A 72,089-nucleotide genomic window follows, 5' to 3' on the forward strand; every position below is an offset into this window, starting at 1 on the left:
CATAGGACTTGTCTAGTTCCCGTTCATCCTGCTCGTCCTTCTCCTACCCCAGTCAATCTACCCGGTCTACCGGTTCCCTATTGGTCTTATGCGGATGTCTTCAATAAAAAAGCAGAGACATTACCCCCTCATAGACCATACGATTGTCCAATCGACCTGATACCCGGCTCTACTCCTCCCCGTGGGCGTATCTACCCTTTGTCCGCAGCGGAGACCCGGTCCATGTCAGAATATATTGTGGAGAATCTGGCCCGGGGATTTATCCGGAAATCTACCTCCCCGGCGGGAGCAGGCTTCTTCTTCGTCAAAAAGAAGGACGGCTCACTCCGTCCATGTATAGATTATAGAGGCCTTAACCAGATTACAGTGAAGAATAAATACCCCCTCCCGCTCATTCCTGAATTATTTGACCGCCTGAGGGGGGCTAGAATCTTCACCAAACTGGATCTCCGTGGGGCGTATAACCTGGTCCGTATCAGTCAGGGGGATGAGTGGAAGACGGCATTCAACACCCGGGACGGCCACTATGAGTACCTTGTAATGCCCTTCGGTCTCTGTAACGCTCCTGCCGTCTTTCAAGAGTTGGTCAATGACATCTTCCATGACCTTCTCTACTCCTGCGTGGTGGTGTACCTGGACGACATCTTGGTCTTCTCTCCGGACCTTCCTACTCACCGGAGGGATGTTCGTCAGGTCCTGCTCAGGCTCAGGCAGAACCACCTCTACGCTAAATATGAGAAGTGCATCTTTGAGCAGACCTCTCTTCCATTTCTGGGCTACATAATCTCTCAGACCGGCCTACAAATGGATCCTGAGAAACTGTCTGCCATCCAGAAGTGGCCCCGACCAGAGGGGTTGAAGGCTATTCAGCGGTTCCTGGGCTTCGCCAACTATTACCGCCTCTTCATACCGCACTTCTCTTCCCGGACTGCCCCTATCTCTGCGCTCACCCGTAAGGGTACTAATCCCAGAAGATGGCCGCACGAAGCTGAGGAGGCCTTTCTTTCCTTAAAACAGGCCTTCTCCTCCGCCCCGGTGCTGCATCGTCCGGACGGCAACAAACAATTCTTCCTAGAAGTTGACGCTTCCTCCTCCGGAGCCGGGGCGGTACTTACCCAAAAGTCATCTTCCGGAAGAATGGTAACCTGCGGTTTTTTCTCCAAACTCTTCTCCTCTTCTGAGAGCAACTATTCTATTGGAGACCGAGAATTGTTAGCCATTAAGCTGGCACTGGAGGAGTGGCGTTACCTGCTCGAAGGGGCTCTTCACCCGGTAATAATTTACACGGACCACAAGAACTTGGCTTACCCTTCAGAGCGCCCAGAGACTTAACCCGCGCCAAGCCCGGTGGTCCTTGTTTTTTGCCCGCTTTGATTTTGTTCTTCATTTTCGCCCGGCAGACAAAAACATCAAAGCTGACGCCTTGTCCCGATCCTTCCTGGTATCTGATCTAGAGGAGGAGCCTAAGCACATCATTGATCCTGCCAGAGTAATGCAAGTGGCTCCCGTGAATCTTAATCGTCTCCCTCCCGGTAAGACATTCGTAACAGTACCTGATCGGAAGAAGGTCCTACACTGGGGTCACTCGTCTAAGCTAGCTGGCCACGCCGGTCAGAAAAAGACCCTCCAGCTCATTACCCGGCATTACTGGTGGCCTACCCTGCACAAGGATGTAATTGACTTTGTTTCTGCCTGTGTGTCCTGCGCCCGCAACAAAGTTCCGAGACACCTGCCAGCCGGTCGCCTTCTTCCTCTTCCAGTACCTGCTGCCCCGTGGCAGCATATTGCTATGGACTTTATAACGGATCTTCCTGTCTCTGCCGGTTGTACGGTCATTTGGGTGGTCGCTGATCGCTTCTCCAAGATGGCGTACTTCATTCCCCTGCCGGGTCTCCCGTCTGCACCCGAACTGGCTAAAGACTTTATCCGCCACATCTTCCGTCTCCATGGCCTGCCCCTCCACATCGTGTCAGATCGTGGGGTTCAGTTCACCTCACGCTTCTGGAGAGCCACATGTAAGTTGCTTGACGTCACTCTGGACTTCTCCGCTTACCATCCACAGTTCAATGGTCAAGTGGAGCGGATCAATCAGAACCTGATCAGTTACCTCCGGCACTTCGTTAATGCCCACCATTCGGACTGGGTGGATCTCCTACCATGGGCCGAGTTCTCTTACAATAACCACGAGAGCGAATCTTCCTCCAAATCCCCGTTTTTTGTAGTCTTCGGTCAGCATCCTCAGATCCCATTTCCCGTCTCCACCTTGGTGGACAATCCGGCTGCGGAATCTCTCGTTAGCGAATTCTCCTCTATTTGGGAGAGTACCCGATCCGCACTCCTTCAGTCGTCCGAGCGGATGAAAAAACACGCTGACAAGAAGCGCCTGGATCCTCCACAATTCCGTCCTGGAGATAAAGTCTGGCTCTCGTCCAAATATGTCCGGCTCAAGATTCCTTCCTACAAGTTAGGGCCTCGGTTCATCGGCCCACTGGAAGTTATCAAACAGATCAACCCGGTGGCCTATAAATTAAAACTCCCGGCCAACTTACGGATCCCTAACTCCTTCCATGTATCTCTCCTCAAACCCGTGGTACTCAACTCTTTTTCCAAGTCTACAGGTACGCCTCCTGCTCCGATTTCCGCTGAGAACGAGTTTGAGGTAGAGAACATTCTGGCCACCAAAAGGGTAAGAGGAAAACCCTTTTTTTCTGGTAGATTGGAAGGGGTTTGGTCCTGAGGAGAGAACGTGGGAGCCCCGGGAGAACATCCATGCCCCTCTCATCCTTGATAAATTTCTGTCTGGCCTAAAAAAGGGGGGGCCTAAAGGGGGGGGTACTGTAGCGTCGGCGTCCCTGCTTCCTGCTAGGCAGGGACGCTGTTCCCCTCACCTCTCCGCTCCGTGCCCGGCGTCTTCCTCCCGCTCTGCTGGCAGCACGCGCTGCTTCCCGGCCACGGTGCTTAGGGCGTGCGCTCCCCCTCTCTTAAAGGGGCTGCGCGCGCCGTCCTAAGGAGTCCCCGGCCAATGGCCGGAGGACTTCACCATATATAAGGCACCTCCTCCAAAATGGAGGTGCCCGAGCAATGTTGTTGCAAAGCCTTCACTCTGCTTCAGCCCTCAGGTCCCGTTACCAGTTACCTGCCAGTCACCTGCCAGATTCCTGCCTGTTACCTGCCAGTCACCTGCCAGATTCCTGCCTGTTACCTGCCAGTCACCTGCCAGATTCCTGCCTGTTACCTGCCAGTCACCTGCCAGATTCCTGCCTGTTACCTGCCAGTCACCTGCCAGATTCCTGCCTGTTACCTGCCAGTCACCTGCCAGATTCCTGCTTGATACCTGCCTGATATCCGTTTACCTGCTTGCAAGCCTGCGGTCCGACGGTCTGCCTTCCGACACCTGTCAGTCTGTCTATGGACCAGCCTGCCTGCTCACCTGGGAGCGCTCATCTGCTACCTGCCTGCTAGCCTACCTGGAGGCTCCGCCGTCACTTGCCGTGACCACCTGCCTGTCCAGAGACTCTTGCCTGCTCACCTGGGAGCGCTCACCTGCTGCCTGCCTGCTAGCCTTCTATCCAGAGACTGCCGCTGTCACTTGCCGTGAGTACCCGTTCTTCTACTCAGAGACTGTCCCTGTCACTTGCCGTGACTACCTGCCCTTCTACCCAGAGACTGTCCCTGTCACTTGCCGTGACTACCTGCCCGTCTTCCCTGGGAGCCACCCGCTTCCTTACAAGGACCGCCCCCTTGTATAGTTGCTCAGAGGTTCCGCCTCCCAGACCCGTTACATTTATCATATACATTTAAGTTTGTGGATGTAATGTGAAAAAAGTGGAAAAGTTCAAGGGGTATGAATACTTTTTCAAGCCACTGTATTTAACACCAGCATCACATAGCTGGATTGGTATCGAGCCAAAAGCATATTCCAGTAATATTAATTTGGCATAAAGTAAGAATAGTTTTCCCGATGCCTCGCAAATTGTCTCCATATGTCTGTAGCCAGAATAACTTTACTTTTAGCATCAAGGCTTCCTGCACTAGAACACAAATTGATTCATATCCCAAACCTTCCCTCCAATCTAAATCTTTCAACATGTTCTTGATCTTTCAATTGTATTCTGAGGATACACATGTACAGCAGTGGAAGCTGATCCGCAGGGCTCGCTGGCGGGAGATAGATTGTCCGTTCTCATCCTTACAGATAGAAGGGTTTTTGGAGATTCTCTACATTTAGCCGGAAATTACATTTATACATAATAACAATTTCTACTAAGCTTAAAAAAAGCACATTAACTTCTGACACGTCACATCTGAGAACCTTATATTGCTGAAGGTTTCATATTTTTTTTATTACATTATATGCCAGTAAGAAGAATTCTACAAACATGACATGATTTACAGAGATAAGACATTGGTTACTTTGCCTGAATATTAAAATCACAGATTGAGGTAGAACTACACCGTGGTAAAAAACATGGGAAAACAAAGCAGAGACGTAAAGCAATGAGGTAATGGAACAGCTTCCCCATGCCCCCTAAATTGCCACCATGTATTTATTAGTACCATTATACCCTATTAACAAAGCCCATTTTATTGTCTTATTGATTACTGTATATGCAAAAAGAACATTTTATATCTGTGATGGATATATGCTAACTAATGGGTGACTAGTCATGGGGGTGTTGCTTTCCCCCGACTAAGTGTCCCACTAATCATGTTATCACTGTGGGCGTGAGTAACATTGTTTGCAAGAACAGTGTCACCAATGGCTCTCTGACAAAGCGCAATAGGATGGTATGGGTGTACGTCCCCCGGCCTCATCAGTGCAGTGCGCTTGCCCAAGCAGGCAGCGATAAAGCAGTACACAACCAGCCACGAGATTTGCAGAGCTGGCAGTAACTGCTGGTTGTGTTCTGCATTACCGCTGCCCCCCTGCGCATCCGCACTGGGTTGCGTACACTCAGTTTACTGCACATTGTCAGGGAGGCAGAGATTTGCAAGAGGCATGGATATAAAAGCAAAGCATGCTCTGCCAGACTATACAGATAAAAAGACGCTGTATCCAAGTAACTGATGATGCTTTAGGTTCCGGGATCCAGTAAGTCGGTTTCACAAAGGCCTGATACAGGCAGATTATTGCATGCATACTGTACCTACATATTATTATAGTACTGTTAATTTAGAGAATCAGACGTGGACAAAATATATGCAGAATAGATTAAAAAAGCCCAGGCCTAATTCCCCAGCACTAAAGGGAAACCCCTATTGATGTGGGTTTCATGCTCATCACAATGACTTTTCTTTTGGTACAGGAGCCCACTGAATACAACTAGCAGTTCCTGAGAGAATGAGCACCAAAACTGCGCGTGTGTGTAACACAGGTGCCGGAATGCAACGCACAGAGAAACAAGGCGGGAATAGTCAGGGGTTGATATAACCACTTTAGGCTATGTGAGCACATTCAGGATTTGAAGCAAAAATTTCTGCAGTGTTTCTGCATCTCCTTGACAGGAAAAACGCTGCAGAAAAAACATGCCCTTTTTTAAGCGTTTTGTACATCAATTAATGTTTTTTGGAGCTAAATAAAGTTATTTGAAAAGGAACTTGGGACATTGCTTTAACTCTTGGATTACCGTCAGAACTGGGGTGAGTATATTGGTTAATTTAAGAATGTGTCTGTTGTATTTCAAATAACGTGTTTACTCTGTCTGTGTGTTTATTTAATTCTTTACTTTACTTTAATTAGGTTTGGTGATGAAAGGGTCTGATTAACACCTTGTCATCACCAAACAAAAGAGCTAGGTGTCAGCTAATCCCATACACCCAATCTTCATTAGCATTTCCATTCATGTAATTTCTGGGGCAGCTGTGAGCTGCTATTTTTAACCTAGGAAGGTGCCATTAGGCAAACATGGTCCCTGGCTATTATTAACAGCTCACAGACAGGTGCTTCGTTAGACGCTTCATCCCCCCCGATCAGCGCTCAGCTTTTGCTGCATCCAAAACATGGTGTTCTAATGTAGCACTTTTGTTGTCTGTACATGTGAATCCAACGCATATAATGACACTTCAATTGGTCAAAATCTGAAGCGGAGACTAGCGTGTCCGCTACAGAAATTGACATGCTGCGGGTGAGTTTGGGTATGTGGCTATGATCGCTGCAGCTTTGATGCTGCATGTTTATACAGCGTCTATTAGACGCCCCCATTACTAACCGCGTAGTAAAGTTTTCACCGTTTTTTCAATAAAAGACACAGCCAGAATAAAGTATTTTAATGAAATAAAAATACACACGGTTTTAATAATATTTTTATTATACGCTCAGTCCCCGAAGCCCTCGATCTTCTGTGACAAAAAAATAAAAAACAACCATATCCTCACCTGTCCGACGTCACAACGTAGTCCAGATTGTCCTTTGGCGATCTGGGTCACTTCTAAGGAGTGACATCAGCAATCACTGATGTGAATGATGTAGAAGACAGCAATGTACACTGACAGGGGTGTAATCACTCCTGCCAGTGTACATGGCTCGGCTGCAGGATTGAGGTCACTGGGGTTCATCAGCTGAAGGTCAGCTGATCAGCCCCGGTGATCTCAGCATCAGTGGTACATGGGAACATTCTTGAGAATCTTACCACGCAGCATCGGTGCCGTAAAGTGAGGTCACGTGATCTCCCAGCTGTTTTTTTTTTTCCCACAGCACACATGCCAGCTCAGCTGAGAACACTGCTACTCCCCTCAGCCGCACTGCTCTCGCTGTTATCAGCGGGAACGGCGGACGGATGATGGGAGTAGCAGTCCTCCTCAGCCGACCCGGGTAACGTGTTTCTGCAGCGTTTTCCCGCCCATTGACTTTAATTGAACCGCAGCAAATTAGCAGGTATAAATATTATACCTGCAGATTTGCTGCAGTTCAATTAAAGTCAATGGGCGGGAAACGCTGCAGAAATGCTACACAGAAAGGACATGCTGCGTTTTTTTTCGCAATTAGCTGGCAGACCGATTACTGAGTGTTTTTGATGTGTTTCGGAGTGGAAAAACCGCCGCGAAAACGCATCAAAAACGCTACATATGCACTTAACCTTATATGTATAACAACTATTATGCAAGGGGGTTAGTAACAAGGGTAATAAACAGCAACTTGGAATAACAATAAGAATTATCTTTCATCAAATAACAGTAAAGTTCTTTGCAAAAGTGTGATGCACCCAGTCGTGGGAGTCACTACGTGAGTTCTCTTTGTATGGCCCTAGCAGGGGTCACTGGTTATTCCCGCTACGCCGCAAGTCTCTTCTGGATAAAGTCTATCAGATCCCATTTAGCCTCCCATGCACGAACCGGCCCCCTCCCAACCTAAAATCCTAATTCCAACTGTCCCCGTTACCGTAGGTGAGCGTTGGAAGTGACGGCCTTGTTCACTTGCGCGCTTCCTCCGCTGTTGCTGGCGCGTCTCTCCTGTCGCAGTTCTCTCTCAGCTTTTCTCGTCTTGACTGTTGACAGTAGTCTCTCACGCTTGCGACAAGGGGATCCAGACCTTGGCTGTTGACAGGCAGCGTTGGGTCCCGGGAACTTACTCAATGTGGGGAGCAGGTCCTGACTCTGACCAACATGCTCATGGCTCAGGGCGCTTCTGTAAGAGGTCCAGAGCTTCTCAGGTGGTACCCGGCTGTGGTGCGACGCAGGCCTCTGTGGTCCCTCTGGAACACGTCTGCTCCACTCTGCAGCCTGGCGCCAAATCCCCCTGTGTCCTGGCGCGCTGTACTTTTATATCCAGGAAATCCCTCCTGGAGGCCACCTGACCAGGTCCGGCATCTGAATTTGTTCCCCATTCAACTCTTCTAGCATAACTTGGTTCCGCTTTATTTCGCCTGTCCAGCAGATGGCAATCTTTCCTCATCTCTGGCACATCCTGAAAATCCTCCTGATGGTTCTTTGCTCTCTACTACAGGTGCATTGTCTGTTTGACACCATATTAGCTTTCTAGCAAACCAACAAGATGTGAACATTAATCGTGGGAAAAAATCTTTGGGCTTTGCACTAATCTTCTGTCTTCCTAAAGACTGACGGTTCAGAACAGCAGGTAAGTCGTGTGCTCTCGCATACTTTACCTTAGCACCATCAGAGCTCTGTGGCATTGCAACTGGCCGGATCCAGTGATCCCGCTAGCTTCAGAGCAGCACTTGCAAGCTTTAAAGCAAAGAGCTTGAAATAGTGCGCTCTTTGCCTAATATGCTGTCCACCTCTGATACTCTGCAAAGGTGGCTGGTAACCAGCAAGAAAACTATAAAATTAAAAATCCTTCAGTTTCATGAGAATGGAAAGGATTTTTAATGAAATGTAAATTGGAAAGTTTCAAATTACAAGCACTTTCCAGTTCTACCAATTTAACATGATGAGGAACTCCCCTTATAAATCTTAAGGATCGAGCCACTTTTGGCCTTAACCCCTAATCCTTTACTTTAATGCGGGCTCAAAAACTGAGCCTGCATCTTTGCCGGCAGATGATGGATGAGCAGAGGCGTAGCTAGGGTTTTGGTTCAGGGGGAACGAAACTTCTGAGTGGGACCCTTACCAGGTAACCCTAATTACAGCTATGATGGCGCACTCAGATAGTGGATGTAGGAAAACCTCAGCAGATGATGGTGCTGTTACTAAAAATAATCTCTATACAAAGACCAGCACTGATACTACCGCCATATGGTGACATATATTGATAGATACCAGTCCTGCAGAACATATAAGAGATCACAGCACGGTTATATATTGTAACTTACAGCTGACGTTCTTTCTGATTAAATTGTTCATTTTTCCCGTCTTTTCCTACTGGCCCAGATCGACACGACAACTCCTCCATCCAGGACTCAGTCTCAGGTCTGAAGAGTTCACAACAAAGATACATTTGACTCCTTACATTTCAGGCCCCGTCCCCATCTGTTCCCAACCTGCACAAACTCCTCATCCTGCTGATACCCCAATACTGAGCCTCTGTTGCTGTATGTGTCCCTATTACTGCACCTACTGTGCGCCCTCTAGATGGTTAAACAAACCTCTAGAATATAGTAATGCCGTGTGCAAGTGCCCTAGAAAACAGTGCCCACATTTTAACCCTAGAAAGTAATAATGCCCACTGTGTGCCCCTTTGACAGTCATAATAACCTGAGTTCCCCTATAACGATAACTGCCCACTTAACATTAAAAATTGTCTTGAGTCTCCCCCCATGTACAGCTCCCCTCTACACAGTATGATCCTCTCCTATACACAGCATAATGCTCCCTCAACGTATAGTACCCCACACAGTATACTGACCCCCTTAGTAGCCTCCAAACTGATGGCTCCAACACAGTATGATGGCCCCCACACTGTGCCAAGACCTCACATTATCTTCCACACTGTATGATGGCCCCCACACTGTGCAAAGACCCCACATTATCTCCCACACTGTATGATGGCCCCCACACTGTGCAAAGACCCCACATCATCCCCCACATTGTATGATGGCCCCCACACTGTGCAAAGACCCCACATTATCTCCCACATTGTATGATGGCCCCCACACTGTGCAAAGACCCCACATCATCTCCCACACTGTATGACCCTAACTGTAATCCCCACACTGTATAAATAGCCTACATATAGTATAATGCGCCAGATAGTCCTTCATATAGTATAACCCCTCATAGGCAGAGTCCGTAGCATAATCCCCCCCATAGGCAGTCTGTAGCATAATCCCCCCCCCATAGGCAGTCTGTAGCATAATCCCCCCACCATAGGCAGTCGGTAACATAATCCCCCCCCCATAGGCAGTCTGTAGCATAATCCCCCCCAAAAGGAAGAATAAATAAGCACAGTACTCACCTCTCCTCCTCGTTCCCTCGCTGCTTCGAGTGCCCGGCCTGCACATATCTTCAGCACAGCGGCCGGGCGCCAGGTGGTGACGTCATTGAGGGGGGGACTGATGGGAGAGGGAGCGTCGCGCTCATTCTCTCATCAGTTAATTTGCAGCGTTGACGGGCGGGGAGGCCCGATGCTGGCACCGGGCCCACCCCTCCTCCCCCTCTGCTCAAGGGCCGCATATCACCCGCCGGGCAGTGCAGGGACATCCAGTCTCCCTGCTCTGCCCAAAATGTAACTGTAAAAGCGTGCTGTGCACGCCGATACAGTTACAGTAGCGTAGCTCCGGGTGGGCCCCCTCAAAGCGCGGGGCCCGGGTTGACCGCCCCCTCTGCACCTCCGATAGCTACGCTGCTGAATTATTTAGCCATCATCTGCGTCTAACAGCCGTGCATGGATCGAAGTTCCACCTGTGGCTGTTAATCTGTTAAATCGGCATTTGCAGCATGTGTCCCAGGGGGTGCGTTATTCTAACAGCCCATCCATGCCACCGCGACATGCTAATGTGTGGTTTTACATAGTAACATAGTTTGTAAAGCCGAATAAAGACTTGCGTCCATCAAGTTCGACCTGTTAGTTCTGTAATTGCTAAAGTTGATCCAGAGGAGGGCAAAAACCCCAAATGATTTGGCCAATCTTCACCTGAGGAAAAATTCCCTCCCGACTCTGAAACCAGCAGTCAGAATAAATCCCTGCATCAACTTACTATTTTATTTTATTTTTAAGTATATGCTGAAATCTGCCTGGTATCTAGAAATGCATCCAGTCCCCGCTTGAACTGGTTTAGTGAATCTGACATTACCGTCTCCTCACTCAGTGAATTCCATATTCTCACTGCTCTTACCGTAAAGAACCCCTTCCTATGCTGGTGCTGAAACCTTTTCTCTTCCAGTCTTAGTGAATGCCCTCTTGTTACCGTAATATTCCTCCTTTTGAACAAATCCCTGGCAAGATCTCTATACTGTCCCCTAACATATTTGTACACATTTATTATGTCTCCCCTCAACCTTCTCTTTTCCAGGCTGAATAGTCCTAGTTTTGCCAACCTCTCTGGGTATTGCAGTCCCTCCATTCCCTTTATTAATTTTGTTGCCCTCCTTTGTACCTTTTCAAGCTCATTTATATCCTTTCTATATATTGGGGCCCATAACTGAGCACAGTATTCCAAGTGTGGTCTGACCAGTGCTTTGTACAGTGGAAGAACAATGTTCTCATCCTTTGCAGCTATACCTCTTCTGATACATCCCATTACCCTGTTTGCCCTTACAGCAGCGGCCTGACTTTGGGCACTCCAATTTAGTTTGCTATCAATCAAGATGCCCAAGTCCTTCTCCATCTCTGAATTCCCCAATGATTTCCCATTCAGTGAGTACTGGTGACTTCCATTTTTCCTTCCTATATGTATGACCTTACATTTCATACATATGGGGTCTGCTGAGGAGTTCTGTGCCTGTCATGACGGTACTCCTGGAAGCAAGACTATGAATTTTGCTATATATATTTTGCTGCATATCGTATATAGCACAAATCATCAGATGATTGTAGGTTCAAGCCCCTAAATGGACTAATAAATACAGTAAAAAAAAGATTTAAAAATTGAAAATAGTATAAAAGTTGAAATCACACCCCTTTTCCGCCATTAAAAATTAAGAAATAAAAAATACACGTGGTTTCGCTACATTACTAAAAGTCTGTTTAAAATATAAAATGAATTAAAAAACGGAAAATCGGTGGTCAAGAATGAGTTGATGACAGATTAACAAATTTTTCAAATCTGAAGTGTCATATTATGTGGTAAAAACTACTAGAACGCTTCAACATATCCCAGTAATTCGGAGTTTGTTTTTTCATGACATATTGTACTTCATATAGTGGTAAATTTCATTCAATATGTTTTGCATTTTTTATGGAAATATCAACATTTTAAAAAATTTTCAATTTTCAAACTTTAATTCAAATAGTTATACCACACAAACTAGTTAATGAATAACATTTCCCATATGTCTACTTTATGTCACCATTATTTGTCAAACGTTCTTTTATTTTGTTAGGATATTAAAAGGTAAAACTTTGGAGCAATTTTTCATTTTTTCAAGGAAATTTACAAATCCAAATTTTTTTGAAGTGACTTTGAGGGACCTATATATTGGAAGCCTTTCCCCGCAAAGTGATACCATTTTAAAACCTGTACCCCTCATAATATTCAAAACTGCTGTCAGGTAATTTGTTAAAGGGGTGGACCAAAGTCCAAGGTCTAACTCCTTATCTAAACTATTTTCTAATATACTTGCATTAAAAATTTCCTATCCTTTCCTAACTACATTATCTAACTACTATTATATTTTATTTTTGCACAAAGAAACTGTGCGCTCTGTTGCCAACTGAGATCAGCAGTAAGAAGCCAGCAACAAAGCGCATTGTCAGAATACCCGGTGTGCAGAAACCAGTTCCACCGCTGGGAATAGCCCAGCCCCAGAAACAAGGGTCATTGATGTCGCTTTGTTTCAGGAAGGAGGCAGAGGCTGCAGCAGTGACTGCAGCCTCTGCCCCTTGGTGACGCTTCGTTTGAGTATCCCAGCATGCATTAGGATTTCGAAAGTGTCACCAAAAAGGAAGTGAAAAAGAGAGAAAAGCAGTTAGATAGTGTAGCTAAGGAAGGATTCAGAATTTTTAATTCAAGTATATTAGAAAATAGTTTAAATGATGGCACTAAATAGAAAGAGATTTAGAATGAAAATTACTTTGGCCTACAGACCACCCCTTTAATCCTTCAGGTGCTTCATAGTACTTAATGTAAAATGTAATGAAAATAAAAAATAAAATTTTACCACTAAAATTTAGCTTAAAGGGGTTGTCCACTATTTGGACAACCCCTTCTCATTCCTCATGTTTGGCCCCGTTAAGATAAAAACACCTATACTCACCTCCCGTGCTCGTGCCGTTCCAGCTGGGTCATCACTCGCATTCCCGGGCCTCACTTGAGGTTGTTACACACAAGCCCTGCATCCAATCAACGCCGGCTTCACTGTCCCCGCCTTCGGATGTATTAAACATCAACAGGAAGTCAGAGCTGCGGCTGCTCTCTGACTTTCTCTTGATGTTCCATTTGTCCCGAAGACGGGGACAGCGATGCTAGCACTGATTGGACGCAGGGCTCACGTGACATAACCTTACGTGGGCTCTGATAACGCGAATGCTGACCCAGCTGGAACGGCGCGAGCACAGGAGGCGAGTATAGGTGTTTTTATCTTAACGGGGCCAAACATGAGGAATAAGAAGGGGTTGTCCAAGAAGTGGACAACCCTTTTAAGGCCCAATTTTCATTTTCACAAGGAGTAGTAGAGAGAAATTGATACTGCAATTTATTCTGCACATGGCAATATCACATATGTGATTAAAAACTGCTATTTGGAAAGACAGCATATCTCGAAAGGGAAAAAGTGCTATTTTTGGAGCACAAACTTGGCTGGAACAGCTCGTGAACTCTATGCCAATTTTGCAGAACCCCTGACATGCCAAAACAACAGAAAACCCTCACAATTGACGCCATTTTAGCAACTAAAGATATTCAGCTAGGAGTGTGTTGAGAATTTTCAACTCATAGTCATAGGTGCTTCACAGGGTTTTATAAGATTGGGCCATGAATGTGCAAAAATTACATTTATTCTACCAAAATGTTAATTTAGCCTCAAATTTCTCATTCTAATAAGGGGAAATAGGAGAAAATGGACTCCACAATTTATGATGCAATTTCTCCTGAACACAGTTATACCTCAAATGTGTTTGGACACTACTGGTTAGCTACATGATAGGTCTCGTAATGGAAGGAGCCTTATTTGACTTTTGGAGAGCAATTTGGGCTGAAATAGACTAGAACGCCTTGTCACATTTGCTGAGCACAGTTGCTTCATAGAATTTTATAACACTAGGTCGAGAAAACAAAAAATATTTTTTTCCACAAAAATGCTTCTCCTGCTTCAAATTTTTCATTCTCACAAGGGGTAATAGGAAAATTGGACCCCACCATTTTATAGAACACAACAGAGCTCAAAAGGGAAGGAATGCTATTTGGGTTTTGAAAACCAGATTTTGTTTGAATGAACTCTGGGTGACATTAGCAGAGTCACTGAGGTGTCAGCACAAAAACCCCAAAAGTGAAACCATTTTGGAAACTACACACTTGCTCAAGGAATTAATGTAAGTGCTCTTCCACACGTCAGTGTGTCCGGTACTTGTGGTAACAGTTTCCACACGTACTGGAGACACTGACAAACGCAGACCCATTCAAATCTATGGGTCTGCGCACATGTCAGTGTGTTTCCACGGACCGTGTGTCCATGGGAAAAACATGCTGACATGTCAGTTTTTGCACGCTGCACGGTCTGCAAAATGTCTCACACTGAACACACACGGATGACATCCGTGTGTCATCAGTGTGACACGTACCGGTGCTTGGGAATCAGCAGTACAGTTAGCGCTGTTCCCTAGCGCCAGGTGCTGAACGCTGCCCTCATCATTGTCCCTTGCTCACGCTGTGATCAGCACGAGCAAGAGACAATGCTGGGAGTAGTAGTCTGCTCCCGCTGTGTCCTGGTGTAAAAATGAAATAATAAAATCCTTATACTCACCTGTCCGGAGATGTCCCCCACTATAATCCACGTGACCGCTGACGCCGAGAACCCCCGCTAACTGGAGCAGCGGTCAGAGGATTACAGCGGGGGACATCTCCAGACAGGTGAGTATAAGGATTTTATTATTTTATTCTTATTTTTACACCAGCATACAGCGGGAGCAGATTACTACTCCCAACATTGTCCCTTGCTCATGCTGATCACAGCACGAGCAAGTGAGAATGATGAGGGCAGTGTTCAGCACCCGACGCTTGAAAACAGCACTAACTGTACCGCTGATCTCCAAACACCGGTACGTGTGCTCCTGATGCGGCACACGGGCGATACACATGTGCCACACAGGTGCACACGGACACGGATTTCTCTGGTACGGGTTTTTCCGGACGTGTGAAACCGGCCTCAGGGTGTAGTGAGCATCTTGAACCCACAGGTACCGCATAGAATTTTATAACATTGCTCTGTTGAAATGAAAAAAAAAAATTTCCACTAAAATACTATATTGGGTCCAAAATTTTAATTTTCATAAGAAGTAAGGTGAAAATGATACTGACAATTTGTTATGTAATTTCTTCCATACACACTAATACCCCATAGGTGTTCAGAAACTAGTTTTGTTACACAGCAGGGCTTCGAAGGAAGGGGTGCCATTTGACTTTCGGAGCACAGATTTGCTGAAGTGGTTTGTGAGCACCATTTGCAGAGAACAGAAGAGCAAAAGAAAAAAGGAGATTTTTGTGTACTCACCGTAAAATCTCTTTCTCTTAGCCTCTAATTGGGGGACACAGGACCTTGGGTGTTATGCTGCTGTCCACTAGTAGGCGACACTATGCTTATCTGAAAAAGATTAAGCGTGGCTCCTCCTCTGCAGTATACGCCCCCGGACGGCATCAGCCTACTCCAGTTTTGTGCAAAAGCAGTAGGAGGAACGTAACATAGATAACATAACCATGCCTATAAGAAGGCAACTATGTAAGAACTCAAAGGAAAACCAATATGAGAACTCAACTTAACGGCCCGGAACGGGCAAAGGGTGGGTGCTGTGTCCCCCAATTAGAGGCTAAGAGAAAGAGATTTTACGGTGAGTACACAAAAATCTCCTTTACTCTGTCGCCTCATTGGGGGACACTGGACCTTGGGACATCCCAAAGCAGTCCCTGGGTGGGAAGCAATGGACGAATATTGTGTAGACGGGTCCCTACAATTGGGGCACCGCCGCCTGCAGAATACGTCTACCCAGGCTCGCATCTGCTGAGGACTGGGTATGAACGTTGTAGTGTTTTGTAAACGTGTGTAGGCAAGTCCAGGTGGGTGCCTTACACACTTGTTGTGCCGAAGCCTGGTGCCGAAGGGCCCAGGAGGCCCCTACCGCACGTGTAGAATGTGCCGTAATACCTGCTGGAATAGGCGAATTTTTGAGGCGGTAGGCCTCTTGTATGGTGGATTTGATCCACCTGGCAAGGGTAGCTTTGGAAGCTGGTAGACCCTTGCGGCCGCCTTCCAGAAGAAGGAAAAGAGAATCAGACTTCCGGAAGGGCGCAGTCCTAGACACATATATACGCAGTGCCCTGACAAGATCAAGCGTATGCAAAGCCTTTTCCACTCTATGAACCGGAACCGGACGGAGGGATGGTAGTGAAATTTCTTGATTGAGATGAAAGCTGGACACAACCTTCGGAAGGAAGGATGGAACCGTACGAAGGACTACCTTGTCCTGGAAAAAAATCAGGAAGGGCTGTCTGCAGGAGAGTACCGTGAGTTCAGACACCCTGCGTAGCGAGGTGATTGCCACGAGGAAAATCACTTTCTGGGATAGAAGACGGGGTGGGACTTCCCTAAGGGGTTCAAAGGGTGTTTCCTGTAATGCTGTCAGCACCAGGTTGAGGTCGTCTGTAGGGGGGAACCAATCGGGAAACCCCCTGGAGAAATGTTCTTACTTGCGGTTTATGAGCAATGCACTTTTGAAAAAGCACTGAAAGAGCTGACACCTGGCTCTTAAGGGAGGCCAGGGATAGTCTGGCTTCCAGACCCGATTCGAGAAAACCCGAGTACCCTGGGTAGGAAATAAGGGAGTGGGGTCTGGTTATGAGATTCGCACCAGGTAAAGAAAGTTTTCCAGGTACGGTAGTAAATCTTGGCAGAAGTTGGTTTTCGTGCTCTGATCATGGTTTTAATGACGTCTGGCGAAATACCTGCCTGGGTTAGAACCCAGGTCTCAATGGCCACGCCGTCAAATTGAGGGCCTCTAAGTTCTGGTGGTAGAACGGGCCTTATGACAGAAGATCCGGGCGGTCGGGAAGACGCCAGGGAACGTCTGCTGTGAGTCGTACGATGTCGGCATACCATGTACGCCTGGGCCAGTCCGGTGCGATTAGGATGGTTGGAACTCCCTCCTGTTTGATCTTTCTCACCACTCTGGAAATCAGGGGGAGAGGTGGAAAAATGTACAGGAGCTGGAACTGTGTCCAGTCCTGAACCAGGGCGTCCGCCGCTAGCGCTCTCGGGTCGCATGTTTTGGCCATGAAGTTGGAGACTTTGGCATTGAGGTGAGACGCCATTAGGTCCACGTCCGGAGTGCCCCAACGATGGCAGATCTGTTGGAAGATTTCGGGATGGAGAGCCCACTCTCCCGAGTCTATTCCTTGTCGGCTGAGAAAGTCTGCTTCCCAGTTGTTTACACCAAGAATGTGGACCGCAGAGATAATGGAGCTCATTTTCTCCGCCCAGTGAAGGATGCGTGTCACCTCTCGCATCGCTCTGGCACTGCGGGTTCCCCCTTGGTGATTGACATATGCCACGGCTGTGGCATTGTCCGATTGTACTCTGATGTGAGAGGCTTCCAGTAAGTGATGGAAGGCTCTCAACGCCAGGAGGATGGCACGAATCTCCAGGATGTTGATGGGCAAGGTTGCTTCCGCTGGGGACCACTTGCCCTGTGCTCTGTGGTGTAGGTGTACCTGTCAGGCTTGCGTCGGTGGTCAGGACCTTCCATTGACCTGGGAGAAAAGATTTCCCTTTTGTTAGAGAGGTCCGGTTGAGCCACCAGTGAAGGGACTTCCTGGTTGACGACGTCAGCTGGAACTTCCTGTCGAGAGAAGAAGGGTTCCTGTCCCATGACTTGAGAATGTCTAGTTGGAGAGGTCTGAGGTGAAGCTGGGCAAATGGATCCGCTTCTATTGCCGCCACCATCCTGCCAAGGACTCTCATGGCAAACTGGAGAGATCGAGGGGGTTTGCTGAGAAGGATGCGAACTCCTAGACGGAGAGGCAGTGCCTTGTCTTTGGGGAGAAGCACTAGGCCCTTGGAGGTATTGAATCGCATTCCTAGGAATGTCAGAGACTGGTTTGGGGTTGGTGATGACTTTTGTAGGTTGATTAACCAACCCAGACGACTCAGAGTGTCGACTGTGATTGAGACACTGAGCTCGCAGTCCTTGAAGGTAGAAGCCTTGATGAGAAGATCGTCCAGGTATGGAAAGACTACTATGCCTCTGGAGTGTAGGATGTGCATGGTGGCTGCCATGACTTTGGTAAACACTCTGGGAGCCGTGGCGAGTCCGAACAGGAGAGCCACGAACTGGTAGTGGTCCTGGTCGATTGCGAACCTGAGAAATCTCTGATGGGCAGGTGCAATCGGTATATGCAGGTATGCATCTTGTATGTCTATGGAGGCGAGATATTCTCCTTTTTCCATGGATGCAATGATTGACCGGAGGGACTTCATGCGGAAGTGACGTACTCTTACATATTTGTTGAGTTGTTTTAGGTCTAGTATGGGGCGTACCCCTCCTCCTTTCTTGGGGACTACGAAAAGATTGGAGTAGAACCCCTGGAAGCGCTCGGCTGCGGGGACAGGTATGACTCGTGCTTGAAGAAGCGATGAGACCGCTTGGTGGAAGGCACAAGCTTTTACTGGTGATTTTGGGGGAACAGATATAAGGAGTCTGTTTGGTGGGTTAGAAGTGAACTCTATTTTGTATCCTGAAGACACTAGTTCCCTGACCCACCTGTCTTCTGTAATAGGTAGCCAGACTTGATGAAAGAGTAAAAGTCGGCCTCCTACAGGTGGGGTGTCTTCCTGAGTCCGTGAGTCATGATGAGAAATTCTTACATTTTCCTCCTTTTGATTTTGAGTGGCCTGCCTTTGACTGCCAGGATTTGTCCGACTTTTGTGTCGGCCTCGAGTCTTCCCTGCGTGTGAAGCGGCTGTTATTTTGTGGTGGCCATGAAACGGACCAGCCGGAAGAGTTCCGAAAGGATCGGAAGCGAGCTTGGTTACGCTTGTTATAATTGCGCTTGGGTTTCAGTTGGGGAAGAGAGGTACTCTTACCCCCGGTGGCATTGGATATCATCGTGTCCAAGCTTTCACCGAAAAGTCGACCGCTGAGGTACGGAAGGTGCGTGAGGGACTTCTTTGAGGCTGCATCCGCTTTCCATTCACGCAGCCAAAGGATACGCCGAATTGTGATGGCGTGTGATATTGCCCCCGCTGCACCCCTTGCAGATTCCAGAGCTGCATGAAGCATGTAATCTGCCACAACTGCTATCTGAACTGCTTGGTCCGACAGTTCAGGGGCAGAAGCTTGGAGGCCAGTTTGTAGATTCTTTGCCCAAGCCAGTATGGCCTTGGCTGCCCAGACTGAAGCGAGCGTGGGGGCTAGAGAGGACCCTTTGGTTTCGCAGATTGAGCGAGCCATACTTTCTACCTCCCGGTCTGCTGCATCCCTAAGGGTTGAGCTATCTGGCAGTGAAAGAAGTGTCTGTGCTGCCAGCCTGGAGACTGGGGGGGTCCACTACTGGTGGGTTTGTCCATTCTTTGGTGGTTTCCTTTGGAAAGGGGTAACGGTCCTCCAGAAACTTGCGGTTGGCAAGCTTCTTGTGAGGCTGTGAGAATCGTTTTGTGAGGATAGATTTAAATTCTGTATGATCCAAGAAAACCTTAGGTGGTTTCAGAGCTCCTTCAAATGAAATCTTATTTTGTGGTGCGTCCAGGATCGTATCAGAGATGTCCAGCACCCGATGTATGGACGAGATTATGTCCTCAACTAGCGCTGCATTGCTAGGTGGGATTGGAGTTAGGGATCCATCAGTTTCCTTGTCTGAGTCAGAATCGCAGATGCCTTCTGACTCCCGTGTATCACTAAGGTGTCTCCTAGGTGACCCAGAATGGGGGATTTCTCTGGACGGGGATTGGTGCGGAGAAATATAATGTCTGTCCCTGGTAGGGGACTGTGTAGATGACCTGGGACTACGGTATCTCTCCCTAGACAGTGATGACCATGTGCTATGGGATGACGCAGATGAGTGTGACCTGTGGGTGCGCTTGCGTCCTGACCTTCACATGGATGTGCCTGGGCCAGTATGTGACTGAGTCAGGCTTTCCCTTTGTTGGGTAGCATTCATAGTCTAGGTATGGCTTTGCAGATTGTGACATTTGAGTGACCCATTCCGGCGTAGCATTAGACACTGAAGGGTTGGTAGGGGCTACTTGGGACTCTGGCACAGTAGTCTGAGTACAATCCTTGCAATGCAGATATGTGCTGCCGCTGGGAAGAGCATTACTGCAGGCTGTACAGAAAGCGTAAAAGCAGTCCTGCCTGGTTTTCTTAGACTTTGAGCCCGGCATAGTGCACCTGGAGTGGCTATGCAAAGGGGCTAACTGTGCAGAGGAGGATACAGAGTAATAAAATTCACAGCTGAGGTAACTCAGACTGTGAACTTACCCCACCAAGGTGCCCCTGTGAACAGCGCTGAAAGAGCCTGGTCCTGTGCCTCCCCGGAGACTTGGCTGGCCTGTATGCATCCTGCAGCTTATTTTGGCCGCCGTAGCTCTTCTCCTGCTTGCAGAGATGAAGGAGAAGGGGGGCGGAACGCTGCAAGGGCGGCAGTTGCTATGGAGATGCGCGCCCTGCAGCCTAGATCCGCCCCCTGTCTGACACCACAATGAGTCAAAATCATCATCCGGGGGAAGCCGGGGGCGGAAAATGGGCGGCAGCTTCGGCTAGGCCTAAGCCGCGGTGTAAATTTAGTTTCTATGCCCAAAAGGGCTCAGGGCCAGCGCAGTAGTCCGGGGGGGGGATCAGATCAGAACCGGACCCCCCCCCCGGATTGAAAGGCAGAATGGCGGTGTGGGCATAAGTGGAAGGGGGTCTTTGAAAAGAGTCCCCCTTAGGCTCTTTAGGTGAAAATCTGCCGCAGGTACAGAGCCTGTGAAGGCCTATGCCTGTGTGTGCCATGGCTGCCTGCACTCCCTCCGGCTCCTACAGGATCCCGCAGTCAAGCTGGGGTTCCTGTAATGCTGCTGGTCCTCGGCTGCGGTGTGCTGGCTAGTAATAGCTGCAGTCGCTGCCGTTCATGCCCTACCTGATGGTGTCTCAACCTAATACCCCCAGGGGATGATTAGGGAGGGTGCTGCTGTCACCGTCAGAGGGCTTTTGTCCTTGCCTCAACTTCGAGCCAAGACCGGAGGAATTAGAGAAGGAGGGGGGGTCTCAACTTCAAGCCTGAACCCGAGGGGCCGGAGAAGGAGCAACATGGGGAATACGCCATCTCAACTTCAACTGTGCACCCCTGGTAGGGGGCAGAGGAAGGAGCCATGCCGGGAGTCTTTTAAGAGACCCTCTTTTCTTCATCTGTAATCCCGTGCTGAAGCGAGGGACGAGTGAAGGTCTGAGGTGTGCCTCTTTGTGACACTAAGCGAAAACTGGAGTAGGCTGATTCCGTCCGGGGGTGTATACTGCAGAGGAGGAGCCACGCTTAATCTTTTTCAGATAAGCATAGTGTCGCCTCCTAGTGGACAGCAGCATAACACCCAAGGTCCTGTGTCCCCCAATGAGGCGACAGAGTAAACAGATTTTGAAAATTAATCTGCAAGTGAGTGACTATTTTGGTCCCACGGGTGTTTTCCAGAAAAGAAGTACAGAGTGGATGTTGCAGAATGAAAATCTGCCACTTTAATGCCCAGTACATAGTGCCCAGCTTGTAGGGAGACATACACCCATAAAATTAATTGGGTTCCTCTTGCTACACCATTGTCATACATGTTGACACTAAGGCTATGTTCTCACATGTTGGGTTTTTCAGCGGTTTTTGCTGCAGATTTTTATGCAAATTTTCAGCTGTGTTTTGCAGTACCAGAATAATGGGCACCACACAGTCCTCCATACAGAATTATGGGGACCACACAGTCCTCCATACAGAATTATGGGCACCACAGTCCTCCATTCACTATAATGGGTCCCATATATTGCTCCAAACAGAATAATGGATCCCATATAGCACTCCATACAAAATAATGGGCCCCATATAGTGCTTTATACAGAATAATGGGCCCAATATAATACTCCACAGAGAATAATGGACCCCATATAGTGCTCCATACAAAATGGGCTCCTTACATAAAAAATAATAAGGTCACAGGTTCGGTCTCCTCAGCTCTGGTGCCTTCAGCCGCTTCTGGCTCTCTGCACTACTTATTGGAAGCACTTTTAAATGGAATTGTCCCAATTTTCTTCTAACCTACTAGTAATCAGTCTAAATGGCATATGTCTTTCAAAAAGAAATATTATCAATATAGTGAACTTATTCCTTATAGAAGTCATACTAGCACAGTACCCGTTAGTGGTACAATGCCTGTGAAAAATACTTTTAATTTACCAAGCAAACGAGGGGGGCTTCAGGGCACCCTTGGGAATGGCCAAGAGCTGATTGCACCCCCTAATTCTGCACGTTGAGGGCCTTCCCCCTACTTCCCAGAGTAAATATAAACTGAACTCAGACCGCATGTCCGTGTGCAGACAGTGTGGACGGACACATTCTCCTCCTTGCAGCTGCCACACTTCTGGGTGTCTAAGGCTATGTTCCTACAATGAGCTTTGGGTGCGTTTTTTGATGTTCCAGAATTTGTGCACCTATTTAAATTAGGTTACTTGAGTTTATTTATTGCGCTTTTGTCTGCGGTTCTATAACATGCGTTTTTGATGCTGCGCTTGTCTCTTTTTTTGGTGTGTCACGCTTTAGATCAAGCTCCTTTGGTTTTTTTATACTTCCTAGTATTTGGCTTCGACAAAACTTTATTGATATATTTAAGTGTGGATTACATGCGTTTTTGATGCGTTTCCATTGCAGAAACGTAAAGATGCATGTGCATTTTTACCTGCGGTATTTCCACACCTAATGCAAGTTTAGGGGGAAAATCCGCACAGAAAACGCAGCGTACCCGCAAGAGAAATTTACATGCTGCGGATTTGAAACACGCACCGAGAGGAGTTTACGCTGAGTAAAAAAGAAAGGACAGGGGCATGAGATTTCTATAAATCCCATCCACATTGCACAAACTGTAAGACGCTGCGTTTTTGACGCAGCAAAAATATGAGGCGTGGGGAAAAAAAAAGCACCAAAAGCTCATCGTGGGAATGTAGCCTTCGTGTAGTGAGCAACAACCACAAAGTAGCTGGGGAGAACGCACTCACCAACATTGTGTGCACACTTGCAGACCAAGTACAGACAGGACATAAGCAAAAGGAATGAGAAAAGCGGCACTCACCAAATGAACGAAAAAATAAAAGTCCTTTATTCCATAAGGCGAGACATGGACTAGGCGTGCAGGACGGCAGCAGGATAGGGGAGATGGAACTAGCCTCTAATCATCGAGATCCCACGTTCTAATAGCTATATAGAGAAACCTTTAAACGTTGTAATCCCACAATGGCCGGTGTAAACCTGGCTTTTACCGTTCTGTGTCCCCCGATGCTCGTCAGTGCTGTGAGGAATGGCATATATACAGTTGTTCTCCTGTTGTGTGTTGAGGGCTTTCCCAAATACCAGTGTTGCCCATTTAGTTAGTATCTCAGCATAAGGCTGTTTGATCAGTTTCTTTCCTTTGTATTACAGAACCCTTCTTATTGGATTGAAGCAACAGCCACTTGAATATTTCATTTATTTACATGTGTATTTAATGAGCATTTAGGCTGTGTGCCCACGATGCTTTTTTAAGCATTTCCGCAGTGGCAAAAACACTGCAGAAACGCTTAAAAAACGCTTGGTAGAAGGCCTGCCATATTCCCCGATGATAATCCGCATGTGCTGTGCACATGCTGCGGAAATTTCCGCAGCGGATTATCATTGCGGAAAAAAAAGCAGCACAACCAATTATTTTGCGGAAGTGCTGCGTTTTCGCCGCCATTGACTTGCGTTAGAACGCATGTATTCAGCTTCACTAGATAAGCACATGCAGAATACATGCGTTCAATGTGCGGACGGTACCCAGGTCTAGAGGAGAGGAGACTCTCCTCCGGACCCGGGTACCATAGAAAACTGTAAAAAAATAAATAGATAAAAAAAATAAAATAAAAAATAAATGATAACTTTCCTTCTGATGGCCCCCGCTGCACTTGTCCTCTCATGCCGGCAGATTGTGATGGACTGGAGGACCTGCGCTGACGTCATAGTCATGTGACGGGTCATGCGATGCTGACGTCGGCAGGTCCTTCAGTGTACCGCGATCTGCCGGCAGCCAGGACGGTGAAGCAAGTCACCGGGGGCCATCAGAAGGTAAGTATAGATTTATTTTTTTATTTTTTACCATTCTCTCGGGTCACACTATATAAATCCATGCCGGTTGCATGGATTTATATAGTGTGACCAAGTTGTCAAGCACTTTCCAAGTGATGATAAAATCACTTGGAAAGCACTTGTCAACCCGCATGCGGAAATGCATGTGAAGAATGCGTCACTTCCGCACGTCCCTGGCAGGAAAACGCATGTACAATCCGCATGTACAATCCGCATGCGTTTTTTCTGCCAGGGAGATGCAGAAACGCTCAGGAAAAATTCCAGAGCATTTCTGCATCGTGGGCACATAGCCTTCTACATAAGAATTTTCAGCATTTCACCTTGTTGGTTTAATTTTGATTTATTGACCCAGTGAAGAGATTTCTTTATTTGTATATTTCTTCCTTTGATGTATTACATGCAGATAACCTTGGCAAAAGCTTAAAAGACCAAAACTTTGGTCAACATCTTTCTCTGCTGGTCGCTTAAATAAGTTTATTTGGAAAAGAATACAAACTCTTGCCTATATAATGCGCCAAAGGTTTTTTTCATTGAGAAACGTATACCTTGTTTACTCAGCAAAGCGAGCCCCATCATAAGCAGGGCAAATTCCTCACATATGAAGGGGCACAATGGTGAACAGAGCTCCATGCCAATGGTGCATCAAAGCCCCCTCATTTGCATGCAAATTAAAAGTATCTCTCAGGTAGAGAGCTAGCATGATTTTATTTTTATTTATTTTTTTTTTAGAGGGGGCCCCAAGTCCAATTTATCACACTATAACAACTCAATGTTTACTATCCACACTCTTTAGTTTTATTCAAGGAAATAAATGGGTTCTCACACGAACAAAAGTTAATTTTAATCAATAATAATAAGTTCCACAATTGGATGAGTTTCTCTCAGCACAGGGACATTTTATTTAATCTTATAAATGTGTCCCTGCTGTGTACTGTGTAATGGTTGTGTCTGACCGTACAGGAACATGGTCTGATCATACCACATCTCCTGGGCAGGGGGGAAAGCAAAAGAGTATACAGACAGGACAGTAGGGCTTCAGAGTGGATTCTCTTTGAAGTAAAACATTGATTAAAAACAGGCAGGGAAATGTTTTACCTAAAAAAAAAAAAAAAAAAAACAACACACACAACACTACAACCCCATGTTGTAATGTCTGTATACTTTTTTTCTCCATCTCCTGCCCAGGAGCTGTGGTATGATCAGACCATGTTCCTGTACGGTCAGACGCAGCCATTACACAGTACACAGCAGGGGCACATTTATAAGATTATCTCAGCACAGGGACATTTTATTTAAACACATCCAATTGTGGAAACTATTATTATTCCAAGATCTAGTGATTAAAATGAACTTTTGTTCGTGGGAAAACCCCTTTAACTTTCTAACTACTAGTCAAAATGAGAACATTTCACTGTTCGCTGTAAAAACAGAAGATCTGCAAGCAGGACCAAGCTCTGTGTAGGTTGTATGAAATTTAATGAACTGCATAAAGGGAGTACAGTTTCCCTAGACTTTCTCTGCTGTGCAGGATAAGGTGCTGCTTGATCTCCACAGGAATATCTAATCTTGATTCAGTGAAGACCAATTTGCTTTGTTACAATCAAATATGCAACAAAGCTTGGTAAATGTGACATTATTTTGTGAACCATAACTGGGGACTTTGTGGTGTGTAAGCACTGTCTGAGCCATCCGGCTAATGCTTTGGTTGACATGTACCTTCTTGTACATAAACAGATACGATCCTCGCAGTTGTATAACCTTCCATCATAAAACAATCCATTGTATTTGTGGAAACCAAAATATCCCTTTAACCCCCTAATGACCAAGTCTTTTTTTATTTTAGTGGTTTAAGTTTCTCCAAGCACCATAAGCTTTTTTTTTTTTTTTAATCTTTCCATCGACAGTCATGAGGCATTGATTTTGGCTGAATGAGTTGTAGTTTTAAATTACCCCATTCATTTTACCATATAAAATATTAAAAGAAATTCCGAGTAAGTTGAAACGAGTCACATTAAAAACTAATTTTGCTTTTACGTGGCTGTGCCAGTGGATGGTCCCCAATAGTCTGCCAAAATGGCAATCCATTGGCACTGTGGGAATGTGCCTACTGAACGGATGCCCCAACAGAATCATTCCCCCTAAATATCACTTTCAAAGATCAATAGCCGCATTTAAGTGTTTACACAGCAGTGATCGGAGAAACATATGCTGGCTGTATCACACAGATGGCACCCACCGTGTATGGTGCAGGGAGGAAAACCAAAACACTCAAGAAGTACAATATTTAACCCCCTAACTGCTAGCAAAACACGGTTCTCTCTCGCTCTCAAGATACATCCAAGCTATTTGACCATGTTACCCAGCTTGCTGCCACCAATTTGCTTACAGGGAAGGAAATAGTTGACTGAATAGCCATAACCCTGGAGCAAAAACAGCTGGGAAGACTACTGTGGATCAAACAGAATAATGGAGGTACTTTGTTGTCCCCTAAAGTAAGAAAAGCCTGTTGCTAAGGAACAACGCCAGCAAGATATGACATTATTCAGATTAGGAAAAGACACAGTACGGCTCGTCAGAACTCAAAAAATATGTATTACAAAAGAAAATTATGTTCTCATAATACAAACAATATTGATGAGTGGAATAAGAAATGGGCACAGAACGGTTTCCGATCACAGAGAGAAGTGCTCTGCGGTGATATCGTGCTTTTTGCCAAGAAGACCTTGAGCAGGTTCAAACTCTAAAGGCACAGTATGGAATTTCTTCTTCATCTCCTTCTCGAAAAGCTGAAACACAGAAAAGGAATTCAATGTACACTCATAAGATCGCTAGCTTTTGAGACACAATCTGACAATGCCATTTTTTCTACAGCAAAGAAGAAGAAATCCCAGTGTAAAGACCCTTGGTGAAGAGGAATAATGCAAAGCAACTTTAATGGCTTCCCTTTTAATGAGGATTATGGACTCATGGCAGCTAGAGAGCGGAGGAGGCCAGACTGACTGCAGCCAAGTCCATTTATACAGCTCTTAATAAACCTCAATGTAAGCCCTCCGAGCCGAGTACAGGGATGAGCTGGGACAGGACTGCGCGCCCTGCCGGAGCTCCTCCAGAGCAGAAGTTTAACCATTTGTATATTCAAGTGTGATCACTTTATCTGCTCCATTTACTATTACTGCACAACCCCTTACAGGTGCTGAACTAACAGAAATGAATGAAATGCGCAGCAAAGGAATTGAGAGCAGAGACAGATTACTTTAAACTGCTTGGATCGTCTCATGAGGGGGAATAATCCTGTCCGGTATACAAGTGTGGTACCTTATATAGGAACGCAATTCAGCTACAACACCAAGGCCTGGTTGTATCCAGCTAAAGGCTGATCAGAATGTTTTGTATCCTGGGCATGGCTCTAAACATTGTTATTCCTGCATGTCTCCCTTGCGGCAGAGACAGATTAGTCTCTTTAAACATCATCAACTGATCTACTGGAATTAGTTACTATGAAACGACAGCAAAGAGATTTGTTAATATGGTAATTCCCAGTATGTGAACAGTTTTTCCTACCGCATAGGACGACAGCTCCAGGAGTTCAGAGATGTCACTCTCTTGTGTGGACAAGGCCCGACTAATGACATTGGCAGCTCTCACAACGTTTGGGTAGTAATGCTTCTGCAAAGTCTGTTCAATACAAATGAGTTCATATTTATTGAGAGAAAAAAAAAAGATAAAAATCAAAAAATGACTGGCAGGGCTATGAAGGGGAAAAGGAAGTGTAGTTTAAAAGAGAATCTCCATTATTAGGTGCAAAAATCATGTTGCATTGATTTTTTTTTTTAATATAGCTTAATAGTCAGGCATTTTTTTTCTTTAAAAACAGATCTCCGTATCTGTATATCCCAGGGGAACCAACAAAGGGCGCTTACTGCATAATTATGGAGTGCTATATATGGCAGTTTGCAGTACACTCATAAGCTCCCTCTAGTGGCAGCTGCAGAAAGCAAGCATGATATTTTTATAGAGTAGCCATTATAGGGAACCTGTCATCATGTTTTACCAATATAAAGTACAGTCACCACCTTTAATGCCTCCTTTGCAGTAGTCTAGTAACCTGTAAGTCCCCAATTCCCTCTGCATAGTACAAAAAAATAAATAAACTTGTACCCCCATACGGTGTGGTCTGGTCCAATGGGCGTCACTGTTGTCACTATGGCGCCTCTTCTCTCATCACAAGCATCATCCCCCTGTTCGGCTTCATGTGGATGACGCATCCTACATCATCCACTCATTCTCCGTGTCCGCCAATCACGCTCCTGCTGAGGGCAAAGTACTGTAGTGCGCATGTGCCAGCTTTACTTCCGGGTCATGGCACTCTTTGCCCTTTCCAGACACAGGAGTATTACAGTACTTTGCTCTTCGCTCAGCAGGGCAGAGATAAGTACACCTGTGCAGGAGCACAATTGGGGACACTGTGTGGATCAAGTAGGATGCGTCATCCACATCATGGCAGGAGGACGACGCTTGCGATGGAATTGGCATCTCTGGTCATGCGTCAGTGCTTACTATCGAGCAAGACTGCACCATGTTGGGTATATTGAGTTATTTTTTTAGTGCTATACAGAGGGGACTGGGGACTTGCATACAGCTTACTAGAATGCAGCAAGAGAGGCCTTAAGGTGGTGGCCGTACTTTATATTGGGAAAACCTTGTGACAGGTACCCTGTACGGGTTTTGGAGCTCTAACAAAAACACAGTTCCTGTAGGCGTGAACATGCAAGAACTAATCAGCAATTAAATAACGCGGCGTCTTTAATAAAGCTGCTGTCTGCGAATTTTCTAAAAATACAAAACGAAATAGCTACAACAATTAAAGGAGAAAGAATTAAACCTTATTATTCTAGGGGGATTTTAGAACATCACTCTTCAGGAGCCCACCACCAGTCTGCCTCACGGCTTCCAGCATGCCGGATGGCAGTGTGCTCCTGATTTACAGTGCTGCTGACCCGATCCATGTGCTCTCCAGTGCTGCAGACAGAGGCTGCCTTTCTTCTTCAACTCTGAAGTTAGCCAGATCCAGCAATCTGGCTGGTATCACAGCAGAGATTACAAGCTCTATAGTGAAAAACTTAAAAGTGATATGCTCAATGCCTAGGAGATCAGCTAGTAGATAACATTAAAAATCCTTCCTATCCTCATCGAGATCATATAATCCCCTGTACTACTCTGTCCTAATGTGTTTATTGGGAATCTTTGAGGAGGAGACCTGGCCTCATTACCCTTACACTCTTCTCAGGGAAACATTGTTTTTGGCTCATAAGGTTATCGCCATGAGATGGATGGTAGAAGACCCCCTGGATTTCACACTGGGCCAATATGGTAAATACTGCAGGTTCCTATGAGAGGGTGCTATATAAAAACAGACTCTGCTCAAAAAACTGGTAAGGTGTGGAAGCCTTGGTTTGATTCCCCTTTGACTCAGGAACATGGTCTGATCATACCACATCTCCTGGGCAGGGGAGGAAGCAAAAGAGTATACAGACATTACAGCAGGGGATCACAGCTGATTCTGTGAGGTTAAATGTTTTTTAAACAGGCAAAGAAATGTTTTACCTCACAGAAAGCAGCAGCTGTGATCCTGTGCTGTCCTGTCTGTATCCTCTTTTTTTCCTTCCTCCCCTGGTGAGGAGATGTGGTATGATCACACCATGTTTCTACACGGTCAGATACAGCCATTACACAGTACACAGCAGGGGCCTATGTATAAGATTATCTCAGCACAGGAACATTTTTATAACACACCCAATTGTGGAAGTTATTATTCCAAGATTTACTGATTAAAATGTACGTTCGTCAAGCAACTTCTTTAACTCTGCCATACTGTATTAATGAGAAAAGTTTGTTCTATAATATAACCTTTTGTATAATCTTCAATAAAATGAATTTAGAAAAAAAACCTTCGTTCTTGAGAATGAAGAGGATTTTTAGCAAGTAAATTGAAAAGTTGGTTGTTTTTACAAGCACTTTGCAATTTCACACATTTTTTAGATTAATCTTTTAAAACTAAAGTAACATACATTATACATTCAATTTCCATTTACACACAATTATGTAAAACAGAGCAGTCCATCTTGTAAGCATTCACAGTGTTCCTTCATTATCTTGTCTCTACAGCCGACATATCCAGAGATGCACAGTGTGAGATGATAAAGTTTGGAAAGAAAAAGCTAAAGCAATTCAATAAAAGGTAAAGGGTGGGCACATGTATACATTTTTCTCACTACAGAGACTGCTACTTTCCTAGAACACTGTTCAAAGCTTGAATGAGAAGATGAATATGCGCTTCAGAAGCCATCTACCTCGTTCCTTGTCCTTATCTCCTATCAGATATGTGGAAGATAGGCAGCTGTAGCAGGAACCCGCTGCAGGCAGAGACCTGCCAATCTAAGCAGTGCGGCAATTCATAGTCTAGTAATTCATAAAGTAATGAATGAACCTAATACATAAGGGTTATGTGAATAGATATAGCAACAAATTAATTTTGATCTGGACAACAAAATAACAGATTCGGCAATGTCTTCTTGATTACTAAGAAGTGCACCCTTGATCAGAAGTTTTGACAAGTGCAGTGCAAGTATTTTTTTTCACCCCTCCCTTTACAATAAAAAGTATATATCTTATAATAATTTGAGTTTTGGCAGGCTTGTTACAGATTTAGAAGGCTTACCTCCAGCTCCCAGAGAGAACTTTCCAAAGCGCAGCTTTTAGCTGGATCTTGCTCCTCCATGACAAATGGATCTGATGCCAAACCTAAAAGAAGTGAAACATAACAGCAATTCTATGTAAGAATCCTCCATATAGCTTACCCATATGACTGAGTTTTTAAAAACGCACATAATATAAATCATATTAAACCCATGATTTTGGTCTAAGGTAGTAAATATCAAACATTCACTGCATGACATAACAGGGGCCTTGTATACGCCAAGTGCACCCAGGATGCCAACATTCAAGTACTGTCTGTAGTAGGATGAAGTAGGTGCCGGGAAAAAATCCACACTCCTCCGTAGTGAAGAAATTTGACGAGAGATTCTTCACTACGGAGGAGCGCAGATTTTTTCCCGGCACCTACTTCATCCTACTACAGACAACCTTACAAGATCCCTATGGATTCTGTGCTGGCTGCAGCCCTTCGCTACTAATTCTTACATGAGTTGTGCATTACACAACTTATAAAGGTGAGCACATTTTCTTTTTACCTACTTGGTTGTTGTTGGATAACAGCGCTACTGCGCCCCTATCTTTCTACTTATTTTAAACATTCAAGTACTGGCAGAGAAAGTTCACAAAACACTGGTCTGGCCACTGGTCCATAGGCCCACAAATCTTTTTCTCAATTCTTAAAAGGGAACCTGTCACTTGTTTTATCACTTATAAACTCTGCCCATCACCTTTAAGATTATAAGAATGAGGATCCTGCAACCCCTTTATATCCTCAGACGTGCTCCTGCATACCTCAGAAAAAGTGTTTTATACTTGACCCGTGCTGTATGTATATTGCGCTGCCCGGTCCGAAGGGCGTTTCCAAATGGTGATCAGTGTTGCCCTGGTCCCTTCAAACACCGCCTCTAACTGCATGTAAGCGGATGACATCTCTCATCATCCATAGCACCCGAAGCCTCACGCTTGCGAACACTGGCTGTTCAATAGGGCACAGTAAGGCGCGCCTGCGAAGCTCTCTGATTCCACTGCCTAGGCGCAAGACTTCAGGCACCACATGGATGACGGAGAGAAATCATCCACTTACCTGCAGTTAGAAGAGGTAGCAATTAAAGGGACCAGGGCGAAGCTGATCACAATTCGGAAACGCCCATCAGACCAGGCCGCGCAATTTACAAGCTGTACAAGTATAAAGCACTCTGAGGTATGCAAGGGCACTTCTGAGGATATGAAAGGGCTTGCATTAAGAGCCTCATTCTATGATCTTAAAAGGTTATAAGCATAGTTTTTAAGCAAAAAAACTTGCAACAGGTTCCCTTTCATTTGCACTGCTCTGACCTCCAGCTGACGGGCGATGAACGAGGGGTCGACAAGCTGGATGTCTTCGGATCAGGTTACAAATCAATGGAATAATCATCATCAGGACTTGGGGTGGTGCAGTCAGAGACAGTCGTGAGAGACGTTTGACAAAGGCAGCAACAAGGTACACAGGTAAATGCCTAGAATATAAAAAGCAATGGAAATTCGAAGAGGATTCAGAAGAGCATTCCTGAGTAACTGACAATTAGAGTTAACCCCTTAAATAAAGGTGCTGTAAATCTTACGTGGATGACAAGAACAAGTCGGCCAAATTAAAGAAGCGGGCTCGATATTTCACATGAAACACTGATGGATCCAGCAGAGAGTACAGCTTTTTATAGAAATCAGGGTATTCTCTGAAAGATCAAACAAAATACAACACATCAATGGTAGACAGCAGTCACAAGAAAAGAGCAATGAAGGTTATATAGGGGGACACATTACACAGGAGGATGACAATGTCACCATTGAATGCGCTTATTAACTAGTCAGAAAACCACAGCAAACATTGTAATAAAATGGCTTAGATTTCCCTTTTCTTACTAACTAGTTTACCAATTATAACCAGTGATACGTGTTCTTTTTTTCCAATTGTTGATCATTTTCATTTTGCTTTCTTATTTAAAAGAGCAACTTGCTAAAACATTTCATGATGCCAAGTCAGGTCATCAGAGGGAGGGGATCTAAAAAAAAAAGCCATAGGAGAACTCTAAGTTGCAGAATCCTAGACTAGATCTTCTGAACAATCTGACAAAATCTTCATCTGACCTTCATTATGATGAGTTTTCCTTGCTTTTAAGAGCCATTAAGCATGTGGCAGAGATGGATAAGAATGCAGAGGGAAGAAAAAAGAAATATCAGAGGTTATGTGCGCACGATCAGGATTTGCTTGCAGCATTTCTGCACCTCTTGGCAGCAAAAACGCTGCGGAAAATGCGCATCGGATTTGCCATGCATTTTTTCCAATGCACTGTATAGGAAAAACGCACAAAGAATGGACATGCCGCTTCTTTTAACGCACATGAAATGCTGTAAGGAAAAATCCTGATCATGTGCACAGATCTTGCAAAATGTCAGAAAATGCTGGGATAGGGTTTGCAATGCGTTTTTGAGGCCAATTCTACATGAATTTACCGCATAAAAAAAATGCAGCGTGTGCACATACCCCAAGAGAAAGTCTCTGGTTTCAAAATAAAACTAAAATTTGCTGCCAATTTTATTTGCAACGCTCCTGTTGATACCCTTCAATTGACTTCCAGGAATCTTGCATTGTCTAATGCAGCCGTGCGACTGGTATGGATAAAAAGTGGTCTAAAGAGGTCCTGTCTAAAAATTACTTCTGTGCCTTGTCAACCTTCAAGCTTGTTTGGTCCTTGGAATGGAAAGGATTCTCAAGTCCATTAGTGAAGAGACATCTTTTCACCAATCCAATTGTACTTTTCGGTCATTTTGCTCCCAAGCTAAAATCTCCTATGTTCACGTAGTTTGTTGCTTTTTGAATAAATATACATATATAGCTTCAGGTGTGCACATCGTTATTAGTATTTTTCTATCTAAACATTTCCAGGTAACATGGTTAATTCAATACAATTACGGAGATACCAAATTTGTATATGGGCTGTATGAGTGGGCTACAAGGAGGCCCTCAGCAGGTCCCTAGCTGCCATGACATCCCATTGGCAATCTGCTATCACGTCACACACAGAGGGAGGGTGGTGTAAAAAATCAATGGTCACCTTATACAGACAGCAGTATTTAAGGAGTTAAACATCACTGATTGTAGCAAGCTTTGATCCCTGGGGGTTACAGGTGGATGCCAGTTTTATCTCCTGGACCCAACTCCATCGCCAAACTTGTGAAGCAGGTATGAAGGGGTTAATCTATGGCCAAATTGAAATATGCAATATCTTAGTATTTAAAAAAAAAAAAAAAGAAATCTGAAAAAAGGAAGTGAGTGGAGATGGATTTCCCCTTTATACTTCATGCAGCAGTGATTGTTCAGTCACAGCAGAACTGCGTCATTAAAGGGTTGCCCACAATTGTTGACCCATCTGTGAAATAGGTAATCAATATGAGATCAGAGGTTGTCCGACACACGGCACACCCACCTATCAGCTGTAACCTGCGCTTAGGTGGCTGGGTATAAATGTATGAAGCCAAAACACAGTAGCCCTGTACATAGCTTAGTGGCCACTGCAGAGTACTGGATTTTATCTTCCGTTCACTGTAATCTGCCGGAGCAGTTTATTGCCAATCGGTGGAGGGTGTCAGACTCCCAACAGACTCATATTGATGACCTAGGCAATTGCACATTCACAGACAACCCCTTCAATTCTAAGGAAGCTAGAACATTAATATTTGCCTATGTATGGACAGTGACTGCAGGCGCCATATTGCATTTTATACAAACTGAGAATATACCTTCCATTTCTTTAGTGTTCATGTGAGTAATGACTGATTGTCCTGCACTAATCTCAACCAAACTTGTGAAAGACTACAACCGCAAGGACAAGGAATGGTGTCATACAAATACTGCAAAGACTTAGAATATTAATGGCATTTACTTACAAATTGTGCTCGTGAATCAGGACAAAAAGCCCATTTAATGCAAGAAGGCTTATGGCTCCACCTGAACAAGTGTTCACAAAAGATAGAAAGGGACTTGTTAGAATTTACAATTGCCGTAATTGCTAAAAAAAACTAGAGATTGTATTTCGGCTTACCAACATCATAAGCCACTGTAAGGAAGTCTATCATCAAAGCAGGTTTACACATGTGAGGCAATATGGACTCATGGAGGATCAAGAGCACCTTCTTGTAGAGACTCACTGATAGCTGGAAGACAATGGCAGACATGAGAATGAAATGGGAGATTTAATCTTAATGATGAAAGAAAAATAAAGCATCACTCCAGGAACATACTTTGTGCTTGAGGAAGCTCATCCAGACTTTCTCAAAGGCCTTCTGATGTTCCTAGAAGATAAACCATGAGCCATCATTATCCGGTCAACAATCTAGAGGAAATGTCCTACGCAAATATTTTAGGATTTACCTTCAGTTTTGCTGGCTTCCAATCATTCACTTTTTCTATTTAAGAAATAATAAAAAAAAAAAAATAAAAAAAAAAGTCATGTAGACACAAATCATCACAATAAGAAACTTCTGCTCATAGCTAATAAATCTAGGTATAAAATGTACAAAATCTGGCGCTCATTGCGCAGGTAAGACTGGTTTATGGAACAGCTTTAATTTTTGGGGGTTTTAATTTTAGGGGAGAAAAAAAAATAGCCCCTGACAGGATTGAAGGGAACAATGAAAAAAGCATATTTCTCCCACTAAACATACTGAAACTCAAGTCTGGAGCGGCACTCCAAGGCCCCTATATGAGTGTTCTCAGAATCCAATATGACACATACAGAAGGAGGCATCACACGGGAGAATGACTGAATTCATGTAACAGCTTTTGCACACAAAAAAACAGTCACTGAACACTAGGGATTAGAGGACTTCAGCACCTTGAGGACCCACAATCTATTAATTTACAAATTAATATGCCACGTGAGCAAGCAGCTTGCTAGGCAGTACCTGAATATGCCTCAATGGCAGCCTGGCAAGTAGTGAAGGAAGGAACCTCAAACCTGCAGCAGATTTTTGTAGGTTCTCAATGTTCTGCTTCTTGATCCTTCAAGACTTCAGCCTCACAATGGGGAGTATTACTTGAGTATATTTTATGTTCGTGGTCATTTGAAGATGGTGATGGGAGATTTCCAGGAAGACATACCAAGATCTGATTACAGTATGTTCCCAATAGGCCCCCATGCACTTAGCACATGACGAAGCAGTGTATTTTGGCATCTATTGGGCTAATATGTGTCAGTATACCTTATTTTTTCCTATATAGAAAAATAAAAAAAAAAAAAACTCTAAATTGGAGCTTTTCATATAAAACAAAACTAGGTGAGCAGAGCTTGAAACGCAATGTGACTGTTGTAAGGTTACCGTTAGCTTACTACTTGTGGAAAACATTAAGATCTTCATCTTGGTAATAGCAGGATTTTGCCGTGGCATACAAGAGAAAAATGATGGTGTTGCCCACAGCAATCAGATTCCGGCTAAGGAGGACAATGGTGACCTGATTGGTCAGTATGGTGAAACCCCGCACGATTCCCCTAATACTAGTTTTCACAAATCATCGCTCACTACCAAGGGTCTTCTACAATCATGGAAGCATCATTGTTTGAACTCTAGATACAAGGTATTCTTACCTTTTTGAGCTGTAAGGAAGTTTGATAATTCACTCTCTGCTGGCATATTAATGGATGACAGAAGACCAAAAACATTGTTCAGAAAAACAGACGGTAATGGCTGAAAAGAAAAAGACAAACATTTTCATTATTAAACATTCATTAACTTAAAATGGGTTGTTTCACCACAGAATTTCCCTGTAATTCCCCTCCCTACTTTAACCTCTTAAGGACCCTGGGATTTTCCGTTTTTGCTTCCCTTCTTCCCAGAGCCATAGCATTTTTATTTTTTGGTCAATATGGCTGTGTGAGGCTTATTTTTTGCGGGACGAGTTGTACTTTTGAACGACATCACTGGTTTTACAATATCGTGTACAGGAAAAAAATTCAAGTGCGGTGAAATTGCAAAAAAGCGCAATACCACAAGTTTTTTTTTACCACGTTCACTGAATGCTAAAACTGACCTGCCATTCTTATTCTCCAGGTCATTATGAGTTTGTAGACACCAAACATGTATAGGTTCTTGTTTATTTAAGTGGTGAAAAAAAATATCCAAAGTTTGCTAAAAAAAAAAAAATGGCGCCATTTTCTGAGACCCGTAGCGTCTCCATTTTTCGAGATCTGGGGCCGGGTGAGAGCTTATTTTTTGCGCGTCGGGCTGACGTTTTTATTGATACCATTTTGGGGTAGAGCTGATGTTTTGATCGCCCGTTATTGCAATGTTGCGGCGACCAAAAACGTAATTCTGGCGTTTAGAATTTTCTCGTTACGCCGTTTACTGTTCGGATTAATTCTTTTTTTATATTGATAGATCGGGCGATTCTGAAAGCAGCGATACCAAATATGTGTATGTGGTTTTTTTTTTATTATTTTATTTTGAATGGGGCGAAAGGGGGGTGATTTAAACTTTTAGATTTTTTAAATATTTTTTGCTTGCTTCTATTAGTCTCCATAGGAGACTAGAAGCAGCAACTGTCCGATCGCCTCTGCTACATAGAGGTGATGAGCAGATCACCTCTATGTAGCAGAAATGCTCCTGTGCTATGAGCGCCGACCACTAGGTGGCGCTCATAGCGATCATTACATGACAACCACTGAGGTCTGCTGCAGATCCAGGGTTGTCATGCCCACTCATCAGTGACCCGCAATCACGTGACGGGGTCATCGATGGGCGGGGTAAGTGACGCGCTTCCGGCGCGGAGCTGTTAAATGCCGCTGTCAGATTGACAGCGGCATTTAGCTGGTTAACCGCCGCGAGTGGATCGCGATTCCACCCGCGGCTGTTGTGGGCACATGTCAGCTGATCCTTACAGCTGACATGTGCTCGGTTCAGTGCGGGCTCACCGCCGGAGCCCTCACTGAACCGGGAGTGATGGCCTGGGGCATACTAATAAGCCCCAGGTTTTAAAATAAGCCCTCATGAGAAAACTCCATTAACCAATATAACAAAAAAAGGAGCATTAGCCACAATCCAAAACATTACACATTTCTAAAATTTCATGTACAAAACAAGTTTATTCAATTTGCAAACAAACTGCTGTTCCTAATGTAATGATCCGATGTTACAGGCAGTATATCAGCCTCAGCGAGAGGCACATCCAGCATTCCCTGCATGAAACTTGCCCACAACCCCAATCAAACTGGCTACTATTAAGGCTGTTCCCTAGTTGCTGTCAAGGTTTTTCCATTGATTTCATGATATACAAGCAAAACGGGTGCGTCTCACAGCATATTTGAAAAATCATTGCGAAAAATGCAACAAAGTCAAAGCTTGTGAATACAGCCAGAATAAAACTGGTACCAAGGCCAATCTCCAAACAACTCACCTCTTTAGCGTTTGGGTGCACTTGTGTAACTCTTTCATTGATAACAGACATGGTGTAGTATCGGACGTCATCATATTCCAGATATTCTTGGAACCGAGATATTAAAGGGGAAGAATCCTTCTCTTCTTGGAGTAATCTATCTAAAGCAAGCTACAGAGGAAAAAAAAAAATGTAGATCCACAAATAGTATCAGAATGCCATGGAGTACACCAGGAGAAGTATTAAACACGTCACCAATTTTCTAAGTAAATACATTTCTAAAGGTGCTAGTGACATTAAATTCTCAACAGATGTCGGTAACAACCCATCTAATCCACACACGCAAACAAATCAAACCATAGATGTTAATAAATTAAACTTATGTGCAATACTGAGAAATGACACAGGGAAGACATATTGAACACGCTTACTGAAACTGATTTAATACTTTGTACACAAGCCTTTGTTGGTGATGACCGCTTCAAGACGCCTCCTGTGTGGAGAAGCTAGAAATTCAGTGGGCTCCTTCTATGAACTCAGCTTTATTTCCTGCCAAAAGTTTTCTATTGGATTAAGGTCAGGTGATTGGCTGGGCCATTCTAGCAGCTTTATTTTCTCTCTCTCTGAATCCAATTGAGGGTTTCCTTAGCTTTGTGTTTGGGTTCACTGTCTTGCTAAAATGTCCACCCTCGTTTCATCTTCATCATCTTGGTAGATTGCAGCAGATTTTTATCAAGAATATCTTGGTATATTTGTCCATTCATCCTTCCTCCAATTACCTGAAGTTTGCCGTGGAGGTTGAGTAGATGACAGTTTGCTGTGAAACAAATGTACCTGCTGATGCCAGGTCTTTCTGTAGCTCTCCACAGGTGGTCCTTGGCTCTTGGACAACTCTTTCCATAATGCTTTTCACTCCTCTGTCTGACATCTTGCTGGGAGCACCTGGTCATGGCCGGTTTATGGTGAAATGATGTTCTTTCCACTTCCGGATTATAGCCCCAACAGTACTCACTGGAACCTTCAGTAGTTTAGAAATTCTTCTGTAACCAATGCAATCAGTATTTTTTGTAACAATAAGGTTGCAAAGGTCTCGAGACTGCTCACTGGTTTTACCCATCATGGGATATTTCTTGTGTGGCACCTGGGTAATGAGACACCTTATAGTTGGACCAGCTGATATTATTTTGCACTAAGTGGCAGGATTGCTTTCTAATTACTGCATCTCTCTTTCTTCAGGTGTTCAATACTTTCTCCAGGTGTCATTTCTCATTATTACACATAATGCAATTCATGGTTTGATTTCTTTTCCTTTGTGGATTGGATGGGTTGTTACCAACATCTGCTGACAGTTTCATGTCAGTATCACCTTTAGAAATATATTAGAAAATTGGTGTAATGTTCAATACTTATTTCACCCGCTATATCTGAACAACTGGCTTACCTTCAACAAGCGACGTGGAAACCGGTAACTATCCCTCCAACTGGAGCTTTCTAAAGGGAATTTTCCTTCAAGCTGAATAACCTTCATAAGCGTGCACATTGCCAGTTCCTGTAGTAGTACACAAGGGCAGTAGAAGCTTACTCTAATATTACATTAACAGACATGCCCATTATCATATTTTAGTGTTATCAAAGTATACAGCAGAAACATTCTTATATGAAACATATTTCCCACAAACTGCATTGAACTACTGTACCCAATTTCTTATATATTGTTGGAGTCGGTCCATTTTATACCGACTCCACAGCCCTGCTAGTGGCCTCTAACAACTTATTCTGTAAGTCTAAAAGTCTAAGCCTGTGTGGAGGAATTGCAAACTCTATGACCCCATCACAATCCCAGATGGGTTTAACCCCTTTCTGACGTATGACGTAATAGTACGTCATGGTGACCTGGGCCGATTGGACCAATGACGTATTAATAGGTTATATGGCGATCGCGCCCGCAGACAAGCATTGCGGGGCGATCGCCGCCGGGTGTCCGCTGTGACTATGTGCAGAGAGCGGTCCTGCACCTCTCCCGGCACATTAACCCCCTCAATGCTGTGATCGAAGTTGATCGTAGCATTGCAGGGGCAAGGGGAGGTGATCGCAATACTCACCTCCTCTCCCGGCCTCCAGCGCCGTCTGCCGCGGCTTCCCGGATGTTGCCATGACAACATCCGGATCACCAGACAGCAGGAAGATATTTTGGTCATGCGCAGTACATGACCAAAATATCTTCTGCATCTGCAGCACTGACAGCCTGAATAGCACAGGGATGGTGCTGCATTCCTGTGCTATACAGGTGATCAGAATAAAAAAAAAAAAAAAGTGAAAATCCCAGAGTGGGACACAGAATAAAAGTCAAAAAAAGTGTTAAAAAATAAAAATATAAATGTACCCATCAATAAATATTATGAAAAAAAAAAAAAATATCAATAAGAAGTACACATTTGATACCGCCGCGTCCAGAACGACCTGACCTATAAAACTGTCCCACTAGTTAACCCTTTTAGTGAACACGGTAAAAAAAATAACTAAAAAAAAAAAAGGAACCAAAAAACAATGCTTTATCATCATACCGCCACACAAAAAAATGAAATATCACGCGATCAAAAACACGAATATAAATAAAAATGGTACCGCTGAAAAAGCCACCTTGTCCCGCAAAAAAACAAGCCGCCATACAGCTCCATCAGCAGAAAAAAAAAAAAAAAAAAAAAAGAGGGATTTTTGGTACTCACCGTAAAATCTCTTTCTTGGAGCCTTCATTGGGGGACACAGGACCATGGGTGTATGCTGCTGTCGATAGGAGGTTGACACTAGGAAAAAAAAGAAAAATAGCTCCTCCTCCGCAGTATGCACAAGCCTACAGGCACCAAGCTCACCAGTTAGTGGCTAAAGCAGTAGGAGAAGCATAAAAAAAACCAACAATGCAATGCCCAACAGGACACAACCGTGAAAACTGAATGAGATGCCCAACAGGGCCAACTGGACATATGCTCAAAATCGGGGCGGGTGCTGTGTCCCCCAATGAAGGCTCCAAGAAAGATTTTACGGTGAGTACCCAAAAATACCTCTTTCTTCATCGCTTCATTGGGGGACACAGGACCATGGGACGTCCCAAAGCAGTCCCTTGGGTGGGAGAACACTAGATAGTCACAGACTAGGTCAGACTGCGGCAACCGCCGCCTGCAGGACCTTCCGTCCAAGACTGGCATCAACCGAAGAATAAGTGTGGACCTTGTAAAACCTTGAAAAGGTGTGGAGTGAAGACCAAGTTGCGGCCTTACAGATTTGAGAGGCCGAAGCCTGATGGGGGACCGCCCAAGAGGCCCCCACCGCCCTGGTGGAGTGAGCCCTTACTCCCGGAGGGGGAGGCTTGTCCGAGATGCGATATGCCTCCAAGATGGTCGAACGTATCCAACGGGCGATGGTTGACTTGGAAGCAGGAAGACCCTTGCGATGCCCTTCAGGGATGACAAAGAGGGCATCCCAATGCCGAAGGGAGGCCGTTCTAGAAAGGTACACACGTAGAGCTCTGACCAGGTCCAGTTTGTGCAGGGACTTCTCCCGTGGATGCACTGGAGCCGGGCAAAAGGAAGGCAAAACAATGTCCTCATTAATGTGAAAAGAGGAGACCACTTTCGGCAAAAAGGAAGGCACTGGCCTGAGCACTACCTTGTCCTGATGGAAGACCAAAAAAGGCAACCGACTGGAGAGGGCTGCGAGCTCTGTAACCCTCCTAATTGAGGTAACCGCTAAAAGAAAAGCCACATTCAAGGAGAGAAGGGAGGCTGAGATGTCCTGAATGGGTTCAAACGGGGGCTGTTGTAGAACGCTTAGGACCATATTAAGGTGCCATGGGTCCACTGGAGGGCGATAAGGAGGCGCCAAGTGGGCCACCCCTTGTAGAAACGTCTTGACCTGAGGACAGCCAGCCAAGCTGCGTTGGAAAAGAATGGACAAGGCCGAAACTTGGCCTTTGAGAGTGCTAAGAGAGAGTCCCGCCTCCAGGCCAGACTGAAGAAAAGCCAAAATGACAGGCAAGTAAAAAGTCATGGGAGCCAGCTGATTCTGTTCACAGTGACGAAAAAAGGCTCTCAAGATTCTGTGGTATATGCTCGAGGTTTTCTGGCGTTAATTAGGGTCTGAATGACTGTCAGTAAAACACGCCTTCTTCAACACCGCGGCCTCAACAGCCATACCATTAAATTCAGAGAACGAGAACTCTGATGAAGAAAAGACCCTTGAGAGAGAAGATCCGGACGGTCTGGCAGTCTCCAGGGGGAGTTGACGAGCAGGTTTACTAGATCTGCGTACCAGACGCGTCTGGGCCAATCCGGGGCTACTAGGATTACTGGTACTCCCTCTGTCTTGATCTTTTTGATGACTCTAGGGATCAAAGGTAGAGGGGGAAAGAGGTAGGGCAACTGGAACTGTGACCATGATATGACTAGCGCGTCCTGAGCGATCACTAGCGGATCGCAGGACCGAGCTACAAAGGATGGGACCTTGTGGTTTAACCGAGACGCCATGCGGTCGACGTCCGGCGTGCCCCACCGTAAGCAGATTTTGTGAAACACCTCGGGATGGAGAGACCATTCTCCTGAGGCAAGGCCCTGCCGACTGAGGAAGTCGGCCGCCCAATTGTCGACCCCTGGGATGTGGACTGCTGAGATTGCTGGGACTGTCTTCTCGGCCCAAACTAGCACCCTTGCCACCTCTCTTAAAGCGGGCTTGCTGCATGTTCCTCCTTGATGGTTTATGTATGCCACGGCATTGTCCGATTGTACACAGACTGGGAACCCTGCTAGGATCTCCTGCCAGTGACGCAATGCCAGATAAATTGCCCTCATCTCCAACATGTTGATCGGTAGGGAAACTTCGTGGGGGCTCCACCGGCCCTGCACCGAGTGGTGGAGGAAGACTGCCCCCCAACCGATAAGACTGGCATCGGTGGTGACCACCTGCCAGCGCAGCGGTAGGAATGACCTCCCGGGTCTGAAGGAAGAATGGCGGGACCACCAGGTTAGAGACCCTCTCACTTGACGAGGTAACCTGATGCGTCGATCTAGAGATGACGGGTTCTTGTACCAAGCTGAGAGAAGGGCTAGTTGAAGAGGCCAGGTATGGAACTGGGCAAACGGCACTGCTTCCATGGCTGCCACCATTTTTCCCAGGACACTCATGCATGAATGAAGGGAGTGTGGACTTGGGTTGGAGAGAAGGTGGATCCCTTGCTGTAGAGAGTATATCTTTTCCCTCGGAAGGAGGACCCGGGCACGGGTCGTGTCGAATTGCATCCCTAGAAAGGTTAAGCGTTGAGATGGGACCAGGGAGGATTTGTCTGTGTTGATCAACCAGCCTAACCTAGAGAGTGTGTTCAAGGTGATCTGGAGGCTGTGGAGACAGTCCCTGAACGTGGCGCCTTTGATTAACAGGTTGTCGAGGTAGGGGATGATTACAATTCCCCTTGTTCGAAGAATGGCCATGACTGTCGCCATTACTTTCGTGAAGACCCTTGGGGCAGAGACGAGGCCGAAGGGGAGAGCAGTGAACTGGTAATGTGCGTTCTGGAAGGAAAAGCGAAGGAACTTCTAATGTGATGCGCAGATTGGGATGTGAAGATACGCGTCCTGAATGTCCACTGAACATAGATATTCCTCGGTTTCCATCGAGGCTATTACCGACCTGAGGGACTCCATCCTGAACTGCCGGATGTGTACTTGTCGGTTTAGCTGTTTGAGATCCAGAATCGGACGTAGTGAGCCGTCCTTTTTTGGAACAAAAAAAAGACTGGAGTAAAAACCGGAAAACCTTTCCTGAAAGGGGACGGGGACTATGACTCCTGAGCGCAGAAGGGAGGCGATGGCCTGAAGGAAACCGGGAAGCAGAGATGGTTGAGGAGGGCGGGACCTGAGGAATCGTGTTCCTGGGCTGGAGTTGAATTTGATTTTGTAGCCGGAGGTAACAATCTCCTTGTCCCAGGCATCCTCTATTGCCGAGAGCCAAGGGTCTCGGAACAGAAGCAGACGGCCGCCCACCCTGGGAGAAGTCCCAAGTGGGAATGAACCGTCATGCTGAGGAAAACCTATTGGATCGTGATCGGGACCCAGAGGACTTGGAGGAGCGACCCTTTGGGCGCCAGTTAGGAGTGGGCCTAAAGGAAGGCTTACGCCTCTCCCGCTGTGCTGGAGTACGGTCCTGTTGAGAGGAGGGGTTCGGTTGAGCGAACTGACGAAAGGACCGGAACTGAAGGGAACGTCTCCTAGGAAGAGGGCATTTTGGTCTGGGCTGGGGAAGGGAGGTGCTCTTGCCCCCAGTGGCATCAGAGATGATCTGGTCTAACTTAGCCCAAACAGCCTTGAGCCTTGAAAAGGGAGATTAGTTAGAGATCTTTTGGAAGCCGGGTCGGCGCTCCAAGCCTTAAGCCAAAGAATTCTACGTAAGGCAATAAGATTGCTAGAGACCCGGGCTGAGCATGCAGCGGCGTCGAGGGACGCCGTGAGTAGATATTTCCCTGCGTGGCCGATTTGATCCGCTAGGTCGGCCAGATCGTCCGGGGAGACCCCTGTTAGGATGCCCTGCCTGAGCTGTTTGGCCCATGCGGACACCGCTTTAGATACCCAAGTTGAGGCGAAGGAAGAGCAAAGGGAGGTGCCAGCAGCCTCAAAGGCTGACTTAGCCAGGGCCTCAACCTGTCTATCCGTAGTATCTTTAAGGGAGGAACCGTCCGGAAGAGACAGCACCGTCTTGGCTGAGAGGCGAGAGACAGGAGGATCCACAGCTGGGGACTCCGTCCATTTACTGATAAGGTCGTGGTTAAACGGGTATAGCATGTCTAACTGTTTCTTTCCTGTAAAGCGCTTTTCTGGATGCTCCCACTGTTTCTGAAAAACACCATCAAATTCTGCATGGTTGGAGAAAGTGCGTGCGGGGCGCTTAATTCTTTTAAAAGAAACTGAGTAGTCCGGAGAAGGGCTCTCGTTCTCTTTAACATGCAGAGTCTGATTGACGGCCGTTATAAGGCTGTCAATCAGGTCCTGGATCTTGGAATACTGGTCTGAGTCGGAACCAGAGTCTGAATCTGATGCAGAGTTAGATCCCAGGGCGACCTCCGGGGAAGAGGTGTGAGACGCAGGGAGCATCTTGGAGTCTGGAGAGCTGGAGGATGAGCTTGTGTGCGAGTCCGTTTCTGAGAACGTGCCCTCAGTCTGCCCCTGGGAGGAGGGGGCAGGGGTGCCTGCGAACCGTCTTTGGGAACGTTCGGAGCACTGGTGGCCGTGGATAACATAGGCAAGCGTTCTGGTAAGCGTTCTAAGACCTGCACCAGAGATTGAGATACCTTGGTGAGGTCAGAGACAGATTGGGACATAGTAACAGCCCACTCCGGAGGGGAGGGAGTTCCTTTGTCCTGGGCGGCGGGGGGATCCTGGGGTGCCAGCATGGCGGGAGGTTTGCAGGTCGAGCAGAAAGCTGTTGTGAGACCCGCGGGCCACTTAGTACCGCAAAGAGTACAGGCGTAGTATGTAACAATGTGAGAGGGACGGACCGAGAGCTCCCTGGGTTTGGGCATATGTGCCTGACCAGGGATACTGCAGAGGGGGGCGGCTGTGGGCAGGAAAGGGTGTGGGTCGGTGTTAAGACCGGGCCTACCCGATCCTGAAGAAAAAACACGGTCCCGTGTCCCCCAACGGAACTCCGGAGGAGAGTCTGGAGTGGGTCACTGCTGGAAGACAGTAGGTGCTGCCGGAAGAAGATCTGCGGTGAGGCAGAGTGATGGCGTCGGCGTAGGGGAGGAGTAAAGTAAGCTGCCCTTATGACGAGGAGTGCCGAGGCTCTGATAGGCGGATGGGAAGGGGGCGGGCTAGAAGGACCCGACCTGATAGGTCCACGGGAAGCCCGAGGGTGTGGCAGAAGCGTCACTGTGCTCCACGGCCCTGGTTGGTCGATGTCAGAGGGCCGTATACCCGTCGGTAAGAGGGGCCGCCCACCGGAGACACCCCCCGACAGAGAAAAGCACGGGCAGAATTGCCGCGCAAAATGGGGAAGAAGGAGGGAGAGCAGAAGATGAGGGCGTGACCAAGGAAGCGCTGTAGAATGAGCGCCACGTTTGGCGAGAGGGGGCGGCAACGCTGGGGAACTGGGACCTGCGACTGAGAGACGGTAAAAAATACCTCTCTGCTCTTAATATCCCGGTACGTCTTCTTCCTCTTCCCCTCTGAGGATGGTCTCAGGATATCCTCCGTGGAAAAGGGGGGATTCTGGCTTTTCCTCCTTCCCGCACTGTCCGGTCCTGGACAGTGCAGGAGACTGTGTCAACCCCAGAATCTGGGGGAAGGTCACCCGCAGGGACCACCGTCTCCCTCCCAGGCCGCTCCGAGGAGGGGGCTGGGGTGGGGAACAGGCAAGGACTGGCCACCAGAAATCACCCTGAGACACCCTGAGGTGACAGGGGATAAGTCCTGCCCAGCGGGTCCGAGAGTGGACGATGTGGGGGTTGCCACACTGCTCTCTTGTGAGATGGGTTAACAGGAGACGCAGTTTTCCCTGTTAGCCCTGAAGAGCTGTATCTGAAAAAGAAAGAACACAGATCAATAAAACACAACAGGGTTGGATCTGTTAGGATCCAGGTTTACCTCCTACAGACACTAAGCTTAAACTGGTGAGCGGGTGCATACTGCGGAGGAGGAGCTATTTTTCTTTTTTGCCTAGTGTCAACCTCCTAGCGACAGCAGCATACACCCATAGTCCTGTGTCCCCCAATGAAGCGACAGAGAAAAAGTTATAGCTCTCAGAATAGGCGATGCAAAAAAATATATTTTTTTCTATAAAATAGCACCAAAACATAGAAAACAGATATAAATGTGGTACCGCTGTAAACATACTGACCCAAATTATAACGCCACCTTATCAATTTTACCACACGCGGAACAGCATAAAAACAATTCTGGAATTGCTGTTTTTTGTTTATTCTGCCTCCCAAAAATCAGAATAGAAAGCAATCAAAAAATGTCACGTGCCTGAAAATGGCACCAATAAAAACGTCAAGTCATCCCGCAAAAAACAAGCCATCACATGACTGTCGGCCAAAATATGGAAAAATTATAGCTCTCAAAATATGGCGATGCAAAAACTAGATTTTACAAAAAAATGCGTCTTTTAGTGTGTGACAGCTGTCAATCATAAAAACCAGATATGATTCTGGTATCGCTGTAATCGCACCGACCCGAAGAATAAAGTCGTCTAATCAGTTATACCACACGAGGAGCGGTGTAAAAAATAAACTCTAGGGTTAGGGTTGGGCTAGGGATTTTTTTCAAAAGTAAAAAAAAAAAAAAAAAAAAAAAAAAAAAAGGGCGATATTATGGCGACTAGTGTTGAGCGCAAGTGCTCGCTACTCGAGTTTGCATCGGGTGCTCAAGTGACATGCTAGAGTCTCCGCCCCATATGCTTCGTGGCCAAAAAACCTTGCGGGGATTGCCTGCCATGCACGAGCGATCCCCGCATGGTTTTTTTTGGGTGTCTAATAACCATGAAACATGCGAGCGGGGACTCGAGCAGGTCACTCGAGCACTCACGATACATGGTGCATACCTGAGTACCCAATGCAAACTCAAGTAACGAGCACTTGTGCTCAAGACTAATGACAACTTATTCAATATGATGACCTAATATCATCAAATTCTGTGTCGCACCTCTGGGTTCAAAATGTTCACTATACCCCTTGATAAAATCCTTGAGGGGTGTAGTTTCCAAAATGGGGTCAATTGTCGGGGGGGAGGGGTTTCCACTATTTAGGTACATCAGGGGCTCTCCAAAACACAACATGGCGTCCGCTCTTGATTCCAGCCAATTTTGCGTTCAAAAAGTCACACAGTGCTCCTTCCCTTCTGAACTCTGCCGTGCGCCCAAACACTGTATTTTCCCCACATATGGGGTATTGGCGTACTCAGGAGAAATTGCACAACAGTTTTTGGGGTCCATTTTCTCCTCTTACCCTTGTGAAAATAAAATTGGGGCTAAAACATCATTTTTGTGGAAAAAGCTTGAATTTTTTATTTTCACGGCTCCATGTTATAAACTTCTGCAAAGTACTTGGGGGTTCAGGGTGCTCACCACACATCTAGATAAGTTCCCTGAGGGGTCTAGTTTCCAAAATGGTGTCACTTGTGGGGTTTTTCCACTATTTAGGCACATCCGCTAAGTATTCAAGTAAATTTTATATTCAAAAAGTCAAATGACGCTCCTTCCCTTCCGAACCCTGCCGTGCGCCCAAACAGTGGTTTTTCTCCACGTATGGGGTATCTGTGTGCTCAGGGGAAATTGCACAACAAATTTTGGGGTCCATTTTTTCCTGTTACCCCTGCGAAAATAAAAAAAAATTGGGTCTAAAGTAACATTTTTGAGAAAAAAGTTAAATGTTCATTTTTTTCTTCCACATTCTAAAAATTCCTGTGAAGCACCTGAAGGGTTAATAAAGTTCTTGAATGTGGTTTTGAGCACCTTGAGGGGTGCAGTTTTTAGAATGGTGTCACTTTTGGGTATTTTCTGTCATAAAGACCCCTCAAAGTGACTTCAAATGTGATGTGGTCCCTAAAAAAATGGTTTTGTAATTTGGAAAAATGAGAAATCGCTGGTCATCTTTTAACCCTTATAGCACCCTAATAAAAAAAAATTTGGTTCCAAAATTGTGCTGATGTAAAGTAGACATGTGGGAAATGTTATTTATTAACTCTTTTGTGTGACATATCTCTCGGATTTAAGGGCAAAAAAATTCAAATTTTGAAAATTGCAAAATTTTCAAAAAGTTCACCAAATTTCTGCTTTTTTCACAAATAAACGCAAGTGATATCGAAGAAATTTTACCACTATCATGAAGTACAATATGTCACGAAAAAACAGTCTCAGAATCAGGGGAATACGTTGAAGCTTTCCAGAGTAATTACCTCATAAAGTGACAGTGGTCAGAATTGTAGAAATTGGCCCGGTCATTAACGTGCAAACCACCCTCGGGGGTAAAGGGGTTAAGATGAAAATGAACTAAACAAAAAACATTTCAATTATTGGGCCCCACTATTTTCATAATAGGAAGTGTAATGAATTGGTCTCCGTTACACTATGATCACCCTTGAGAAGTAGCTTGTGTTTTTAAAGGAAGTCAGAATGCCCCTACATTGCTGCCCTTAGTTGATTTACAAGGTTGTTGTGGTTACATCACGACTGTAGCTATAGCACATGACCACTGCAGTCCATCACTAGGGTCAGTGGACCACTGCAGTCCATCACTAGGGTCAGTGGATGTACATAGTACAAGACAGCTCATCCCAGTGATTGGCTGCAGCTATCATATGCTGTAGTCATTATATCACCACAGCAGCCCTGCAAACAAATACCGGGGGCAGAGGCAACAAGCCAGCAATGGAGAGGTAGGGGTTAGCCAATAGAGAAAAAAAAATGAAAATGGAAAACCCCTTTACAAATCTTACAATTAGCTAGACCTTCCTTGAATAACACAAGATGTAGACAGCCATACCGACCTGAACTTGGAAAGAAGCAGCATGAAGAAGGTCCACTAGACCGGACACACAGCTGTTGTAGCGGTGCCGGATCCATATCTTGTACTTCCCTTCTGCACTCAGCGACTCTGCCCATACAAAGATTTCCATAATTAACTTACAGAAAATATATTATAAATATATATAAACCAAAAATATTTGACAGCAAACTAAAACCAAACATATAAGACTTCAAACACAGTCGGGAAAGAAAACAACGCTTTAATGAGAAATGTTCAAACTGACAGCCATTATGTCATGTCTATGGCATTGGACCACAAGCAAACCTCTGTATGGTGCAAGGTTTATGTCAGGAGGAGGATTAATACAGAGAAAATCTACATTGTACAAACAGTTCAAAATCGGGGAGATGCCAGGGATCAGCACCCACAGGCCAGACATCATAGGAAGGATGGATGATCAAACTGGTCCAAGCAAAGCAGGCGAACACTTAAAGGAAATCTGTCACCACATTTGACCTATGTAAACTATCAATATGGGCATACAGGTCATAGACTGCTGAGGAGAGTGACACCTGTATGCCTCATATCAGATGCCTTGTTGATGATAAATCATCTTTTATCACTTTATGTAAATGACCTCTTCCAGGCTCTGGGGAGGAGGCTGCCTGGAAGATAACGCTGCCTCCAGAGCTTATTATACATGAAGGAGGAGTTACCAGTGAGACAAGTAACGAACCCAGAACGGGAGAACTGAAATTTTGCTTCTGGCAAACACATTTTTTGCAGCTCTTGAGCTCTGCTGTATTGTAACAATATTACAGCCCTGTCTGCCTGTGAGCTGGAGGCTAAGAGGAGCCTGCAGATGTGTCAGGTATAATCACACACCGCTCTGCAGTGAGACCAGGAGAGCAGAGGGCGGCCATTACACATCACACTGGTAACTCCCCTTCATGTATAATAATCTCTGGAGGCAGCGTTATCTTCCATGCAGCGTCCTCCACAGCCTGGAAGAGGTCATTTATGTAAAGGGATCAAAGATGATTTATCAACAGCACATCTGATATGAGGAATACATGGAGAACTTTACAGCAGTTTATAACATGTATGCCCATATTAATAGTTTAAATAGGTCAAAAGTGGCAACAGATTCCCTTTAAGGTTAGGATCAGCTGTCACAGGAAAAAGGCAGCCACATTTACCAACAGCTAGACAATACTAAAAACACTACAGGATGCAGCAAACTGCCATGAGAAAGACAGAGGCAGCACAAGTGCAAAATACTGATATCACAAGCACTCAAAAACTTACTATTCACAGAGGGAGTGGTTGCCTAGTATTATAAATGAACACGGATAAGGCTTGTATATGGCGCCAGTCACAGATAAACGCAGCGCACAGTGTCTGGCTTACAGCCAATTAGGGACACCCATACTACTAGATCAGGTGGGCTGCCCGGCACTATACAAGTAGCCCCAATAAAATAAAAAAGCCTATACTCACCTCCCATGCTTGCGCCATTCCTGTGCTGTTGGCACTCGCTCTCCTCAGGGCTCCTGTGCTGTTGTGACACGTGACCTCGGCGCTCACGTCACTGTCTCCGACTTCAGACAAATTGAACATGAGGAGGAACTCCGGGCTGCAGCTCATCTCTGACTTCCTCTTCATGTTCAATTCGACAGGAGGCGGGAACAGTGACGCCAGTGTTGATTGGGTGCAGAGCTCATGTGTAACATCACGGGAGCACCGAGGAGAGAGAGTGCAGACACCGCCGGAACGGCGCCAGCATGGGGGTGGAGTATAAGCTTTCTTTATTTTATCAGGGCCAAGCGAAGGAGTTTTCCAAGTAGAAAACCATCGGACTAACCTGTCAGATCTGGACATTGGTTTAAAACAAGAGAGCTGCTCTCAAAAACAGGCAAATAATCAGCAGCATTCGTGGAGTCAGGTCATGCCTTCTACTGAAAGATTTGAGAGAGGTTCCCCTGCTATATCCTATTTGTTTATATACAGTATTACTTACATCAAAGAAACAGCATGGAGTTGTTTCATTCTACTGCAGCTTTGAAGGTTATGCTCACCTGACAAGCTCTCGTCTTCAGCTGGAAGGTCGCCAATGTGGAGTTCTCCTTTCTCAAGTAAAGATTCAAAGAGTTTTGAGCAGGTCCGAATTGCAGTGAGGACGTCATCTTCATTCTCAGACTGAAGGAGACAAACAATACAAACTATTCATGATGGGTTGATGTGTAGGATAACGAAGAATAGGCGCGATACAATACAGAAGCATTTACCTCCCAGCTCTTATTAACCAGACTAGTGCAATGTCATCATTGTGGAGTGGTGCACACACAATGTAGAGGGAGCCGGCTAATCAAAGCAAGAGCCGGGAATGCAAGGCGGTAAAGGAGATTTGCAAGGCTTCTGTCTAGCGGTCACAGATTATAGACGTGGCCGATGGACTGTAGTGCTACAAATCAATCCCATCTCTAATATTAAATATTAGCGATTGTTCTGTGCCAACAGAATTCTGGTCTGAACCGGCTATTGACATATTTGGTATTCAATGTTATGATGACCAACTATAGAGACACAGATCTGCGTGGATGCCGACACAGTTAACAGCAATGATGGAAGATGGAAGCAGTCCGCTCCCTCCCCCCCTGCGTCTGATGTCTCAGCACAGCACGGGAGATGACACTATTTTGCACCTGTTGTTCCAAGCAGTGAAGAGCTTCAGAGTGCTCGCTGCTGAGACCAGAGCAGCGGGGGAATGAGAAGTGGGTATTTTTTTTTAATGGGGGGCCCGGTATACTGCATGGAAGGCTACAAGGAGATCACAGTTGGGACATCATACCGTGTTGGGGAAGGAAAAAAAAAAACACTGAATCTCGAAGCACAGGACACAGACCATACTATCACCCGTAGGCTGGCCCGGTCTAACTTATACCACGTGCTTTAGTATATGGACCAATAGGAATGACAGACCATTCGGTAACACACATGAAGAAAAAGAGAACCACCGAATGATAGGTCCAATGAGGCAAAGGATCAAATAAATCACTTTTATTATGGTAAAGGTAACAAGTGGCACTACATGCAAAAGGAAAGCCGCATTATAGAGTCCAAACACAGACAAAAATCACTGTGTAGAATTTACATGATGAGCTGCATTATACAATGCATGATAGAAATGCAATAGGTACAAATATCAAACCGTATTGCTAAGAATCTAATTCACGTATGGTAACAATCTCCTGAGAATCCAGGATAGAAAAGCAAGTATATGGCCAATCAGAATATATAAGGGTACTATGTGCACCATAATTATGGCCATATCTATGTCAAATACATCTGGACTGCCAATACTAACAATAAGGGTAGCAACATACAGTCAATCAGATAATGAATCGCATACCTGTGTCTACAGCAGCTGTGAGTGGCACCACGCGGCAAACCCCGACGCGCGTTTCGGACAACACGTCCTTCGTCAGGACGTGTTGTCCGAAACGCGCGTCAGGGTTTGCCGCGTGGTGCCACTCACATTAGCTGCTGTAGACAGAGGTATGCGATTCATTATCTGATTGACTGTATGTTGCTACCCTTATTGTTAGTATTGGCAGTCCAGATGTATTTGACATAGATATGGCCATAATTATGGTGCACATAGTACCCTTATATATTCTGATTGGCCATATACTTGCTTTTCTATCCTGGATTCTCAGGAGATTGTTACCATACGTGAATTAGATTCTTAGCAATACGGTTTGATATTTGTACCTATTGCATTTCTATCATGCATTGTATAATGCAGCTCATCATGTAAATTCTACACAGTGATTTTTGTTTGGACTATATAATGCGGCTTTCCTTTTGCATGTAGTGCCACTTGTTACCTTTACCATAATAAAAGTGATTTATTTGATCCTTTGCCTCATTGGACCTATCATTCGGTGGTTCTCTTTTTCTTCATGTGTTGGGGAAGGTGGGGGGGTGGTGGCTGGGGGTTGACATACCATCATATTATCAGGGTTGGCCCACGACTTTGTTCCAAGTTTTCAATTTTGGCCCTCTGTGTATTTGAGTTTGACGCCCCTTACCTAGGTGTAACTCAGCTTTCAATTTTTCACATCTTGCATAGTTTTCATTTTTAGCAAGCCCCTCACAGCACAATAGTCTACAGCTGTGTGCCCACTATGCGTTTTTTTAAACGTTTCCGCAGCGGCAATTCCGCTGCAGAAAAGCTTAAAGAATGCATGGTAGAAGGTCTGCCATGTTCCCTAATGATAATCCGCATGTGCTGTGCTCATGCTGCGGAAATTTCCGCTGCGAATTATCATTGTGGAAAAAATACGCAGAACTACCAATTATTTTGCCGAAGCACAGCGTTTTCGCCGCCATTGACTTGCATTGGAAAGCATGTCATCCGCATCACTGGATCTGTACATGCGGATAACATGCGTTTCAATGTGCGGATGGTACCCTGGTTTGGAGAAGAGGAGACTCTCCTCCAGACCCGGGTACCACAGAACCTGTTAAAAAAAAAATGAATAAAAAATAAATATTATACTTACCTTCTGATGGCTTCTGCTGTCTTTGTCTCGGCTTGCTGGCAGATCGCGGTGGACTCAAGGACCTGCGGTGATGTCTTTTGGTCATGTGACGGATCACGCAACCACTGACGCCGGCAGGTCCTTTAATCTACCGCGAGCTGCCGGCAAGAAGAGACAAGGACACCGGGGGCCATCAGAAGGTAAGTATATATTTATTTTTTACTATTCTTTCGGTCACACTACATAAATCCATGCCGGTTGCATGGATTTATATAGTGTGACCAAGTTGTCAAGCACTTTCCAAGTGATGATAAAATCGCTTGGAAAGCGCTTGACAACCCGCATGCGGAAATGCATGTGAAGAACGCTTCACTTCCGCATGTCCCTGGCAGGAAAAACGCATGTACAATCCGCATGCGTTTTTTCTGCCAGGGAGATGCAGAAACGATCAGGAAAAATCCGGAGCATTTCTGCATCGTGGGCACATAGCCTAAATGTAGCATAATAAATCCACACAAGCATATCTTACATGATACAATGTGCTGTAGGAACGTTTGCTGGGAAAACCTAGCATTGCCAGAGATCAGGACATGATTCATTAATAGAGGGGCTTCTTTCACGAGATCGGACCCTCCAGACCACACTCGTGCATATTTAGAGGATCATTCCATGGAAAACTCCTCCTCTCTGTTCAATTATAGTTAAAATTTGCAATAAGATGGAGAGGGGACACCAATAGCACTGTTACCCAGACTAGTAGTGGTATAAAGGAAAAAGGATGCTCACCTTGAGGAGTTGTGAAATGCACAACTTATATGATGGTATAATTGAGTGCTGCAGGAGACACCAAACCTCAAGGGTCCGAGTACCATAAGTTGTGGATGCAAGGTGTCAATGACTCTTCCGGGTCAAAGAAAGGATGCTATGCACAGATGAAGTGGACAGGAAGTCCACGAAACGCAACTCTGATTTTAGCTTATAAATAAATGGGTATTGCATCCCTTCTTTGACCCAGAGGAGCGCAGAATCAATGGCAATTTCTTGCATCCACAATTATAGTTAACAGGGGATACATCAATGATCCAGAGATTAGTGGGGTCCACTGTCCCTACTGTGGACCAAGTTCCTGACAGAAGCCAGGAAGCCATAAGCCAAGCACAGCGCAGGTAATGAGGGCTGTGGACAGCTCTCGGCTCTGGTCTGCAGGGGGTTAATGGCGGCGCAGTATATACAGGACTCGCACATCACTGCCTCACATTCCCCCTTACCTCCAGGTATTCGAGGATATCAAACACTGAGTTCGCATTTGCCCGGCTCTGTAGCACCTCCCTGAGCTTCGTGTCCAGCTCCTGCCTCACGGAGTCGCCGTCCTTACCCCGGAGCCGGTTTGCACGTTTTACCTTGCGCGCCGCCATGTTTGGTCACGTGTAGGATCTAAACTCTGTTTGATGCGCATGCGCGGTTGGCTTTCAGCATGGCGGAGGAACAGCAATGTGTGTGGTGTTATCCGCCGGCTGTTGTGTGCTCCATGGACGAGAGAGGGGAGGAGCTAGGAATATCACACACATATACATGTGTCCGGCTTTGGAGCTGTGCAGATAAAGCAGAGGTGGTGGGAGACGTCATCAATCATGCCATTATAGGATACCTTGTTATGGCTGATAGCAGGGAGCAATAGCTGGTCTCCAGACCGACCCCTTTAATAAAGACCATCAGGAAGGTTGTCAGGTTCATATGGGTTCAGGCCATCATTATAACCTGATTGCTCTGCCTGGTGTGCGCGGGCTGGGCTGCCCTGTGGGCCTCCATATGGCACGGCCTGGTGATCACCGTCTGGGCTGCCCTGTGGGCCTCCATATGGCACGGCCTGGTGATCACCGTCTGGGCTGCCCTCTGGGCCTCCATATGGCACGGCCTGGTGATCACCGTCTGGGCTGCCCTATGGGCCTCCATATGGCACGGCCTGGTGATCACCGTCTGGGCTGCCCTGTGGGCCTCCATATGGCACGGCCTGGTGATCACCGTCTGGGCTGCTCTGTGGGCCGCCATATAGCACGGCCTGGTGATCACCGTCTGGGCTGCTCTGTGGGCCTCCATATGGCACGGCCTGGTGATCACCGTCTGGGCTGCCCTGTGGGCCTCCATATGGCACGGCCTGGTGATCACCGTCTGGGCTGCCCTGTGGGCCTCCATATGGCACGGCCTGGTGATCACCGTCTGGGCTGCCCTGTGGGCCTCCATATGGCACGACCTGGTGATCACCGTCTGGGCTGCCCTGTGGGCCTCCATATGGCACGGCCTGGTGATCACCGTCTGGGCTGCCCTGTGGGCCTCCATATGGCACAACCTGGTGATCACCGTCTGGGCTGCCCTGTGGGTCTCCATATGGCACGGCCTGGTGATCACCGTCTGGGCTGACAACAGTATCCACATTCCTGCACCTCAGGAAAAAACAGGACTTTTCTTCTAAAGTCCATGAAAAAATAAAGAGTTGCTGCTGGTAAATGTGCGGATTGTGTCATTATGTCCTGCTAGTGATAGGAGAACACGGAGCTGAGTGACAATATGGCGCCCTTCATCTCTGCAGTTTCCCAGCACAAGACGCCTGAAGAAAGAACATGTTACTTATTTTCACTGCTTCAAGGACATAAGGCGGAAAGAGCACAATGTCGTTCTTACATTGCTGTGCACTATGTCCACTTTTTGGGGCGCTTTTTTAGGCGGATTCTGGGCACACCCTACCTGAACAAATTTTACACACCCCAAATCCTCCAACCCCCCCTAAATATACTCCCCCTAAACCTTATACCCTCTGAGGACACTACTTCCCCTTCCCTCGGTCTCTGACATGTGGAGCATCGCCTGCAGCCACTTACTAGGGAACAAGCTCATCACTTTGCTCATACTCGATGCTGGAGTGACCCAAACATGTTCTTTGCCGTTTTCCACCTTCTACACACTCTAGAAGAAACTGGAACTGAAATGTACAGGAGCTAGTTCATGACCTCTGCAGCTTGTGCCATACGATCATCACCAGGGGCTGGCTGGCAAATTTTGCCCTAGGGGGCAAGCACACAGCAGTGGCCCATGAGCAGCGGCCATCTTTTTTATATTTACCTATGGCTACTTCATAAAGGGAGCAGAGGTGCCAAGACTTTAAAAAGATAAAGCCGGAGTAATGATGGGACAGTTGTGGTCACATGCCGACTAGACTCTCATCCACTTCTTGCAATGACCTACTGAAAGAGGCGTCCGTGACTCTAGTCGGCACGTGACCATAACTATGCACATTCATACTTGTGATCACTATGCTGGGAATACAGAGGAATCATGACGGTGTGTGCACAGCGCTCTATCACGATTCAGCAATCTGCAGTGACAGAGGGACTACAGGACTATGAGCACTGAAAAGTGTGTTGGTAACAAAAAGTATGTGGCTGGTAAATTGCATGATGTCTTCAGAATTGAATAATATATTCTAGCCCACTGTAAAATAGAGAGTGCAGTGTATGTAATTTTATTAATACACTCACCTACCGCCGCCTTCTCCAGGACCAGCGCTGTTCTGCTCCTCTTCTCAGTGACGTCACCGCTCTGCAGACTGAGTGACCTGGAAGTGACTTTTACAATATAAGTCTATGGAGCGTATGAATGAGGCTCATAACAAGGGTCCATAGGCTTACATTGTAAAGAGACTTCCACGTCACATAATGCATAAAGTGAGCCAGAGAGTCTGAAGAGCCGTGAGGTCACTGAGAAGAGGAGCAGAACGGCGCTGCATACTGGAGAAGGCACAAGGTGAGTATATTAACACGGTCACACTACAGTACACTAACATTTACACAGAATAAGGGGGAGGTAATTGGAGACTTCTTGAAAGCAGACTATACGCGACTGCAGTCATACCCTTTCCTTGTTGTAGACCTGGTTACATTTTGAAATAAGAAGACAGGAGAATATGTGACTGGTAGTGTTGAGCATTCCGATACTGAAATATCGGGTATCGGCCGATATTCGCGGTATCGGAATTCCGATACTTAATTCCGATACTTTTACAATATCGAATACCGGAATCGGAAGTTCCCATAATGCCTGAGCTCTGTAGTGTCTGTGAAGGATGACAAGTTGGATGGCAGCGCGATCCAGCCTGTCATCAGAATGCCATCCCAGCGGGGGAGAATTCTCCTGATTGTTTAAAAGCCGGTGCGCGGTAAAAAGCCGCCGGCTTTTAAACAATCACACAGCCCCATACTGCTTCCCCGCAGCCTCCCACCCCGATCCTCCGCTCCCCTCGCCACCTCCCATCCCGATCGTAAATTAGGACCGGGCGGGGAGCGCAGCACCAAGGAGCGAAGGACCCGGGCGGGGAAGCCGGCAGTGAAAAGACTTCACCGCCGGCTTTCCCGTTCTGTGCTGCGCTTTCCCGCCGGTTATTTCAAATGAACAGCTGAGGTATCAGGTGATGCCGATTAGCTGTTCATTTGAAGTAGCCGCGGTGCCCTCAGAGGGTTCATGTGAGTTCATGCTTGACTGCATGAACTCACATGAACTTTCCCACGGCCGCACAGGTCAGCCTCACCTCCCAGACCATCAGACCGGTCATGATTAGTGTGTGTGTGGGTGTCTGTGCGGGGTGTGTGTGCGATGTCTGCGTGTGTGTGCGGGGTGTCTGTGCAATGTTTGTGCGGGTGTGCGCGGTGTCTGTGCGTGCAGGCAGACATAGGCCGATGTGACACTACTACTCCCATCGGCCTATGTCTGTCCCCCGTCCACTCGTGCCAGCAGGATCAGCTCGATGGGAGCAGTAGTTCTCATCAGACTGATCCTGCTATTTAAATTGCCCTACTGTGTCCCCAATAAATGTTAAATACATGTCATTGGTGGCCAGTGGTTACCTACAATAAATTAGTTTATACATTACCTGTCCCCGCCGATCGCCACCTAAAATAAAGTAAAAAATAAAAAACTACACCTATACTCACCTAGACACCTAATTCCCCGAAGCCATCGATCTCCTGTAATAAAATATAAAATAATAAACCACAACCTTATCCTTACCCCTCCGTAGTAGTCCACGAGTGTCCCACGAAGATCTCCAGTTCAGAGAAGCCACATAGAATGTGACCGCTCTGAACCGCCGCCGCCGCTAGAATGACGGGGCCGTAAGGGTTCACCGGAGTTCAGGCAGCGCTGCTCCGGTTAGCTCCTTTACGGCCCTGCTGTATCGTGAGAAATTCCCACGGTACAGCAGTGCCGTAAAGGAGGTCTCCGGAGCTGCGCTGACTGAATGCACTCCGGTAATTATTTCAGGAAATTCATGAAATAATTAAAAAAAATTTATGTGGGGCTTCGCCCTATATTTGTGTCCAGTCAGGTACAGCAGGCAGGAACGGGCTGCCCCCAACCACCAGCTGCCTATTTGTACCTGGCCGGACACAACAATATAGGGAAGCCCTTTTTTTCTTAATTATTCCATGAATTTCATGAAATAATTAAAAAAAAAAATACGTGGGGCTTCGCCCTATTTTTGTGTCCAGCCAGGTACAACTAGGCAGCTGGGGGCTGGAATCTGCAGCGCAGGGAGGCCCAAGCTTTCTGGGCCCCACCCGCTGCAAATTGCAGTCCGCAGCCGCCCCGGAAAATGGCGCGATCATAGAAGCGCCATCTTCTGGCGCTGTACCCAACTCATCCAGGGCCCTGGTGCGGTGGCTCACTGGGTAATAAAGGGGTTAAGGCCAGCTTGGCATTATCAGCTGGCCCTAAGCCCGAAATTCATGGGCTCACGCCAATATAAGACATGACCGCCATGAATTTCTAGTAAAGTATTTAAAAAAAACATAAACACCCAGAAAAAAGTCCTTTAATTGAAATAAAGACACAATTCTTTATTGTTCTAAATTAAACCATACTTACAGTCACGCCCATTCCAGCTGAAGCCAACGATCTCCTTCAATTAAAGAAAAATAATAAAGCAACCTCATCCTTACCTTTCCATGGTTCCCACGACAGCTTCAGCTCTGCTACATCGAGATGACAGGCTGGACCGCAGCAGAACGCTGCCATCCAGCCTGTCATCCCGCAGACACTGAGAAGCGCAGGCATGCTTGTGCTCCTCAGTGTCAGGATGTGACGGCATAAAGATGAGCCGAGGTCATGTCCAATAAACTGTCACTGACAGCGTGGGAAAATTCTCCTGCACTCAGCGCTTCAGCGTGAGAATTTTCCCACGCTGTCAGTGACGTGCATGAGGTGAGCTGAGTTCATTGGACATGACCTCGGCTCATCTTTATGCCGTCACAGCCAGACACTGAGGAGCGCAAGCATGCCTGCGCTTCTCAGTGTCCGCGGGATGACAGGCTGGATGGCAGCGTTCTGCTGCGGTCCAGCCTGTCATCTCGATGTAGCAGAGCTGAAGCTGTCGTGGGAACCATGGAAAGGTAAGGATGAGGTTGCTTTATTATTTTTCTTTTATTGCAGGAGATCGTTGGCTTCAGCTGGAATGGGCGTGACTGTAAGTATGGTTTAATTTAGAACAATAAAGAATTGTGTGTTTATTTCAATTAAAGGACTTTATTCTGGGTGTTTGTGTTTTTCTTTAACTTTGACTATGGGGTTAGTAATGGGGGTGTCTTATAGACGCCTCTCCATTACTAATCTGGGCTTGATGTCAGCTGGCATTATAAGCTGACATCAACCCCAGCCCTATTACCCCACTGCCACCGCTACAGGGCAGTGGGAAGAGCGAGGCTAAGTGCCAGAATTGGCGCATCCTATGGATGCGCCATTTCTGGGGCGGCTGACGGCTGGTGTTTCTAGCCTGGGAGGGGGCCAATATTCATGGCACCCTTCCTGGGCTATTAAAATCAGCCCCCAGCTGTCTGCCTAGCCTTTGCTAGCTATTAAATTAGGGGGGACCCCACGTTATTTTTTGGGGGGGGTTCCCCCATTTTAATAGCTAGTAAAGGCTAGGTATTCAGCTGGGGGCTGATATTAGTAGCCTGGGAAGCTCCGTGGGTATTACCCCCTTCCCAGGCTTCAAACATTTGCCCCAGCTGTCTGCTTAACCTCCGCTAGAGCCTAAAATTAAGGGGAACCCCACGCCAATTTTTTTTAAAATAAATCCTTTATTTTAACACTAAATGACAAGTACAGTAATCAACACTGTCACTGTACTTCATATATATGTGACTGACATGTTTCTATCTATCTAATCTATGTGTGAAGCTCTATTCTGTCTGTTATAAATTGTCGGGTACAGATGCTGAATTGCCGGCCGGCTTTTTTAAAGAGACGGTGCACGAAAACACTAATATTTTTTTAAATAAATCCTTTACACTAAATGACAAGTTCTGTAAGCAACACTGTCACTGTACTTCATATATATGTGACTGACATGTTTCTATCTATCTAATCTATGTGTGATGCTCTATTCTTTCTGTTGTAAATTGTCGGGTACCGGTGTATGCGCTGATGAATTGCCGGCTTTTCATGTCATTCTACATTATTCTTAGTTGTTTTACTTCATGTAGAATTAACCTACAAGGAAAGAAAGGGTTTATTTTCATTCCGATATTTGTGTCCCATTGACTTGCATTGGTTTCCGGTATCGGAATCGGCGATATCCGATACTTTTTGGGTATCGGCCCGATCCAATCCGATACGATATTTCCTGATATCGGAAGGTATCGCTCAACACTAGTGACTGGTGAATGATATATCGGTGACATATCCTGTATAACATCTGATGTCTGTGCACATAGTATATTACATCCAGCATACAGGAGAATACATGACTGGTGTATGAGACACTTTGACTACAGACATCAGATGGTACAGTTGTGCTCAAAAGTTTACATACCCCAGCAGAATTTTTCCTTTCTTGGCCTTGTTTCAGAGAATACGAATGATAACAAAAAAACTTTTTCTCCACTCATGGTTATTGGTTTGGTGAAGCCATTTATTGTCAAACTACTGTGTTTTCTCTTTTTAAATCTTAATGACAACTAAAAAACATCCAAATGACCCTGATCAAAAATTCACATACCCTGGTGATTTTGGCCTGATAACATGCACAGAATTTGACACAATGGGTTTGAATGGCTACTAAAGGTAACATCCTCACCTGTGACCTGTTTGCTTGTAATCAAGTGTGTGTGCTTAAAAGCTGAATGAATTTCTGGGATCCAGACAGACTCTTGCATCTTTCGTCTAGCCACTGACGTTTTTGAATTCTGAGTCATGGGGAAAGCAAAAGAATTGTGAACGGATCTACGGGAAAAGGTAGTTGAACTGTGAAACACAGGAGGGGATACAAAAAAAATCCAAGGAATTGATAATGCTGGTCAGCAGAGTTCAAAAAGTGATTAACAAATGGAAAATCAAGAGCTCTGTAAAAACGAAACCACGGACAGATAGATCAACAAAAATTTCAGTCACAACTGCCAAGAAAATTGTTCGGGGTGCAAAGAAAAACCCACAAATAACATCAGCTGAAATTCAGGACTCTCTGAAAACTAGTGGTGTGGCTGTTTCAAGATGTACTATAAGGAGGCACTTGAAAAAAATGGGCTGCATGATCGAGTCGCCAGAAGAAAGCCATTACTGCGCACATGCCACAAAGTATCTGTAACATCCCCGACGGCATGCTGGCATGGCTTACCATCTCCCACCATGCAAGACCGCCAACTTACTTACCAGTCCAGGCTGCGCACTATGCTCCTTTACTTGCTGTGTGCTTGTCTCTTGTCTGCTGACTTAGGGCGGCGGCGCTGGAGCTTCCTGATTCTTAAAGTTACAGTGTGCGCAGTCCTAATGCATCCCCAGCTTATTGCTGTGAGTCACTGGATACTTAAACCTCCTCCACCCAGTGGGAGGTGCCTGAGCATCACTTTCTTACAGTGTGTTCTGTGCAACTGTGAGTTGCCAGGTCCTGTCCTGAATCTTGCCTGTTTTCACCACCTTAGGGGCTGAGTGCCCAGGCCCGTTACCTGTATCTGTGACTTCTAGTCTGTTTCTGCCACCCTGGGGGCTGAGTACCCAGGCTCGTTCCTGTATCTTGTTCCTGTGTCAGTTCCTGTCTGAACTGTGTCCTAGCCCGTTACCTGTTTGTCTCTATGTCCGATCCTTCCCTTTTCCTGCAGTGTTTGAACCAGTACTTAACTCCTACTTGTTGTCTCTGTACTTCTGTTTATGAGTTTTGTGTCTACTCACTACTTCATAGCAAGTACCTTGTGTGTATCTGGTTCTGCTTGTCCCGTTTCCCTGCCTCCGTATCTACCTCCTAGGTTGTAGCTATCTTCCTGTGTTTCCCGGTCCATGTCTGTTCCATGTGAACAGAGCCCTGTCCTGTCTGTCAGCACCTGCAGCTCTGCTCTGCCCTGCTCCGCTTGCCCTCCGCATCTGTGGCTCTGTTCTGCTCTGCCCTGCTCTGCTTGCCCTCCGCACCGGCGGCTCTGCCCTGCGCTGCTTGCCCTCCTCACCTGCGGCTCTGCTCTGCCCCGCTTGCCCTCCACACCTGCGGCTCTGTTCCTGTATCCCAGTCTGTACTGGTCCCTATCCAACTTGTTTACCTACCTGCTAGTACCGGCCTGTCTGCATACCAGCCGTGCCTGCCCGTTCCTGCATTCCCCAATGTGGGTCAACAGCTGTGACTGGGGTCTGACCTGGAGTAGCACCTGGGCCACCTCCCACGTCCCTCCTCGGACTACAGAGTCGATTAAGCCGCCGTGCATCCGTGGTCGGATCTGGCTAGGCCCCTAGTCACGCCCCTCCAGGCACTCCTCGGGTCGTGGCCCAGTGAGACCACTAACCACGCTCACGCCAAACAGTCCGGGCATGAGCGTAACAGTATGTCACCTACAATACGCCAAACAGCACAGAGACAAGCCTCAAAACTTCTGGAACAAGGTCATTTGGAGTGATGAGACAAAAATTTAACTTTTTGGCCACAACCATAAACGTTACATTTGCAGAGAGGTCAACAAGGCCTATGATGAAAGGAACACCATTCCTACAGTAAAGCACGGAGGTGGATCGCTGATGTTTTGTGGATTTTTGAGCTAGAAAGGCACAGGAAACTTGGTAAAAGTTAAAGGAAAGATGAATGCAGCACATTATCAGCAAATACTAGAGGCAAATTTTCACTCATCAGCCCAGAAGCTGCGCATGGGACGTACTTGGACGTTCCAACATTACAACGATCTAAAACACAAGGCCAAGTCGACCTGTCATTGGCTACAGCAGAACAATGTGAAGGTTCTGGAGTGGCCATCTCAGTCTCCTGACCTCAATATCATGGAGCCACTCTGGGGAAATCTCAAGCGTGCAGTTCATGCTAGACAGCCCAGGAATTTACAGGAACTGGAGGCTTTTTGCTTAGAAGAATGGGCAGCTTTACCATCTGAGAAATAAAGAACCTCATCCACAACTACCACAAAAGACTTCAAGCTGTCATTGATGTTAGAGGGGGCAATACACAGTATTAAGAACTGGGGTATGTGAACTTTTGATCAGGGTCATTTGGTTGTCATTAAGATTTAAACAGAGAAAACTCAGTAGTTTGACAATAAATGGCTTCACCCAACCAATAACCATGAGTGGAGAAAAAGTTTTTTTGTTATCATTCATATTCTCTGAAACAAGGCCAAGAAAGAAAAAAATATGCCGGGGTATGTAAAGTTTTGAGCACAACTGTATTTGCTCATTATGTAGGAAAAGTAGATAAAATGAGAATGTAAATGTAGTACATATGTTTGTATAAAGCACACTAACAGTTAAAAATAAAGATTCATAATTTAAACTTATTTAGGTTTTAAGACCGAATTATCAAAAGAATTGGCATTGTAATTTATGATGATATGGTAAAATAATAGGGCGGTGTGAAGACACGGGGTCTTCTGTGGGCGTGATGCTACTCAGACAACACAGGGTGAGGGTAAAATAGTGTGGCAATACTTTATGAACCACAAAGCGGACAATAAACACACAGAACAGTCCCAGCAAATACCCAAGATGGTACAACATTACACAGTCTCACCCTTCCTTCTCCGCCCGCCTGGGATAGAACAGCTGTGACTTTGGAGACTTCCAGGGCCGACTACCTCAACCAGTGACCCCCCGCTTCTGACGGGCCCCCACAGAGAGAAGGTAGCGGAAAGCTTAGGAAGCTAGCAGTCCATCGAGGTACAAGACTAGGAGACCCGAAGGTCCCAACCTGGCCTCTCCGAGAGTTTCCATGGGGCCAGATGACCGGTGGGTCCCTCCTGGCAACTCCAAATGTCTTCATGGGTTCTAGGCGACCAGTGGGTCCCTCCTAGCAACCCAAAAACATATCCATGGGGCCAGGTGACTTCTTCGTCCTCTCCTGGTCTCCCCAAAATGATGTATCCATGATCTATCTGATGGTCAATGGAGCAGATCCGAAGCTTTCCAGTCAGGGCCGATACCCTTAGACTAGAATCACGTAGAATTCAAATCTGTGTCTCTGGGTAATGCCATGCAGTCCATCTACTGTCCTGAAGGATGTCTCTCATTCTCCTTGTAAAGTCTTTCTGATGCTCCTTGATTCTGCTCCCAAGTCTGACTGCTACAAAAACACATGTCCCTTTATGCTTCTCTGGGCTCATCCCCTTGAAAGGCAGAACTGCTCTCACCCTCCCCCCACAAAGCTAAGTGTGCATTAGTGGAGGTATCTTTCTCAGGTTGACCGCATCACCTGGGTCTACATGTGAGACTCCTTGTGGTGAAGGCTCCGCCGGATCAACCCTTACACAATGGGCCTAGACAATTTTTTGAACAATGGTTAGAGGCTACTGAGATACTAATGAGATTAGTGGAATGCTGGACATTTTACAAGTTAAATTAGTGTACATAAACTGACAAGCAAGCAGAACATTAGTAAAACACAGCCAGCAATCTTTAATAAAACACAGTAATGTATTTCTCTTGGATTAACAAATCTAATTGTCTGGCTAATTAAGATTTTACGCCGTATCGTCGTATCGTGTCATTGCTCCCCCATTCCTAATTAGCCACACATGATACAATCCCAATCATCCTTCTACACCTATTGGAGACAGTCCATCAGCATGTCCATAAGCACAGACATGAATGTAAGAGGTCTCACCTTCATTAGAACAAAACTTTGCATCATCCAGTTTCCTCAGAACATAGTCCATGTCTTCCTTGTGAATAAACTCCACACGTAATTGAAGAAAACAGACTGGTATCCATTGTGTCCACACATGCCATCCTCTGCATCCTGTGGTTCCTGGATTAAATCCAATGAGTGTCGGTGGCCTGATATTCAATCAGTTGAAGCTGGAACAGCTCCTGTAGTTTCTTTATCTTGTTGCTGCTGTATATCCTCTCCAGTCTTCCTCCCAAGTCCGGGCTGGTGGGGTTGGACATGGTAGCATCCGAAACCTGCCGTGTATGTATGACGCGCCCCCTGGGCCGTGGGGTACTCAGTGCCGGGCCGGTCGTTGTTAGGGGAGATGTCACAGTGGCGGTGACCTGGTCCATGACCCAGGGCGGTCAATAAAAAGGGGATTTTATAGTTTTTATGTATAAAGTTTGTGACGCCACCTGTGGTATGCGGCTAAAGGGAGCCGCCGCTGCGGAGCAGGTCCTCTGGAGCTGAGGTTAGTGCAGCAAAGCTGGTGTGGCTCTCCACAGGTAGAGCTTAGCTCCAGGGCAGTGTAGATGTTATAGGTGATTTATGCGTTCACCAGGCAGGGGTTCAGCAATCCCTCAGGTAATTCAAGAGTGCCTGACAGGACCCCTTTCTATGTGCCTTCCTCAGTCGTCTTCCTGCGCTGGCTCTCGCCCTCCTGCCCTGTGCCTCGCAACCAGTGTCCCAATCCGGTTGCCTCGGGTCTTGTCGGGCGACCTGCAGTCCCCTGGACCCTATGTGGCCACCTTTTCGGCGATATAGTTGTGGATGTGGCCACTGCACCTTGTAAGTACAGCAGCCTCCGGTTCCTAGCTGAGCCTTGTAGTTCTCCACTAGTTTAGGGGCCGGTCCCCTCTGCGGCTCGATCCCTCAACCGCCTGGCAGATTGGGGCGTACGGGTGGCCTCCAGCACTGCCCGTACCCCTGGGATCCCTTCTGTTCCTGGAGCCTTTCTCCTGCTCCCTCTCCTCTTCCTTCAGTCTTGGGCCTCTCCTCGGGCCCGCTCTGGAGCACTCTGTGGCCACCTTTTCGGCGATATAGTTGTGGATGTGGCCACTGCACCTTGTAAGTACAGCAGCCTCCGGTTCCTAGCTGAGCCTTGTAGTTCTCCACTAGTTTAGGGGCCGGTCCCCTCTGCGGCTCGATCCCTCAACCGCCTGGCAGATTGGGGCGTACGGGTGGCCTCCAGCACTGCCCGTACCCCTGGGATCCCTTCTGTTCCTGGAGCCTTTCTCCTGCTCCCTCTCCTCTTCCTTCAGTCTTGGGCCTCTCCTCGGGCCCGCTCTGGAGCAGAGCTCTTGCAGAGCCTTCACTTTCCTCCTCCAACACCACTCTCTCTCTCTCACTGACTGAACTCACTCCCTTCCCAAGATGGTTCCCCCCTTTTATATCACTCCCTCACAAGTGCTCCCCTGATCTACGTCCTCCACCCACACTCACTACATGGTTCCCCCTCACTAGGTTCCCCTCCACTCCAGCCAGGGACCAGGGACTGTGCTCTCCCGTAGGAGCAATCTTGCCCTGCCCTACTGAAGTGGATGTGTTGGATGCAGGTGTTAGGGTCCTGGGCAGCACTCTATCCTTACCTGAGAGTGGGATACCACACCTCTGGGTGAGATGCAGTACCTCTGTGGCGACTGAACCCGGAAAGGCGCCATATACCGCCTTGTTAAAACACAGCACGTCCGCGGGCTGGAACAGAGTAAAAACAAGGTATTTCAGACATACAAAAATTTTTAGAATGCATTCACAAATAAGAATAAATCAGCAAAACTTTTTCTTCCCTTTATGGGAGGCACATTACTTGAACGTTACTGGTTTCTTTATCAAAACATTCTAAGAATTTTTTTAAATAACATTTTTCTTCACATATAAAACATTTTCCACATAAAACATTTTTCATATAAAACATTTTTCTACAGGTTACAGCGCGGTCTGTAACCGGGTGTCCATTCTCTTTATCAAGGTGCAAACTAGCAAACATGAACATGAGGGACTGGCCCGAAAACCCTCAACGTAGGCCCTGGGCCTGGCTGCAGGGCATACAGTTATATGAAAAAGTTTGGGCACCCCTATTAATCTTAAGCTTAATGTTTTATAAAAATTGGTGTTTTTGCAACAGCTATTTCAGTTTGATATATGTAATAACTGTTGGACACAGTAATGTTTCTGCCTTGAAATGAGATTTATTATACTAACAGAAAATGTGCAATCTGCATTCAAACAGAATTTGACAGGTGCATAAGTATGGGCACCCTTATCATTTTCTTGTTTTAAATACTCCTACCTACTTTTTACTGACTTACTAAAGCACTTTTTTTGGTTTTGTAACCTCATTGAGCTTTGAACTTCATAGCCAGGTGTATGCAATCATGAGAAAAGCTACTTAAAGTGGCCACTTGCAAGTTGTTCTCCTGTTTGAATCTCCTCTGAAGAGTGGCATCATGGGCTCCTCAAAACAACTGTCAAATGATCTGAAAACAAAGATTATTCAACATAGTTGTTCAGGGGAAGTATACAAAAAGCTGTCTCAGAGATTTAACCTGTCAGTTTCCACTGTGAGGAACATAGTAAGGAAATGGAAGAACACAGGGACAGTTCTTGTTAAGGCCAGAAGTGGCAGGCCAAGAAAAACATCAGAAAGGCAGAGAAGAAGAATGGTGAGATCAGTCAAGGACAATCCTCAGACCACCTCCAGAGAGCTGCAGCATCAACTTGCTGCAGATGGTGTCAATGTGCATCGGTCAACTATACAACGCACTTTGCACAAGGAGAAGCTGTATGGGAGAGTGATGCGAAAGAAGCCGTTTCTGCAAGCACGCCACAAACAGAGTCGGCTGAGGTATGCAAAAGCACATTTGGAGAAGCCAATTTCTTTTTGGAAGAAGGTCCTGCGGACTGATGAAACCAAGATTGAGTTGTTTGGTCATACAAAAAGGCGTTATGCATGGCGGCAAAAAAACACAGCATTCCAAGAAAAACACTTGCTACCCACAGTAAAATTTGGTGGAGGTTCCATCATGCTTTGAGGCTGTGTGGCCAATGCCGGCACCGGGAATCTTGTTAAAGTTGAGGGACGCATGGATTCCACTCAGTATCAGCAGATTCTTGACAATAATGTTCAAGAATCAGTGATAAAGTTGAAGTTACGCAGGGGATGGATCTTTCAGCAAGACAATGATCCAAACCACCGCTCCAAATCTACTCAGGCATTCATGCAGAGGAACAATTACAATGTTCTGGAATGGCCATCCCAGTCCCCAGACCTGAATATCATTGAACATCTGTGGGATCATTTGAAGAGGGCTGTCCATGCTCAGCGACCATCAAACTTAACTGAACTGGAATTGTTTTGTAAAGAGGAATGGTCAAAAATACCTTCATCCAGGATCCAGGAGCTCATTAAAAGCTACGGGAAGCGACTAGAGGCTGTTATTTTTGCAAAAGGAGGATCTACTAAATATTAATGTCACTTTTCTGGTGAGGTGCCCATACTTATGCACCTGTCAAATTTTGTTTGAATGCAGATTGCACATTTTCTGTTAGTACAATAAACGTCATTTCAAGGCAGAAACATTACTGTGTCCAACAGTTATTACATAGATCAAACTGAAATAGCTGTTGAAAAAACACCAATTTTTATAAAACAATAAGCTTAAGATTAATAGGGGTGCCCAAACTTTTTCATATAACTGTAGGTAATCCAGGTGTTGGACCACGTCTTCGGCCACGCCAAACGGGTTTTTGTTCTGAGGTCATTCGTTGATACATAAAACCAATAAGGGGCACTTTAAGAAGTGCAATTATTTACAATGGAGAGTTTTTGGCTGCTCACAGTCCTCAGCCTACAAGTTCTGGTACCCTTACCGGGTAACTAAATGAACAAAACTTTCTGTACCTTTCCAGGTAACTATATACAGTTTCTGCAAAACAAACAGTTTAACAGTGAGGCTCCCTCCGGGGAGGAAACTCCTGATTTTTGCAGGCTGACGCAGCCGGGTTTTCAGCCTGGGGCTGCGGGGTCAGATCTCTTCTTCTTGCCACCCGGTACACCTGAAGGGCGTACCACCCGCGTTCGCCCTTGTGGCGTGTAAAGGTGACGTAGTCGCTGGGGTATAGGTCCCGGCCAGGATGCCCCTGTTGGAGGTGGGGTTCTACATCCCGCCGGTTAACTAACGCGTCCCTATCAGTGTGGGGCTCCCTTACAAATCCCCACCCAGCATCCAAGTCAAACTTGACCACTATCCCCTCCAGACGGGGACTGGGTGTGGTGGACTTTACCTGGCGGGCCCGGTCCTTGGCCACCATATTTCGGGCCTCCATGTGCTCCCACCGTACCTGCCGGTTATATCGCTCCTTTTCCAACTGCAGGAGCTCCCTCCTGCATTCCTCTTCACTCCGGAGGGCCTGGGCCTGCGTCTCCCTCGGGAACCCCATGAAGTCCCCTTCCCGGTCGTCCCACCGAAACTCCTCTCCTCCTGGGCAGGGGACCGGGGGTGCAGGCGTGGGCGTCAGAAGGAGTCCTCCCTGGTCAGCATTCCTGGTGGACCAGTCATAAGTGGGGCCTCCGTATGCCCACTCAGGTGCGGGGACTGGTGGCTCCGGTAGGGGGCCCAGGAGCAGGTCAGCTGTGCAGGCGCCCAGGTATGAGGACTCTGCCAGGGGGTCGAAGAGCGGATCGGCGGAGCAGGCCAGGGGGTATGGGGATTCCGCCAGGGGATCGCGGAGCTGGTTGGCGGAGCAGGCCAGGTGGTATGGGGATTCCGCCAGGGGATCGTGGAGCTGGTCGGCGGAGCAGGCACCCAGGTACAGAGGTTACGCCAGGGGCTCGAGGAGCAGGTCGGCGGAGCAGGCACCCGGCGTAGTTGACTCTGGGCTTTGGAGCAAGTCGGGAGCGTGCGCGCCCGGATATGGTGGCGCCGCCAGGGGGCCCAGGAGCAGGTCAGCGGGGTCTACGCCCGGGACAGGGAAACTCTTCCTACCTGCTCCCGTGGCCGCTCCTGGGCTGCTCTCCTCCTCCTGGTCCTGGTTAGGCTCCGCCGGGGCTGGGGCGCTGCCGGTGGACTCCGGTGCTTGCTTCCGTCTCGCTCTCATCTTTTCCAGCACCTCTCTCTTCCAGCTGGCGATGGCTGTTTGCTGGGCCTCTCCCACCCGTCGACTTAGCTCACACATCTCGGCGTGGAGGAACTCCGCGTCCTCCAGGGACAGCTTACTGATCATCTCTCCCAAGGTAAGAGGTGTCTCGTCTTGCTGCAGGCCGCAGGCCGGAGTACCAGGCTCACCTCCTTCCATCTTGCCTGCCGGGTGTGGTCTGTCTGGTCTCCTTAAGACCACACCCTGTCTCCCAGTCTTCTTTCTTCCTCTCCCCTTTCGGGGGCGGTCCCATGGCTGCTTGCTGTCGGCCACACCTGGGGGCAGCTCCCCCACCTTGATGGACACATCCACGTTCATGGTCACTGCTGCTTGGGGAGTGCTCCATTTTTGGCGCCATTCTGGGACCCGGCCCACGATGGGAGGCGGTCTCTTGTTGTCTTTTGGTTCGCACATAATGGCGCCCGTTCTTCTGGGGCGGGCGCCACATTCAGTAGAAAACACAGTCTCTAGGCGCACAATACCCGGTGATAACGGGTGGGTTCATATCCTGTTCGTGACGCCAAAT

The 72,089-nt window shown here is 46.4% G+C and overlaps 1 protein-coding gene across 1 annotated transcript; it reads right to left on the reverse strand.

Moving 5' to 3' along the window:
• Positions 1-26,658: 26,658 nt before the first annotated feature.
• NOC4L (nucleolar complex associated 4 homolog) lies at positions 26,659-55,710 on the reverse strand. Its single transcript, XM_073654560.1, has 15 exons — positions 55,527-55,710; positions 51,790-51,910; positions 49,731-49,837; positions 39,647-39,754; positions 38,227-38,376; positions 36,422-36,521; positions 35,209-35,243; positions 35,079-35,129; positions 34,880-34,991; positions 34,725-34,785; positions 32,402-32,512; positions 32,136-32,296; positions 30,805-30,887; positions 27,648-27,761; positions 26,659-26,872 (listed from the first exon to the last, which is right to left on the reverse strand). Exons 1-15 carry the CDS (start codon positions 55,671-55,673, stop codon positions 26,759-26,761), a joined length of 1,575 nt encoding a protein of 524 aa, XP_073510661.1. The 5' UTR covers positions 55,674-55,710; the 3' UTR covers positions 26,659-26,758.
• Positions 55,711-72,089: the final 16,379 nt, after the last annotated feature.

The sequence above is a fragment of the Phyllobates terribilis genome, unplaced genomic scaffold (assembly GCF_046119375.1).
Source record: "Phyllobates terribilis strain yellow unplaced genomic scaffold, ASM4611937v1 Scaffold_1__5_contigs__length_1240528914, whole genome shotgun sequence".
NCBI classification, from domain to species: domain Eukaryota; kingdom Metazoa; phylum Chordata; class Amphibia; order Anura; family Dendrobatidae; genus Phyllobates; species Phyllobates terribilis.

Excerpts from the sequence above, each read along its gene's own strand:
- NOC4L (XM_073654560.1), bottom strand. The coding sequence starts at position 55,673 with ATGGCGGCGCGCAAGGTAAAACGTGCAAACCGGCTCCGGGGTAAGGAC. Across the intron at positions 35,130-35,208 it reads GGAAGCCAGCAAAACTGAAG|GAACATCAGAAGGCCTTTGA; the intron begins GTAAATCCTAAA and ends TTTATCTTCTAG. Across the intron at positions 34,786-34,879 it reads TACAGTGGCTTATGATGTTG|GTGGAGCCATAAGCCTTCTT; the intron begins GTAAGCCGAAAT and ends ACACTTGTTCAG.